At 41.9% G+C, this 72,089-nt stretch overlaps 2 long non-coding RNA genes across 2 annotated transcripts in view; one reads left to right on the top strand and one right to left on the bottom strand.

The window, feature by feature from the left end:
- The window catches only part of LOC137656767 (uncharacterized), a 45,028-nt gene extending 33,166 nt beyond the window's left edge, over positions 1 to 11,862 (top strand). The window contains exon 4 of the long non-coding RNA XR_011047018.1: positions 10,615 to 11,862. This is a non-coding gene — a long non-coding RNA (uncharacterized lncRNA). The remainder of the gene's footprint in view (positions 1 to 10,614) is intronic.
- Positions 11,863 to 29,554: 17,692 nt separating this feature from the next.
- Positions 29,555 to 68,868, bottom strand: LOC137656766 (uncharacterized). Its single transcript, XR_011047016.1, has 3 exons — positions 68,726 to 68,868; positions 44,093 to 44,167; positions 29,555 to 33,045 (listed from the first exon to the last, which is right to left on the bottom strand). It is a non-coding gene; the product is annotated as an uncharacterized lncRNA (long non-coding RNA).
- Between the last annotated feature and the right edge of the window lie 3,221 nt (positions 68,869 to 72,089).

Raw genomic sequence — 72,089 nt, 5'->3', positions numbered from 1 at the left:
TACCTCTTCTAAAACCCCCCTGTACTTCCCAGATTGCATTCTCTGTTTTATCCTTAATCCTATTAATCAGTACTCTACCATACACTTTTCCAACTACACTCAACAAACTAATACCTCTTGAATTACAACACTCATGCACATCTCCCTTACCCTTATATAGCGGTACAATACATGCACAGACCCAATCTACTGGTACCATTGACAACACAAAACACACATTAAACAATCTCACCAATCATTCAATTACAGTCACACCCCCTTCCTTCAACATCTCAGCTTTCACACCATCCATACCAGATGCTTTTCCTACTCTCGTTTCATCTAGTGCTCTCCTCACTTCCTCTATTGTAATCTCTCTCTCATTCTCATCTCCCATCACTGGCACCTCAACACCTGGAACAGCAATTATCTCTGCCTCCCTATCATCCTCAACATTCAGCAAACTTTCAAAATATTCCGCCCACCTTTTCCTTGCCTCCTCTCCTTTTAACAACCTTCCATTTCCATCTTTCACTGTCTCTTCAATTCTTGTGCCGGATTTTCTTACTCTCTTCACTTCTTTCCAAAACTTCTTCTTATTCTCTTCATATGACTGACCCAGTCCCTGACCCCACCTCAGGTCAGCTGCCCTCTTTGCCTCGCGTACCTTGCGCTTTACTTCCACCTTCTTCTCTCTATATTTTTCATACTTCTCTATACTATTACTCTGCAGCCATTCTTCAAAAGCCCTCTTTTTCTCTTCCACTTTTACCTTCACTCCTTCATTCCACCATTCACTGCCCTTCCTCATGCTGCCTCCAACAACCTTCTTGCCACATACATCACTTGCAATCCCAACAAAATTTTCTTTTGCTAACTTCCACTCCTCCTCTAAATTACCAGTTTCTCTTACTCTCACCTCGTCATAGGCCATTTTCAACCTTTCCTGATATTTACTTTTTACCCCCGGTTTTATTAGCTCTTCAACCCTCACTAGCTCCCTTTTACATCCACCTACTCTATTCCCCCACTCTTTTGCTCTTTTCTTGTTCTTTTCTGAGTAGATAGCTATTCCTGAAGTGTTCAGTCTCTCATGGGGGTGGCAATCTGATCATCCTCTTGAAAGAGACTTCTTTTTTCTCTCTCTCTCTCTCTCTCTCTCTCTCTCTCTCCCCCCTGGAGAGACAGGATGATGCTTACTCTTCTTGTTGGGCAAGGATCAACCTCGTCAAGCAACTTGGGATCTTGGCCCGAGGCACTTTTGCTGCAGTTGACTTATGAGTAGACAGTGATCCAGTAGTAGACCTTAAGGACGATTGTTCTGTGTCATCTGATCAGTGAGAACTTTCTTCCACTGCAGAGAGACTTCTCTGAACAGCGACAAAATTTACTTTCTTACGTTCATATAGACGATATGTAACTCCTAAGGGATGGCCAATACTTTTTCCTTTCATTTCCTTGTAGACATCAATGGACATGACTCTTAACCTCTCCTGGTTCTTGAAATGGTATTTCGTCTTCTATGAGCCTAGAAAAAGGAGGAGAAACACCCGGTGGTTCAGCTGCTGGACTGGTTAAGATGTGCTTTTCTTCTTAAACTCAACTTCACAAGCCAAATCCTCTTGAAGGTTTTCTTTTCCTAGGGTGGTCAACTCATCAAGGTAGTGTAAGCTCTCACAGTGGGACCCTCTTAATGAGAGAATGCCTTGATGAAGTCATTGAGCTTCAGCACGGCATTTCATTCCAGTGCTGAATCTTGGTGACGGGCAAGAGGGCTCTCGAACTTCGGGATATTGCTCCCCCAGTTCGAATCTAAATTTCTCTTTCATCTTTTTCTTCTGCTTAATATTACTTCGACCTTCTCCTAATTTTAACAACTTTCTTTCATCTTGCTGTCCTATCTCTTTGATTATTATTTTTCTTAGTTATATATATATGTAGATGTATGCATATATATATATATATATATATATATATATTTATTTTATTTGTTCATTTATTTATTTATCAATTTTTTTTCTATTTTATTTAAATGGCGTGGATATTTCCACATTCGTTATTACTGCCTGCTTAGATGAATGGGAGAAGGGATCACGGTTGGGAGGTATTCGCATTCAAAGCTATGTATGAGAGTATTGGATGATCTCAGCCATCCCAAAGATGGTTTGGACCTTTTTGGCGGAACTACTCTCAAGGGTTGGGTCATCGGAATCCAGGGGGATCCAATCCTTGAGGTGGGACTCTTGGCTTTTGGCCGGAAGCCCATCATTACAGATATGGGGAGGATGATTCCATATTACCTTTGTTTCAGTCCTAACAGGCGGGTTTAGCTTACACCTGTGCCTCTATATCTGTTTTGATGCTATCCTTCGGGTAGGGTATGGAGTGGATCACCTGGGAAGTATACTCTCATTGTGCCGATAGTGGAGAATACAAATTTCCTTTCCAACGTATGATACTTTCTTATAATTCTCAAGCAGGTAAACCAACAAAACAACAACAAAAAACTTGAAAATCCCACCCTTAAATATGGACCCTTCAAATACTGACTCCCCATCCCCTGGATTTGCTGACTCCCCCCCGGCACTGTTGACGACTTCTGCTACTGTAATTAAGGAAAATTCTGTTGACGACCTTTGAACTAAAAAGGACCACTCTACTGATGTTAAAAAATCTAGCAATTTGGGTAACACAGGGAAACTACGATTCCTTCATGTTTCCCAAATCCCATTAGAGACAAATTATGATGATATATATAGAGCATTTGAGTGCTATGGATTGATAAAGGAAATAAGGATGAGACTTGGAGATGAAAAATGGGACTCTTGGATATCTTTTGAAAGTCATGATGAAGCATTTAATGCCATAAGTAATATTAGTAGTATTAAAATCAACGAATTGAACATCATGGGAGCTCTTTGTGATAAGGTCCCAAAGGAATTGGATGTGTACAAACCTGCTGATTGGTTTGAAAAAGATAGAAATATACCCATGCCTTCACAGAGAAAACCCAAACCACCAATGTGGCTCTTAGCTGAACCTAAAGGGATAATAGGGAATTATTTTAAGATATGTAAGTTTATCCAAAAAAAAGTAGGAACCATAGCACCTGGAGATATATCTCTTTTTGGGAAGAATAGTTTTCTCATCCATGCCAAATCTTCAACTCAGTCTGCAATACTATCTAACTTAAAGACAGGCAGTGATGAAATTACATTGGAAATGAAACCTCCTCTAAATTTTAGCTATGGAAGGGGAGTGGTCTTTAATAAGGACCTGTACGAATTTACAGAGGAGGAGATACTTTCTATGTGTCCATTAAATGTATGGAAAGTGCATAAGGTTCCTGGAACTTCAATGATTATACTTACTTTCCAGGATGCTGATGTACCTTTCCATATTTTTATTGAAAATGAAAGGATTAAAGTTCGGCCTTTCAAACAAAAGCCCCTGCAATGTTTTAATTGTTTTAAATTTGGACACCCATCCAAAGTATGCAAAAATGGAAAAATGTGTGGTATTTGCTCCAAAACTTATCATGGAGAATGTACACTTGAGGCCAGGTGTTCAAATTGCAATTTGAATCATAAATCAACTGATAGGAGATGCGAACTGTATAAGTTGGAGGAAGCTGCCCTAAACAAATCAAGTTTAGAACACATAAGTGTGGGATATGCAAAAAGACTGTTGAATAAATCAACCAGCTATGCAAAGGCCTTAAAATCAAAGGTAAATTTACCACAGGAGACATCAACCCCACCTAGCACTGCCAGTAATCTTAAGAAAAGAAATACAACCTCTGATGATAAAGTACTGCATGACAAGGTAATCATATTGCCTTCTGAGGCTCTGCAACAGTGTATTAAAAATGGGTCATTGCCCATTTCTGTACAGCCTTCGTCCCCCATTACCAACAATAGTTCTAACCTCTCCCAGGCCATGTCCTTGCCTGATTTGATGGAGATGCCACCTGACACCAAGTTACCAGGTGCACCTGTATTGGGGAAGGTGCCAAAACCTGGTAGCTCTAAACCTACTAATCGGAAAAGAGAGAGACCTCCATCTCTCTCGCCCCCTTCCACAAGAAATATCAAAATCATGACGTCAAATAAAATGATGATTTGTCTGTTGATATTTAAATAAATTTAAATAAATCGGAAATTCAAGTGGAGGTCCGCCAACCTCCTCAACTATTAGATCAAAAAGACAAAAAGAAAATCATAAATGCTAAACCCAATCTATCAAGACCCTTTTTAATAAAACCACCTAAAAATAGTGTTAGATCAAAAACTGCTAATGGGAAGACTCCATCCAAGGGGTCTACCAAATTAAAAACCATAGTTTTTTCCTCCATTTTGCAATGGAATTGTCAGGGTTTAAGGGCCAAATATGAAGAACTTAAGCTCCTTATTCATGAGCATTCCCCCATAATTATTTGTCTACAGGAGAGCAAACTTGATCATAATACCCCTTGTCCTCGCGAATATATTAGTTATAGGACACCATATGATCACCAAGTGGGGAGCCATGGCGGAAGTCTCATATACGTTCGTCGAGATGTTCCCCAAGTTTCTGTCTATTCGTACACCTCTGCAGGCAGTGGTTGTACAGATTGACATAGGGCGAAAATATACAATTTGTTCACTGTACTTGCCTCCAAATGATAACATTTTGTATGATAACTTAGTGGAGGTGATTCAACAACTCTCTCAACCTTTTCTTTTACTTGGAGATTTGAATGGTAGACATCCTTTGTGGGGTGATGTTTTAGCAAACACGAGGGGAAATATCATATCAATTGTGGGGGAAATATCATATCAATTGTGGAAAATGAAGATGTGGGACTCCTTAATACAGGAGAGCCCACACACTTTCATGTCCAGACAGGTACCTTGTCATGTATTGACCTATCAATCGTAAGCTCTAATTGCCTTCTCGACTTCGATTAGAGAACATTAGATGATTGGCATACTAGTGATCATGCACCAATCATTATAAACACCAACAATGGTCCACCTTTACAGGGATCGCCACGATGGAATCTTGACAAGGCGGACTGGGATAAATTTCGTGAGCTAAGCGAAATTGAGGGGGATGCAGGACAGGTTGAAAATATCGATGATGCCATAGACTTACTGAATGGAACCCTCCATACAGCAGGAGGCAATTCAATTCCCAAAACAACAGGGTTATACAAACGACGACCAGTCCCGTGGTGGTCTTCAGAACTAACTGCCCTCCACAGAGCCACAAGAAGATCTCTAACACGATTGCGTAGACGTAGAACTGATGAGAATTTAATTATGTACAAGAAATATAGAGCACAGTTCCGACATACCATGAAAGAAGCAAGGCGCCAGTCATGGATGTCTTTTGTTTCCTCCATTAACAGTAGAACACCACCATCTTCTGTGTGGAGGAAAGTAAAAAAGATGGCTGGAAAATTCACCCCCAACCTACCACCTGTGTTGAAGGTGAATGGCCAGTATGTAACTGAAGCAAATGATGTTAGCAATGCCCTGGCTAATCAATTTTCAAATGTATCCAGCAAGTGTGAAGGAGCACTGGAGAAAAGAAAATTTTAAATTTTGCAACAAGAAGGGAAGTGTCTTTTAATTCTCCTTTCACTGAAAGAGAATTTGATTCCGCACTTTCTCATTGCAATGATACAGCCCCTGGACCCGATGGAATTCCATATGCAATGATTAAACATGTACATTTTAATACAAAGCTATTTATTTTAAGCATTATTAATAGAATATGGCATGATCATAGTTACCCAAGTGTTTGGGAACTAGCCATTATTTTAGCCTTTTTAAAACCCGGTAAAGACAAGTTTTTAGCAGCAAACTATCGTCCTATTGCATTGACATCTTGTTTATGTAAAATCATGGAGAAGATGGTCAACGCAAGGCTGATGTGGTACCTTGAAAAGAAAGGTATTTTATCATCGATTCAATGTGGATTCCGAAAAATGCACTCGACTGATGTGTTGATACGACTTGAGTCTTCTATTTGTGAAGCCTTTGCTTCCAAACAGCACCATGTTACAGTATTTTTTGACCTTGAAAAGGCATATGATACCACATGGAGATATGGTATACTTAAAACCATTCATGAATTGGGATTGAGAGGAGAGCTGCCACTATTTATTCAGGCATTTCTTTCACGTAGAGTTTTTCAAGTGAGAGTTGGGGAAACTCTATCAGAGAGTAAGTGCCAGGAAGGAGTTCCTCAGGGTAGTGTGCCGAGTGTAACCCTTTTTGCACTAGCAATTAATGGGATATCCTCAGCCATTCCCCAGGATGTTCTTTCAACATTATTTGTGGATGATCTCTCAATATAATTTGCTGGCACTAGAATAGCAATGGTTGAGAGAAAAATCCAACTGTCTATTGATAAAATTATCCAGTTGGCTGACATGAATGGATTTAAGTTCTCGACAAGTAAAACTACCATTGTCCATTTTTGTCGTATCCGGGGAGTACATCCAGACCCGGATATATACATTAAAGGTCAACGGATACCATGTGCAAGAGAAGCTAAATTTTTAGGTTTGATATTTGATTGTAGGCTTACATGGGTTTCTCACTTAAAAGCATTAAAAGCTAAATGTGTTGAAGCTCTGAATATTTTAAAAGTATTGTCCCATACATCATGGGGGGCAGACCGCAATACTATTTTAAAATTGTACAAGGCCTTGATTTTTTCCAAAATTAGTTATGGTTGTGAAATATATTCTTCAGCCACCCCAAGCCGGTTAAAAATTACTCGATACATCATGCAGGTATTAGATTGTCTACTGGAGCTTTTAAAACCTCGCCTATCCCAAGTCTCCTTGTTGATGCTGGAGAGTTACCTCTAGACCTTTACCGAATGTCTTCCATTCTTCGGTATTGGTTTAGATTGCAAAGACTCCCTAACTCTCTAGCCTTTCAGACTGCAAGCCTTGTAAGACACGCATCATACTTTGAGTTGCACCCAAAATATCCTCAACCTTATGGCTTTCGGGTAAAACGATTAGTAAATAGTCTGGATATACTGTAATTTGAAATAAGGTACTTCCATTCAAGGTATCATCAACGCCTCCATGGAAGTTACCAGAGATATCTTTTTGTAAATATTTTGTTGGAGATAAGAAGAATATGTCAGACCTAGAAGCCAGGTCTCTTTTTAATGAACATTTTAAAGAACATGGAGGATCAACTTTTATCTATACTGATGGCTCCAAATCTGATGCTGGCGTTGGATTTGGAGTACATAGTAATGGTTTTAATTGTAGAGGTGCACTTCCTCTGACCGCTTCCATATTTACTGCCGAACTGTATGGCATATTAACCGCTATTGAGAAAATAGCGTTGGAGAAGGAGGGTAATTTTACAATTTTTAGTGATACAAGGAGTGTCCTTCAAGCTATAGAAGTTTTTAATTCTAATAACCCTCTAGTTTTAAAGATTTTAGAATGGCTTTTTATTATTGGACGGAGAGGTATAACAGTTGAATTTTGTTGGGTTCCAGCACATGTAGGTGTGTCTGGGAATGAGAAGGCAGATTCACTGGCTAAGAAGGCTGCATCCGAGTTGCTGCCAAGAAGGTATCCCATTCCCTGTAATGATTTCTTACCTGACATCAAGAAATTGGTTTGCAAAAGATGGCAACAGCAATGGGATAGCCTAGATGGCAATAAAATGTGAGAGGTAACAAATGACATATCTCCTTGGAGGTATAATATGATGCCCCGAAAATGGGAGACGTCTCTTTGTCGTCTCCGTATTGGTCACACTCTGTTGACACGAGTTTCTGCTGAAGGGCCAACACCAACCGTATTGTGACGACTGTTTAGTACCTCTAACAGTGAGGCATTTGTTGACCGAATGCCCCAATTATAACAACTTAAGGAATAGATATTTGTTTGAGGCTCGAGGTGAGGGTGGCAGGTTCATCCTTGCCAAGATTCTTGGAAATGATGTGTCCTACCACGCAAGTGGCATTTTTAGATTTATTTCAGAAGCAGGTCTTCTGAAAAATATTCAACTTTTATGACATTCAACTTTTATGATTTTAATTGAATACTCTTTTATTTTTTATTTTATTTTTTATTTTTGTATACATAAATTAAATGTTACTGGCGTCAATGACCTTAGATGTCAGGATGCCTGAAAACTTTAAATCAATCAATCAATCAATCTCACAGTGGGAGAGGGTGGTGTTGAGGAGCTCCCTCTCTCCTGATCGTCGTGCTGTTTGAGTTTAGGGTCCCTCTTTCTTTGCTGAAAAACTCTTGTGTGGTGGGCACAGCTGTTGGTTCCACTGCATTGTTCTCTTGGGCACGTCTTCCTAGTGCCTGGCCATTTTTGTCTTGCGTTTGAATCTTGACAACTGGGAAGGCGATCACTTCTTTCACACGAGGGGAATCCTCAAAGGTGCGGTGGCCTCTGCACGTCACAAAGGACGAGGATCAACTTTAACTTGCTCATGATGTACCACAATGATGATATTTCTGATGTTGACAGTAGCAGAAGATGGATACCACACCACCTGCTAATGCTCTTATCAAAACTTGGGCAGAATAGCATTGGACATTACTTTATTCAGTCAGCTCAGCCATGATCAGTGATAAATCCATAGTTCAGAAAATTTATTTAGAAAATAGAAATGCCATGGCTGCCACCCAATTGGAATTCATTGGTGTGCCACTTGGAAAATGACAAAAGGCAGATAGCTTAGCTATAGTCTTCAATTTGATTTTTTTTTTCTCCACATACAAAATTCAGATTTTGAATTCTTGTTTAAGTAGAGGTATAAATGCCTGATTGTTTAGGTATACAGTATTTGAATTTTTTTAACCTTGATATGTTCAATGATGAAATAAATTATCAACCTTACAATTGCTTCATACAATTTCACTGTTACATTAGATGGCAGCATTTTTTGTTTTCCATTTCTGACACCCTACTTTGATTTATTGTTTACTATTTTGAGTTTTATGGGTTCACAAACTTATTCAAAGACACTATAAACATTACCATGTTTGCCTCGGAAGCGGATATATAGTCCAGCACATGTCTTTGCTGCCACCATGGTTTTCAGAAAATCTCCCAAAGGAGATTTGGAATGTTATTTTATGACAGTTTGGAGTGTTTGCTGAAAAAATTATTTTTAAAAAATGGTTAACATGATCTATTCAATCATAAATATATCAGTTTCTTAAATTTTATTTTTCAGGTCAACAAAAATTTTGAGCATGTACAAATTTATGGCGAAATTTCCGCATCTGTTGGACTAGCCCAGGCTTTGTAGCCACCTCACTGACTGGCTGAATTTTAGACGCATCAATATTGGATTGGATTGGATTTATGAATTTGGGCCATACAACCTGGCACTGAGGCCATTAGGACCTTGAATGCTGCTACTGGGCATAACCTTGCATTATGAATTTAAAGTTAGTAAGACTGAACAGCAAGATGGAGGAAAGGAAACTGGTACAAGTATAGCATAAGGTAAAGAAGCGTGTAGTCGGTGGCTAAAAGGAGTCTGCAAAATCCTTGCCCAGTCTGTTGTCTGTCAGAGCATGAAGGATCTCATTAATAAAATTGATTGCTTTTCTTAGTAATAACCAAGAACGAAGAATAACGACAACGTAACAAATAAACATGGATATAGTCTAAATCGAAGCCTCTGAGGCGAGTACAACTAAATCGCTAAACTTTAATTCGCTATTCTTTAAATCGCTATTCTTCGTAGGTCCAAATTGGACTTGCAAGCAAATAAATACCATAGTAAAAATTAATGATAACACTAAAAGGCCATAAAACGTAAGTGATATAACCTAGATGACAGAGTACCAGATGGGCAAAATTAACTAGAATATTTACCAAAGCGAACATAACACAAAATGGCTGCCGATACCTCGGCCGGACAATCGCTTCCAAAACTAAAAACCACCATATTGGAAACAGAACAAATGCCCGGTACTGTCAAAAGCTGCCAAAACAAACTATGGTACTTAACAATGGTAAGGGTGAAGTATCAACGTCAGTCATGTTGAATTAACGACAATCACTAAGAAAAACACTGGGCAAAACACTTATCAACTTAGCGGGCAAGTCCAAAACAGAAGGATGACCTGGTGAGCGCGAGTGGTAGGTGTCGGTAGGGTAACCCAACTTTATTCTCTAGGGCCTGTCACGGCCCTCCCCCTTTGATGAAGGGATTATCTAAATGGAAGACAGCCTGTGAATAGTGTTTTACAAACGCCCTTTTTAGATATACGACACCAACAAGGTGCTCGCGCGAGGGTTGTAACCTCTGCATTCCATGCTTTTAATTTTCTCTGGTATATTTGGAAGATTTATATCAGAAAAAGTACAAAGAAGGACTTTTTCGCCGGGCGTCACAGGTCTCTCCCCAGAAATAGATTTTTCCTTCGTCAAAATCCCTTTTTTGTGATATTTGCTGAAACTATTTAAAACACTGTGAGAAAGCTAGCCATAAGATAAAAAGACTACAGTATATTTTCTAACATAAATAAATGGAAATTGTTATAAAGAAGTTTTTAAATGATTATTAAATTCCTGAATTTCTAACTTGTATTAGAAATTCTATTCTATGTGATTAACTTTTCTTTCATTTTAGGGCCTTGTGATTCTACACTGTTCTCATGACGACGGGGTTTCAAACTTTGTCACATCTCGAATCTTCACGCAACCTTGCAAATGTAAGTGTGCAGGCACAGGAGTTGGAACTGACCAACGGGAGAACATAATTACAAGAACACTATGGGGAGCAACAAAGATCAGATGAAGTAGGAAGAGTGAGCGCCATGGGTAAATGACATTAAATCTCTTAAAATGTGTACAAGGAAAATTAAAGGGGCTGGACAGCAAAATGGAAGGAAGGAAGCAAGATCAAAGGCACAGCAGGCCAAGAAAAATGAATGCAACTGGTCAAAGAACTCTATCCAAGACTGTTACATAATTATAACCCTATGTGAGGAACTTGTGCCATTAGTCACTGCTCGCATGGGAAGATCACCTTTCTGCTTAGTCTAAGTCCTTTTTGTAAGTAGGGACCTGTTCATGCAAGTTGTCAGAGCATTTGTGTAGATGTACTATACTGTTCATATTCTATATTGTCTTGTTACAAATTTTATTTCCGCACTTACAAACCAAAGTCCTTTGTTAGGAGTATTTTTTCTGCAAAGCTGGAATGCCATTCAAACTTTTAACTAGGCGATTATATTTGGAAGGTAGGCCCCGCTTACCTGACAGTCGGCATAGCTCTCGCTTTGAATTCAGCATTAAACTAGTAGACTTACTACTTGCTGCCTCATCTGGCTGTTTTAATTACTTTTTCTTTTTGAGTTTTCTTTACAAACCAGCCGTTATCCAAAACATGCGTGTACATATTGGGCGGCATGTCTGTGTCATAACCTCACTAAAGTGACCTTAAGATGACACGCTTAATCCTGAATTAGTTGGCACTCCATGGACATCGCTATTGCTCCATCTGAGGAAGGAGGTTTTACTGCCGCAGAATGCTTGAGGGCTCCATTGTCACCCTTTGTCTACCCTGGAAAGGTGTTAACGGTATCACATGGTAGTGAGGTAACTGCTACTTCGAAGCATCCCCTGTGGAAAAACAAGTTGAAGAGGTCCTGAAGTCTAATTGATAAGTGTCTTGCAACTGTGGATTTCAACCAGTCTCTCCATGCATGCTCATAGGAGGAACTTTGCCATCCAGAGAACCAACCTATTCCAGGGAGGTTTGTCTTTACAGTTGCTCGCGCTCCTGTTTCTTCCGCTTGCTAACATACCAAACCAAGCATAAACTGTCAGTTGGGGTTCTTCCCCTTTTCCTGGACCATCTCACGCTCTCAGTAGAGAGGAAGAGAGATTAAGTACATGGGGAAATCTATCCCATATTGGGAAGAAATATTGGGTCTTCAGAGCTCCTCAAGGAACGAAGTCTGCTCTTGTGCTGGATGCAAACTCTACTCCACCTATTGATTGATTGAGGAGTGACCAATGCTGAAGGCAGTGACCATGGTGGATACTCTTAGCACGAGCATACTTCATTCTCAAGACTTGAGGGCGTTGCCATGAAAGCCTTTTAAGTCAATGCCCAGTCTCCAATTAGCCTTTGGATCAAATATTGGTTAGTTGTAGTTGCTTATTTCACCTGAACTCATTATTCGTTAGTTCCTGAAAAGAGGAAGGAGTATACTGTACCAAGTTCATACTGTCAGTGCCAAGGCTGTATACTTCTTGACACATTAGTACGCAAACCAGTGGGTTGACTGCATTCAGAAGAGGAACGATGCAGTTGCTTCCCAATTGCAGGTGGGGCAAGAGGAGGCACTAGCGTCGAGGAACACACCGGTTGAGAATACAGATGGTCCAGAGGTTATGAAGAAGGGAGGAAAAAGTCAGAACTCCCTTGTGAATTGAGCAGTTACATGTAAAGACCTTGAATGCCATCGGACCTTTTGAAAAGCGGCTAAAGGAGACTCCTACAACATAAGAGTCAGATTTGCACCTTTAGTCTTTGCCTCCTCGAAGAAAGATTGTGGACAATGCTTCGTCCTTTTGCCCTAATCTGGCCGGTCCAGAAATATGGATAAAGTTTAGAACGAGATGCTTTAGTTTGCCTTCTCTTCCTGCTGCTGCTAGAAAAATATCTTCCTCCTCTAATGAAGTCTGCATTCTCCTCCTACAGGTGCTAGGGAAAATCTCGCCGCCCTCTTCTGAAATCTGCCTTCTCCCAAAGTTTCTTGGGCAAATCTTGCCCTCCTCATTCACACACTGATGTTCTAGGCTTACTATCTGAAACCGCCAAAAGGTGTGGCCCTAGGGGCAGAGTGAAATGTTGCTTCAAGTATTTATTGCAGATTATCTGGGCTTTACAGTAAATACTTCCTGATGGAATCAAATGCGCCAAGGCAGCTGGAGATTGTCATCGAGCTCTCTCCATTGAACAAATTTGTTCTTCAGACATGTTAAGTTTCCCATTGCATGAGCGTAGCAGCAGTCTAGTGGAAACTTTAAATTTGACAGTGTCATTATCTTCTGGGACTTATTTCATTGTCTGAGAAGCTTGCTCCTTGCTGAAGTCTACACTAGCATCACTCTAGTCTTATCTAAAACCACTAGTTAGCAATCTGTGACCCCCCCCCCCCTTACCATCTGGTTCTAGTGAAACTAGAAATGCTGCACAATCTAGCCTGGTGGTCAAATAACTAAAACATCATCAGGGAAACTCCTCGCCCTCAGACATGCTGCTGTTCGCAGATTCGTCCATAGGGAATAGAGTACACATCTGAGGGAACTAGTTTATCTCTGCGATATATGCATGTCAACATATTAGAACTGAAAATATCATTACTAGGAATCAAACTGTTTGATAGGGCATGCTTTAAAGCGTCGATGAGTGACCGCACTACTGTCTTGGCTCAAAGTTTCCAAACAAGCAGGATACTGTTTTAGATACTTCTCGAGTTGGCAAAGCAGATTCCTGCTTGGATAGTTGACAATGCAGTAGAGCTGTCAACATGTTTAATTGCAGACAAAACGATGTTCTAGCAGCCGCGTGTGGTGAAAAGACTCCTTGCAACTTGCCATCAAGTGACCTGCTTTCCACTCTTTTGAACAAGACATTTCTAATATTCAAGGTTGCCTTCTAATATCTCTGGAGAAACATTCACCCGTTGCTCTTGAAAGATAGTTGCTGACATTGGGACTCTTGAATGACACAGCCAGCAGGCCTTCTGATCTTGCTGACATTGGGACTCTTTGAATGACACAGTACAGGCCTTCTAATCTTGCTGACATTAACTCTTGAATGACACAGTACAGGCATTCTGATCAGCTAATATCCTATGCTAAATAAATTTGGGAAGCTCTGTCTGCAAGAAAGGCTATTGCATAACCTTGAAACAGGTTCTCAGGTTAAGGGTTTAGACTTTTCTTCTTCATGGAAATTGTTTAGGGTTATGAGTATCTTCCAAGGCTTGACCTCAGAAAATCGAGGAATGATTGGAGTATCACTAGAGTCCTTGGGGGAGGGGGGGGTTCTAATGCAGTCCTGCACAAACCATGCAGGCGTTTTTTCTTCGAACCGTACTAGTCTTTGCCTCGGTGAAGCAAGAAGGTGAGCAGCATGCTTTCTCCAGTGTCAAATGCATTCTAGTGGATGGAAGAAAATCTCATTAGTCTTGGTTCTAGTGTAAGTGATGAAGCTCAAGAACAGATCAGGCCAACTTAATGTGATGCCTGGTAGTTGGGGATGACTTCTCAAAGCTTGAGCTCCACTTTGTCACAGAATGCTCTCAATACTCACACTCCCACAAATGCTTTACCAGAACTACAAGGGAAATTATCTAAAGTGGGATTGCACAGCTGCTATTACAGAAGTGCTGCCCTGGTCAGGTGACTTCTCTAAAGTTGAGTTCTTGCGTCTGTTCTCTACCATCTTCAATAGCATCTTAATCCCCTGCTTACAGTCTCTCCATATCCACCTGCATCCAACACATTTATATTATACGCTATTGCTTAAAATGAAGAAACTGTTTCTGATGCACATTTCTGCCAACCCCCCTGTATTAAAGGCTGTGCATGAATGGCAGAGGTAAGAGATAGTGACCTTACACTATCAGGGAGGACATAGCCCTAGAGACTGACCCTATAAACACATGATCATCAGTGCCCAACCTCCCTCTGCACCTAAGATAGAACCAAGGGGGCCTGGCAATGGCTGCTAATGACTCGGCAGATAGATCTATAGGCTCCCCTAAACCCCCCATCCTTAGCTCACAAGGACGGTGAGGTTGCCGGAACTAAAGAGTTTGAGTGTAACTCAAATCCCAGTCTGGCGATCACCAGTCAGGGACGTTACCACATAGGCAGTGCTTATTTAGCATTGCGCTGAAGGCCTTCCGTAGAGGTCTTTGCAGTGTCATCCTCTTGGTCTCTAGCAGAATTTGTTAGCCTTCTGCTATACATGTATTCATGTTTTCTTTCTTTAGTCTTGTCCAATCTTTCTTAAATTCCCTGGCCCCAGTGCTGTGTCATATGGGCCAAATCTATTATTCCAATCCATTTCTGCCACCCATCATGGTCGGGTAATGTCTGTCCATGAAGCCCTGCACCTTGTCTCTCTAAACTCCTGCCTGGGGCCTGGGTCTTTCCTGCATTTCAATATATCTTTCAAGTCTATGGAATAAAGGTTATTATTTTTATGTCTTGTCACTTGGTTTACAGGTATTGGCGGTGTCCATCTTGAATTCGCCTTAGTATGAAGTCGTTCAGGTGGAAAAGGTCGATGACTCGCAACCTCCTGACAATTTCTGTTCTAGGAAAAAGTTGCTGTAAAATCCTCCAAGTCCTTCACTCTCCTCAACTGTTTGTCTAAAATTTGGTCCTCTCCCTGAAGGGGGTGGTCATTCATTGATCCTGTCAAATATAATGATCAGTTCATCAGCACTCAAGTGAGAGGAAGGAGAGACTTGGTAAATGGGACACAGTATGATGTTAAGAACCTCTCCTGTTTGAGGTTCTGCCTTGTGGAACTGCCTTCTTGTCCCCTGACTTGTTAGGCATTACCCCCTAACGAGGTCCTTGCCTGCCACACATGACTTTAGAAGCTGTGGGTAGTTGCTTGCATAAAAGTTGCAGCCCTCTTGAAGAAGGGAGCTTCACTAGCATTCTCACATTTTTCCACTGCTACTTTCACTTCGTTGAGAGAAAGAAAGGGGCACTCTGTGTTAAGGAAGTGTTCCCAAATAATGTCTTGCGAAGCAAGCTATATGCCTGGTGGAACTTTGGTTACCACTGCGTCTCTACTCTTAAAAACACAGTTTGTCCGGAGGAAAAGAGGTTTGATGGACCCAAGAAGTCCACCACTTAACCTCTGATAAGAAGTCAGTTCCTTATACTGTACCTTTTTCATGTCTTCAGCTTCACCAGAATTTGAGATGAGAAACTGTTAAGTACAAATACGTACCTGCTCAGTGGTTCAACAAAGATAAAGATTGGAGAACTAATATGTTACTGCCTCCATAATCACCTCAGTTGAGAAGGCTTGACTGTTACAGCGCTAACTTTTCTACTGACATCCCTGGAGTCAACATTGGCAATGTTGTTTAAGGAAAGCGGAGAAGGATGGGCTCCCTCTGTAACACAATATATTCTGTTTAAAAATGATGGGTAGTATAATGTCGAGTATGACGTCAGAGGAACGTGTCTACGACACTTTCCTTCATCTTCTAGACGAAACGATGGGACCGATACGATCATGGCAACTCTAGGTGATGTCTTTGTTTGTATGAGTATCTTCTATAGAAAGGGGTTTTGGGATCCATCACCTTACTCTGAAACATAGTTCCAAGAAGAATTTTTTTCTTCAGGGTTATTAGAAGTTGATTCTGAGGGCTTTGCATCGCCCGGACCCGAGGAAGTGCCAGAATGAGATGCTTTTGCAGGATAGGGAGAGAGATGTCTTGTTCTTTTCTGAGTAGATAGCTATTCCTGAAGTGTTCAGTCTCTCATGAGGGATGGCAATCTGATCCTCTTGAAAGAGACTTCTTTTTTTTCTCTCTCCCCCCTGGAGAGAGACAAGATGATGCTAATTCTTCTTTTGGGCAAGGATCAACCTCGTCAAGCAAACTTGGGATCTTGGTCCGAGGCAGTTTCTACAGTAGACTTGAGAAGACAGTGATCCAATAGTAGACCTTGGGGGATGATTGTTCAGTGTCATCTAATCAATGACAACTTTCTTCCACTGCAGAGACGACTATGAACAGCAACAAAATTTACTTATTTCTTACATTCATAAAGACTATGTAAGTCCTAAGGGATGGCCAATACTTTGTCCTTTCATTTCTTTGTAGACGTCAATGGACGTGCCTCGTATACTCACCGGGTTCTTGAAATGGTATTTAGTCTTCTACGAGCCTAGAAAAAGGAGGAAACAGGCCCGGTGGTTCAGCTGCAGGACTGGTCAAGATTTGCGTTTCTTCTTAAACTCAACTTCACAAGCCGAATCCTCTTGAAGGTTTTCTTTTCCTAGGGTGGTCAACTCATCAAGGTGGAGTAAGCTCTCATAGTCGGAGAGGGTGGTGTTGAGGAGCTTGCTCTCTCCTGATCGTCATACTGTTTGAGTTTAGGATCCCTCTTCCTTTGCTGAAAAACTCTTGTGTGGTGGGCACAGCTGTTGGTTCCACTGCATTGTTCTCCTGGACACGTCGGCCTAGTGCCTGGCCATTTTCTTCTTTCATTTGAATCTTAACAACTGGGAAGGCATTCACTTCTTGTACACAAGGGGAATCCTCAAAGGTGCGGCGGCCTCTGCACGTCTTGACACAAAGGACGAGGATCGACTTTGACTTTGCTCATGAATGTACCACAATGGCACTTGGGCAGTCCTAGACATGTCTGCATCTTACTTGGTTCACAAATACTCTTACTGTAAAGAGGAAAACATTAGAAGTGCTGCACAAATCGTCAGGTCAAATTGAGAGCAGTGGGAATACTTCTATTCAATACCATGGCCAGAATCTCAATGGGGGCCTAACAAGCTAGCAGACCGCAGACCCAGACCTATAGTGGTAGTGGTTGGCGACTGCCAGAAACTCTTTAATTTTTCATTGGCCGATACCAGCTGCCACCAGAATCATACCTCTACCTAAAGGACTTGGATTTGTATAATTAGGCAAAATACAATTTTAAATATTTAACTTAGCCGGTGAATATATAGCTGCAACTCTGTTGCTCGACAGACAAACTCTACGGAAAAAACTCGCCAGCGATCGCTACACAGGTTGCGGGTGTGCCCAACAGCGCCATCTGTCGACCAGATACCCAGCTCTTATGTAAACAAAGACTCAATTTTCTCTCTGTCGACGTGTCGACAAGACGTACTTTACTCGCTGTTGAAACCTGGAGTTTTTCCCATCATATTTGGTGAAGTACTATATTCTGGTTTGAGCTTTCGCAGTGCAGGTGTTTTATCTTCATCTTAAATCTTGAACTCGTTTTGGATAGATTTAATTTTGGTGACAAAGAGAGTATGGACTTTCTTTCACTTTTAAATGGCCGACCCTTCCCTTAGACGGAAGTGTGTTTAGGCTTTTAGTAATTATCTTATCACGTTATAAATTAAATATAGATTTTCCTCTTCGATTAACTTTCCATTTATAATAAACATAAATAAATTTTAATGTTTTGTTTACATGCGACCTTTCCTGAGAGTAGGCGGTCCTAACTTGGAAACCGAAGTTAATCAACGTTGAGCCCTTTATATCGTAAATAGCTTTTAAAGAGCTAAGGATTTAAAACTTTTTAAATGAAATATTTTATGAAAGAATTTCTTTGAATAGTCTTCGTACCTTTTTCAAAGATGAATTAATGTTTAGTTTATTTATGCTACGCAGTTGTTGACGTTCAGGAAGTTCAACATGCGCTCTATCGTTACGATAGAGAGAGAGTGTATCACGGTTTCACTTTGCAGAAAGAGTAAATCGATTCTGACGTTTTGTTCATTCTTTCTAAGCTTAAATGTTTTAAATTCTATTTTAAAGGAACTTTTTAATTGAAAAACCTTTCAGTTTTTTCCTTTGGTCAAATAACATGTTTTTTTGACGAAATGTAATTGGGCTCATCTCTTAGGTGCGAAATCAAGAGAGAAAGAGAGATAGAGACGGAGGGAGAGAGAGGAGAGAAAACGTTCCATTCAAGCGGGTAACGTTGTTCTCGAGTTGCTCTCGTCCCTAGTCTCGGTACGGGGAGAAAGGATAAAACGTTTTTAGTGTTTATTCTCGTCCCCAGGCTATGTGCGGTTAGAGATTGAAAACGTAGTTTTGAAGGAACTAGTGTTTAGTCTCTTCTCCAGCCACTGAAATTTTTATCTTAAAATATGTTTTCTGTTTTTTGCTGGTATTAATGAGCTTGCATTATACGACTGATTTCACAATTACTATCTTTTTAATAAGGGTAGAATTGCGTGCTTCAGGTAGAAATCAGTAAAAGTTTCAATTTCAGTGAAATAAGTGCAAAACAGAAAATCGAAGTGATAAAGTGATATTACGCAAAGTGTTACAGTGTTGCGTCCGAGGGTTCGTCTGTTCGTGCCTGTCGTTCACCTAGTCCGGGACCTCTAGCAAGCTCCCAAACAGGGGAGAAGTAATGTCGAACGAATTATGGGTTCGAGAGGCCTTGATCAACGAACAGACGTTTCCCTCTATGGTATCGGGTGTATCTTACCAAGATCTCCCCTACCATAAGACGAGAGAGACGTTTTTTCTCCTCGTCATCCGAAGGCATTTCGCATAAGAAACCTGTCACAAGGTTTCGAAGCCCTTAAGCGAAAGTCAGTCCTTTCAGGACAGGTCCAGCGTCCTGGTTACAGCCATTAGGACAGCTCTGACCCTATGCAGTCATCGGATAACTGCTCGCCGCCTAACAAAAGCGTAACACAGACTCAGAGAGTCTTTTTTGTTGGCAAAGTGTTGCGGTCACAGACGTTACCCTCGTCTCTTACCACAACCATTTCCGTTGATCCTTAATGGGTTGTATGGCAAGACATGCAGAATATGCTTGCCTCCCTTATGGAAGACTATTCCGCCGATTAGTCCGTTGAGTCTAGCCGTTTATCTCATCGATATCCTGGCTTTCAGCCAACCTAACGTTCCTTTGTGCTTCCTGTTGACGTTGGCGTAGCTAAGTCACGTCAGTCAGGTTGTTTAGAACCACACTCGATGCGGTCTCGTATGGATTTTCAGCCGCATTTGGACGTTAGGCCACTTGCTGATGCTCCTGTTGACGTTCAAGACGTTCGCTAACAATCGGAGTTGACTTGTTTTGACGCTGTGCGTCAACCTCCGCATTCTAGAGTTGTTTTGACTGCTCAGTCTAGGCAGTCAAAGCAGTCTCGAGTGGACGCTGTGCGTCCTCACGCACCTGTTGTGGTTGACAGTTCAGTTGTTGACAATTCACAGACTGTCAAGCAGTTACATGACGTTGCATCCTGGTCCGCTACTAATGCACCAGTGAATGTGGACTCTGCTTGTAAAGCATTACCACCACGGTAGGTCTCTCCCTTGCTTGAGACTCGGCTTTTATCGGACAAGGTTCCTGTAGATGAGGAAGTTGCTGTTCCCCCTCCTACTGATATTCCCTTGAGGACTCTGTCAGATGGAGAGGAGCCTAAAGCTGCTTAGCCCTCTATGGACTTTAATTAAATCATGATGAGTTTTTTTTAAGGATCTTTGTCCGAATCTTTTTGTAACTGCTGCTCCTCGTTCGCCTAAACGTCAGAGCTTACACTAGGCCTAGCTACTTCGAAGCCGTTGTTTTTAAGCTAGTGCTCTCTCGCTCTCCTAGAGAGCTTTACGTTGGCTAGGCGACTGGTTTATCACCAGGAGGAGTTTGGGGGATACAGCCTTTGCTTTCCCTTCTTTTAAACTGGCTTATAGAGCGAGAGTCTGATATGACACGAGAGAAGTTCTCGGCTTGGGAGTTCATGCCTCTTCCCAGATAGACTTCTCAAATCTCGTAGACTCTCCCTGGCGCCTGGCCAGGAGACGCTCCAAGTTTTTTACAGGTCAACTTCACAGCTGTTTTCGAGCCTTTGAAGTTTTACTGTACAATTATGTCATGCATAAACAAGGCTTTCAGGGATGGAAAGCGGTACCGCCTCAGTCGCTAACCCCGTCTGTTGCCGCACCTGCTCCCGTAGACCCTAAATGGGCTTTGCTGCAAGACATGCAGTCCAAGCTTGCGTCCTTGATAGAGGACTTTAATGCGGAGAAGGTTGCTGCCGAACCTTCTGGCCAACAACCTTCCAACCGGTCGGTTGTGCGTCCTGTTGACGCTGAGGTAACCTTCTCGCGTCTGCCAGTTGAGGTGGTTCCTCCACCGATGCGACCCAGTGTGGGTTGCCAGCCGCACGTTGACGTTAAGCGACGCTCGGAGGTGGTTGTTGACGTTCAGGACGTTCAACAACCAGCAGAGGTGACTTGTTTTGACGCAATGCGTCAACCTCAGCAACCCGGTATGGTGTTGACTGCACAACCCAGACGGTCTAGACAGTCTCGGGTGGACGCTGTGCTTCCTCGCGCACCCATGGTTGTTGACAGTTCACAGACTGTGCAGCAGTTCCATGATGTTGCACGCATGCACCAGTGCGACCGGACTCAGCGAGCCAGACGTTGCCCATTCCGTTGCCGTTTCCTCATCAGTTTTCAGATGAGGAACCCTCTGATGAGGACGTTGCTGAACAACAAGCCCCAGAATAGATCAAGCCCTGCTATCCATCCAGCAGATGCTGAAGAAGGAACGCTGCTCAGTCAGGCTGTGGATGAGTCTGGTAGGGACGCTGTCATCCGTGGAACAATTTGTGTCACTAGGAAGACTACACCTCCGTCCTCTTCAATACCATCTAGCTTTTCACTGGAAAAAGGACAATCTCGATCCCGGTTTCCGAAAAGATAAAGTCTTGTCTGACTTGGTGGAAGGACAATATCAACCTAAGAGAGGGTCTTCCCCTGGCTGTTCAGACTCCCAACCACGTTCTCTTCTCGGACGCATCGGACGTGGGCTGGGGCGCGACACTAGACGGTTGGGAATGCTCAGGACTGTGGAACTCGAGTCAGAGGAGCATGCATATCAACTGCAAGGAGCTGTTGGCAGTACATCTGGCCTTGAAAAGCTTCAAGTCTCTCCTTCGAGGCAAAGTGGTGGAAGTAAACTCGGACAACACCACGGCCTTGGCGTACATCTCCAAACAAGGAGGTACCCACTCACTGACGTTGTACGAGATCGCAAGGGACCTGCTCATCTGGTCAAAAGGTCAAGACATCTCCCTAGTAACGAGGTTCATCCAAGGCGACTTGAACGTCATTGCAGATTGTCTCAGTCGGAAAGGGCAAGTAATTCCAACCGAATGGACCCTCCACAAGGATGTGTGCAAGAGACTTTGGGCCACTTGGGGAAACCATCCATAGATTTCTTTGCAACCTCGCTGACCAAGAGGCTTCCAATCTATTGCTCTCCAGTCCCGGACCCAGCAGCAATACATATAGATGCTTTCCTCCTAGATTGGTCACATCTGGATCTCTACGCATTCCCACCGTTCAAGATTGTCAACAAGGTACTGCAGAAGTTCGCCTCTCACGAAGGGACAAGGTTGACGTTAGTTGCTTCCCTCTGGCCCGCGAGAGAATGGTTCACCGAGATACTTCGATGGTTAGTAGACGTTCCCAGAAGTCTTCCTCTAAGGGTAGACCTTCTACGTCAGCCACACGTAAAGAACTATCGAAAGACTCTCGAGAGCTAGAGGCTTTTCGAAGGAAGCAGCCAGTGCGATTGCTAGAGCAAGGAGAGCGTCTTCCATTAGAGTCTACCAATCGAAGTGGGAAGTCTTCCGAGACTGGTGCAAGTCAGTTTCTGTATCCTCGACCAGTACCTCTGTAGCTCAAATAGCTGATTTTCTCTTATACCTGAGAAAAGGACGATCCCTTTCAGCTCCCACTATCAAGGGCTACAGAAGCATGTTGGCATCTGTCTTCCGGCATAGAGGCTTAGATCTTTCCAAACATAAAGATCTGCAAGACCTCCTTAAGTCTTTTGAGACCACCAAGGAGCGTCGTTTGGCTACCCCTGGATGGAATTTAGACGTGGTACTAAGATTTCTCATGTCAGACAGGTTGGAGCCGTTACAATCAGCCTCCCTGAAAGATCTCACTCTTAAGACTTTTTTCCTGGTATGCTTAGCCTCGGCTAAAAGAGTCAGTGAGATTCATGCCTTCAGCAAGAACATCGGATTTTCGTCGGAAAAAGCCACTTGTTCGCTGCAACTTGGTTTTCTAGCCAAAAATGAGCTGCCTTCTCGGCCTTGGCCTAAATCTTTCGATATTCCCAGCTTATCGGAGATCGTAGGCAATGAACTAGAAAGAGTCTTATGCCCTGTTAGAGCTCTTAAGTTCTATTTAAAGCGTACTAAACCTTTACGAGGCCAATCTGAAGCTTTATGGTGTTCAGTTAAGAAACCATCCTTGCCTATGTCAAAGAATGCTTGGTCAGACTTTATCAGATTGTTAATACTAGAAGCTCATTCACATCTGAGTGAGGAAGACCGAACTTTGCTTAAGGTGAAGACGCACGAAGTTAAGACGCACGAAGTTAGAGCTGTAACAACTTCCGTGGCCTTATTAAGCAAAATATATCTCTGCAAAGTATAATGGACGCAATCTATTGGAGAAGCAAGTCAGTGTTCGCGTCATTTTTCTTGAAAGATGTCCAGTCTCTTTACAAGAACTGCTACACACTGGGACCATTCGTAGCAGCGAGTGCAGTAGTGGGTGAGGGCTCAACCACTACAATTCCCTAATTCCATATCCTTTTAATCTGTCTCTTGAAATGTTTTTTTATGGGTTATCCGGAAGGCTAAGAAGCCTTTCGCATCCTGGTTGATTTGGCGGGTGGTCAAAGTCATTTCTTGAGAGCACCTAGATTAGGGGTTTGATGAGGTCCTGTTGTATGGGTTGCAACCCTTGATACTTCAGCTCCTAGGGGTCGATCAGCATCCTAAGAGGATCGCGAGGCTCCGTAAGGAAGACGTACTTAAAAGGCAGAGTAATTGTTCAAGTCGACTTCCTTACCAGGTACCTATTTATTTTGTTTTTGTTATTTTGATAACTTCTAAAATGAAATAAAAAACACTTAGCTCATAAAATGTAAACATATATTACTGGTCTCTACCCACCATCCTGGGTGTGAATCAGCTATATATTCACCGGCTAAGTTAAATTTTTAAAAATATTTTAATTATAAAATAAATTTTTGAATATACTTACCCGGTGAATATATAAATTAAATGACCCTCCCTTCCTCCCCAATAGAGACGCAGTGGGACGAGGAGAAAATTGAGTCTTTGTTTCCATAAGAGCTGGGTATCTGGTCGACAGATGGCGCTGTTGGGCACACCCGCAACCTGTGTAGCGATCGCTGGCGAGTTTTTTCCGTAGAGTTTGTCTGTCGAGCAACAGAGTTGCAGCTATATATTCACCGGGTAAGTATATTCAAAAATTTATTTTATAATTAAAATATAATTTTTCCCAAGAAAGAATTTTTGTTTAATGACTGAAGGGAAATTATTGTGAAGAATATTATTGTAACATTTCAATATAATTGTTATTAATGTAATGTTGAAATTTTGATTCTGAATTTTTTTTTCTAGTTTGTGTAATCTATAATCAAAAACCTTGGATAAAATTATACTTGCTCTTTCCTTATTTACCCTTTACCATGCCAAGTCTAAAAAGTACCTCTGGGTTGATTTGAGGTTATAGATTTAATGTGTTGAACAGCCACCTAAAATGTAGAAGCAGGTTTTACTAAATTTTGGGTTTTCTTTTTCAAGTATTATTTCTCAAGAAAAAGTGCCTTGAGAACTAATGTTTGTTTTGTCAATCACTGCTGCTTCCCCCTCTTTAAGACCTCATTTTAAGAGGTTGGTATTTTGTGGAGTAAACTAGTAACCAAGCCTTAGGTGTCTTAAGTACCTTTAAAGAAAATAAGAAAATCATTGTGAAATTTTAATTCAAATATGCTTATATAATTAATCTTCGTTATAAAATCATTGCATACATTACCAAAAATTAAGGAACTTCATTAAAATCATTACAATATAAAAACCAGTTGCAAACATGCATGGCAATAGAATTTTTAAATCTAAGCTTAAAAATGTCTTGGTGCAAAAAATATCAACAATTTAAAGTGTATTTTAAACTCATTGTTTACTACCAATTTTGCAAAGAATTAACCACTATTCACAAGATTTTTGGACTCTACCTATTTAAGAAAACTAAATTACAAAAAATAATCCAGCATAAAAGATGCTTTGACTAGAGCTATTTAATATCTGAAAAATTAAAATCAACTATGGTATTGGTATTTCTACAATAGAAATTTTATGGACTGATGTAGAAATAAATTTTCTACCTTAATTCAAGCAACTCCTAAGAGCTATTAGTTTTTTCTTGACTGACAACATATTCTTCCTATTCAAGAAACAGCTTTGAAACTACTAAAAAGCCAACATTGCTGATAAATAGTTATTTTGTGCATAATTACTGCGTAGTTCCTGTTTATCATATGGATTAAAAAAATTAGTAAAAGGGACTAATACAAAAACCATAGTACTGTATCACAAGAGTGTCATAACTGTTGAAGTAATTTACAACCAACAGAATACGGTTAGCATTTTATTCTAAAGCAATTAACTTTTTATAACAAAACCAGTTTATAACAAAGTCCATCAATCATAAAAAGCCTTATTCATGGTCTAAAATATACAGAATATATATAACATACAGAATATATATAACCCAAAGTTCTGTTAAAAACAAAGAGTACTCTTGCAACCATCCATTATTTCATGAAGACTGAGTAAGCAGTTGCAAGACCAGCTGGTTAAGGTCTGTATTTTGAGAGATGGGTTTGTAAGAACACAAGCCATCTACTGCAGAAATCCTTTCCTTCACAAAAAAAAAAAAAAAAAAAAAAAGTTAGATGGATCCAAAATTGCTCTTGGAAATTAAGGAAGTTTGTTAGGTTTTAATATTGGACGTGGTAAAGATAAACAACCAGTGTACCCATGGTGGTAATCAAATAGGATTATATGAATAATCAATGTGATGAACAATAACTTGCTTGATACAAGGGCTCTCTCTCTCATCTCAAACTTGCCAAAGGTTCAGCAGAATGAGAGAATTATTGCCTATTTCCTCCAATGTTTTGTCAAGAGGAAAGGCTTCGAGTTCTGCTGTCATGCTGTCAGTCTTTAATATATCCTAACCAGACTGAAGGCGTTTCCTATGACTCTAGTCGAGATTGGGGTATAGATTGTTTATGATGCAGTGATAACATCTTGCCTACTTGAAAAATCAATTACCATTGTTCAGCCACACACAATGTTCTTCAACAGGAAAACCATCATAAAAATGAAAGTTGTGAAGCCTATGGAAATATTACTATAGAAAATTCTCATCTGTTAAGAGTTGCGTAAGCTTGCATTCATCAAAGAATAGGCAGGCAACTCCTGTTGGCCATTAGTCACTTGATAGACTGCCAAAAATACTGATTCAGAGTGTTTTACACAGACCAAACAAAAAATACTACACACCATGGATGGAACAATGCATTTCCCTTCAAGTCACTGAGCACAGTTAGGCTCAAACCAAAGTGCAGGAATTTCATGAACAGATCTGCTAACTGAAATCAGTTTAGTATCAAAACTTGTCCATGTTGATCCATCAGTCTCGTTTGAAAGTTTTTACTTTCTGCAGGGATTCTATAAAGATGAAAATAGAAGGATGAATTGGATAATCATCGTAAGGATGACCATCTCAATTTGATAATGAACTCTACTATGCCAGGGATTTTACTTAACTACTTTACATTCCAAACTCGCGAAGCCACTCAAATGACCAACATTACTAGGAAACGGGTAGATGCCCCATACAAAAACAGGGTACCCAAAAGATGGACGGACTATGCTGTAAATGTATGCTTTAAAAATATCCAATGAAACTAAGACACTTCAGTGCGGACAATATAATTTAACTATTCCAAAATATAAACTGAAAGAAATGGGAAACTGGCAAGTTAGTGACCAAATCTACATAATACACAATCTTAAGCTTCAGTAGCTTTCACCTCCTATCCCTATATAAGAACTTGAGCTTCGTAGTGTTGTGTATGCCAAGTTCTTTAAACGCTAGTCACCAGGAAGAATGCAATGGGCTGTTCACCTTTCCTGGTTAAAAAAAAAAGATCTCGTGCCTAAGACTGCCGAATGCCCAGGAGAAAGTCTAGCATTATGAACCTTTACCCATAACACAATTTCTGGCTGATGGTTAATCCCATCTGAAATGGATTGCAAATATGTGGAAAAATCTTCAGTGTTCATGGCCAGGTCCATAGCCCTGCATCCCCTCAAGAGTCAGTTGTCTATAAAATTTCCACGGTTAGTGCAGAGGGTTAAAGCCTCCAAGTCGTTGAAACCCATGAAAATTGGGCATAAAGAGGGTTTTCCTGTTGCCATCACTTTCCACTTCAGCTACTTGAAGAAGGTCCCATCTCACAGGCCAAAAAACTAATGATGCCTAGCTGAACAAACTCCATCCTCTAATAGTAGCAATGTCCCCCTATACTTAAGGCTTCTCATGACTATAGTTAACAGCGTGAATTTGATCAGCGATATGGCTGAAGATGTGGGATCCACTAAATCCACAGAGAAAGCGATTTCGACAGGCATTTACCGCAAGGTAACTAAAAACCTCTTCAAAGCCTGAACAGGCTGCAAAATTAAAGTATTCATCATCCAAGAATTTCATTTGCTTCCTTGTTCAATAAACTAAAGTGGCAGCTACTGACAAGATTAACACAACAGGCAAGATTAATGAGATTAATAATGATTGTAAAATTTAGTAAGAATGTTTCCTAAAATTAATTTCATTTTCTGAAGCCTGAGTGTCTAGCAAAGAGATGAAGATTGGGTAAAGAGTGGATAGGGTGGTCATAAGGAAAGGAAGGAATAGAATTATCTGGCAGAGTAGTAACCAAAACTGGCCGACAGGAAGGTGTTAATAGACAAGCAGCTATGGTGCAGGCATGAGACCTGACACCCATGCTCGGAGCAGATGACAAGGTACCCAGGCAGCAAGCATGCAGGTATGGACAGTAGCAGGCCATTCGGCAGATGAGGCAAGCAATACATGGACATGGCTGATAGCCAACTGTCAGACAGTGAATCTGAGGTAACTATTGCCAACCTAGGGACTGGCGAAAGATGCATCAAGGCAGGTAAAGACATAAGACCCATTGCTCAGTACCATCTTACACTCTTGAAAACACATCCAACGATATATGCAAAGCAACACGGCACATCTCCCTGATGAGGTAATGGGACACTCGTCTGTAACAGCTGATACAAGCACTTGACATATTTGCCACAAATTGATAAAGAAAAAATACAAAAAACTGGAAATGCCATACAGTACTAGGTTACTGCACCGAGGAAACTATTGAAGAAACAGCAATGAATACAGAATTATAAAAAAAAGGGGGAAAAACAAATGAAAATTTTAATAAAATTGTCAAATTCTCATGAAACTGATCAAAAATGCTAAACAAGTAGTGAAATGAAAGCAAAAGTAATACTACTGATAATTCCTGTCCATCCCCTTAACTTTTTCTTTAGTGTAATTGTAGGGTCTTTCCCTAGATGCCCTTGGGGGCTGAATGTCCATACAAGGTCCAGCACTGGGCTAAATTAATTAGCCCAAATTCATAAGTCTAATCCAATCACGTACGTAAAAAATAAAACCACTGATCCACATCGAAACTAAAATACAAAAGGGGTCAGTGAATTAAAATATGCCACAAATTGCCGATCAGCTACAAATAAATTAGTATTAAATGGTAAAAACATCTCAATAATAACCAATAAAAGAAAATACTATAGTATTAAAGCTGAAATAGGTTGGCAATTGAAAAAAATTTAAATAATGATATAAGGTAAATACAAGCATGACAACTCAACAGAATTGAGAAATATGAAGTGGATTGTTGCCTAAGGGTCCAAGTCCTCTTGGGAAAGTACTACTGTCAGTCCACCATAAGCCTTTTTAAGGTCTTTGCATTTCCCCTTTGGCCCCTGGCTGTACTCAATTTTTGGCCTTCTGCTATACCTCCTTCCTTTTATCTTGATGTCCAACCTCTCCTTATTTTTAATTTGTATTGAAAATGCAGTTTTCCACTAGTTGCAATTGGATATTGAATGGACTCCCAGCTCCCAACAGGGGTTACATGATCCAGATTCATAAATCTATTTCAAGGTCTAGGTGAAGCTGGTATCTTAACAGTACTCATCTTTTCCGAATAATATTCAAGACCACAAATAAGGAATTTGAATGATTGATGCGGTTGTCAACAAACGAGGGTCAGCCCTCCAGATATCTATTAATGTTACAAACAAATGTTACAAACAACTAAATGCTATTGAAAACAACAATGAACAATACAAAACGAATACAAAACTAAACACTTCTATCATCCATTTTGCTTATGCTTAAAGACTAGAGAGGCAAGATATGCTGACTTTTCAAGTTTCTACTGCTGTATAGACAACAGAATCCGAGTTTATCTCTTGGGTAAAGCTTCCCCGTCAACAAGAAGTCATAGTATCATATGCTACAAATGCTATATTTAAGCATAAAAATTATTGCCCTTGCCATAACACTCGGCAGGACTGAGAGAAGAACAATCACAGTAAAATATAGAAGATACAAAATTGCAAATAATTACCGAGCCATGAACTAAAATCTCTTACAGTATTCTATTAATGCGTGAATGGCTAAAAGGCACACTTGGGCAAGAGCGTTAATCTAGATTCTCCAAAAGAGTTTTTGGATCATATCTCAGGGTCATCTACCTTCCTACAAAACCATCTGGTTTAGCTTAGTAGTCGTAAGGACCAAGAAGAATACAGTTCAAATACAGTAAAACCCATTTTTAAAAAATGCAAATACAGTAAGTAGTGTACAGTGATTTTCTATTTTGAATGTGATCAAGCACTAGGATGAAAGCAATGCTAAAAGCTTTTCAAATTGTCTTGTCCAATTGGAGAACCATATACGTACTGTACAAAGTAGTTGTTAATGTGCAACCACATTTTTTTGCCAGCCTCTCCCACTACAGAAATGGAGAAAATACTTCTTTACCTCAGAATCTCATTCACACCTTAATAGACCCTCTCTTGTATATGTACTTTAACACAACTCCATTTTTATCCTAAAATCTTTTAATTGCACTCAAAGCAAATTCATCTTTTCCCAGATCCAGATTTAATAACTTGCAAAATATGTAATGCCAATTACTCAGTTTCTCTGATAAAACTAAAGCTCTTATTCATGCAAACCAACCTCAGTAAAAGCTGTTTGGATATGAATTTGCAATTATGGAGATCCTCTTGTCAGGTACTGTATATCTATAGACAGAAAATATTGTATCCTGGTCTGAACAACTGCTTCGTCTAAAGGTTCTCAATGATCTGATCTAATGTAAGGAGTAATCTTCGCCCTCACAGCGAGTACAAGTATCCCAATGGTGTCATTTTACTAGAAACCAGTGTGAAATAAGGGGATTTTGACGAAGGAAAAATCTATTTCTGGGGAGAGACCTGTGGCGCCCGGTGAAAAGAGTCCTTCTTATATATCTTTTCTGATAAAACCTTCCAATTATACCAGAGAAAGATAAAAGCATGGAATGCTGAGGTTACAACCCTCGCGCGAGCACCTTTTGGGTGTCGTGTATAAAGCAAAGGCGCGTGAAATCCACTATTCACAGGTTGTCTTCCATTTAGTTAATTCCTTCGTCAAAGGGATGGGCCGATACAAAGGCCCTAGCCAACCACCAGCGCCACGACGCGAGCGCCTTCTGAACATCATCCTTCTTTTTGGACTGGTTAGTTTGGAATTGTTTTGTGGTGCTCTCGACCTTTTTTATCATTCGTGGATTTATTTCGTCATGTCCGAAGCTCCATCTTCACACATTCCAATGTTAAGTACCATAGTTTGTTTTGACAGCTTTTTAAAGTACCGGGCTTTTGTTTTATATCCAGTAGTCAACTGCAATCACGAACTATACGTAAATTCTAACAGTAGTTCAAGCACTTCCCCTCACCAAATAAAACGGACCACAAAATCAAAGTCCAAACAGAGTTGCACTATTAATGTTACACTTTCAAGGATGCATGATTAAATAGCTTGAGAATTTATTTCAAAAGGACTTATTCTAATGGGAAATGAGTTTCACTTAAATGCTCTTCCATCAATTTCTCAAGCCACTTTTAAGCTAGACTGCCCAGCCTGTCAAATTACACAGTCACACCTGAATCACTTATAACCCTAAGGGACTGATTCTGACAGGTCTTCGTCATTCACACCTAAATCTAAAAGGTCCTACTTGTCATATGCAACCTTTAACTCAATCGTAAACTATCCCCAAATAATATCTTGCCGGTTATTCTGAATAATTTCTCTCAAGAGCACATACTATAAGCATTTCAAGAATTTATTGCCTGCAAAGCAAAGCACAAGCTATTTATTCTAGGAAAAGCTGTGAAAGAAGTATTTTAATGCATTCATTACTACCTAGTCAATGGACCAAGGCAAACATGGCTCTTTTACTAGATATCCTAATTTACACCCTACACACAAAGGCTATGTAGTATATAAAACATTCTTTTCCATAAAAAAAGGGTTAAATCGCTTTTGTACATGAAGACTCCACTCATTGTTTTGTAATTCCCACAATGCCCATTTGTGCAAGTATACAAATACACTCAACAAACCAAAGAAATGAGTGCAAGGTAAGTGCAGTACCAAATCCTGTGTATGAAAGAATACAACGAACACATTAATGATGCGTAATTTGGAGAACACACGCCCAAACACCTCAAAAACTTAATTGTGAGGATGCAAGTTTTGATTCAATAACCTCAAAAAGCAAGGCTTCTTTGACTCTTCCATCAACTTTCTACACAACTAACATTTTTTGAAAAAAGTAATTCGACCAGGACGAATGACAAAAACAATCTCTGCTTCTAACATTTTCTCATAAATGCACTAATTAACAGATTTGAAAAAATTTAAATTGACCAGGATAAGTGACAAAAACAATCCCTGATTTCAGCAAAGACAAAAAAGTCACTAACAACGTTATAACAAATAAACTATGAAGCCTTTAATATACCCTAAATCCCCTGTCAGGAGAAAATGCATCACAACCGAATGTTACCACACATGCTATGCACAACCGACTACACGTTTGGAATATAGTATGGCAATGGTGTTCATATAACCAGAATAAGTACATTCCTTTACTTTTTTAGGCTACATCAGGCTCTAAATCCCAGCATAATCAAGTACTTATACCACAAGTGCTAATACTAAAATTAAATTATTAAAATGACTATCAAATGGTGTAAAGGATAACCATGCTAGAAACGCAAAAAAATTATTCAACAGTGACACATGTAATATATACACATGGAGACTACCCAAAAGGACAGAGGGAACTTATCTGGAAGAATGACTTAAGATTCCTTTTTCTATAGTAGAAATGAATAGCTTTTATGATTTCCCCATTTCGAGGTGCTAAGCATTAGTAAAATTTAATGGTCTGTAATGCAGACACTACTTACATAAGCATTCAGTAAAAAAAATCTATCGATAAACCTACACTGACCAGGCATTTTTTTTCATCAACATAAACGCTACTCTTAATCACCTTACTCTTAAAAAATGATCAGAAGCTGTTGCAATCTATAAAACTATTCAAAGAATGAAAACGGTCGACATCAAATCTTTGGAAAGTCGGATATCTAAATATCAAAAACAAGAATATCACATTGTTGATTGATAACAGAGTGCTTTGCATTAAAGATAGCTGCACTTGCCAACTTCCTACAGAAGCTAAAATTCGCCAATAATATACGGTAAAGGAATTATATTTCAGCTCTATCACGAAACACTTAAAGCCTCCCTCTCGCCATGGTTTCTATTTTCAGTGTCCTTAAAAATAGAAAAGACCTTCTGAAACAAAAATATCCACCCTAATATTGGTATCAAGCACTTATTTACATTTCTATCCGCAGACGGTAAAGTACAATAAAAGAGCGCGGCGAAAACTTGGAAGTACGGAATTGATAACAGTAAAATTAGAAAGACAAATGGAATATCTCCTATGTGATGCCAGAACTGCCACGTAGGAATCGTGTTGTCGCTAGAATTGTGCAACTTAGAATGCTCGACAGAAAATAAAGTAAACTGATCTGCTATGTCAAGAAAATAATAAACAATGATGCATGAGGAACCTAGGTAAAATGCTAGGCAAAGCCATGCCATTTTCTGTCTGAAGTTCATGATTGTCTATCCTCTTGAGTCATACTGCGTCCAAAGCATGTTTCTGCTCAAGTTGTTGCAGCGGTTATGGCAGGTTTTATTTTCTGGAAAAGACAAGATTTTGACTTACACAGAAGTATTTGCATAAACATACTTTCAAAACTTATAACACTATGTTTTTTCCTCAGCTGCTGAATTAAGTTTCTTATTTAGTTCCATACCATGATGCTACCAAAATATAGTACAGTATATCACTATTTAAATAGAATTTCTTACATTGTATAGCATTAAAATACAGTATATTATATACAGCAAAGAGGCTTCTAATAAGAATGAAGATAATTACTGTATAATCTGTCTAGTATTATTATAGTTATCATTAGTGATTGGGTAAATACAAAATTAAACCTCAAATCTTAAAATATCAACTAGCAATCCAGCCTTGAAAAATAAAATGATGAGTGCAAGGTACAGTATAACATTCTATTAAAGCACTCAATTGTCTTTGAATAAAGCAGTGCAGTGTAGAGTTCTGTTTCATAAATTTGCAGTTCTAGACAAAATTAACCATAATAAATTTCATAGTACAAACCATGAATTACAATTGCCTTAAATGGTTAAGCCCTCCACTCCCATTTCAAAATAGAGGGGGATTCAGTAGAGTGCAGACCTCTGCCGCAGAAGCTTAATTCTCAACCATGACCTTTGGCCTTAACATGTATTAATTGGCATGGATTTTCATACAATCAAATATGAACCAAGTTTGAAATCTGTTACATTGATGTCCAAACTTATGGCTGATTACTGAATTGGAAATTTTGCTGGACTGTGACCTTGACCTTCCAAAGTTCAATCATTTCCTGATTTTTACATAACAGTTAATCCTTGCAAGTTTCATTACTCTACGATTGAAATTGTGGCCAGGAAGCTGTTCACAAACAAACACACACACAAATTACAAACACACAAAAAGGGGCGAAAAATGACGAGGAGGTAGCCACCCTCCTAAACAGGTATACATCTCAGTACTTCAGTATCCATGGTAGTACTAACTCCTTTAAATTGTCCGAAGTTACTAGAAGGAGTAAGGGGTTGAGAAGAGAGTACAGTACTTATAGCAAATTGGTATGTTCATAATAAAAAATACCTTGATTTTGAGAAATCATTTGTTTAAACCAACCCCCATCAACCTATAATTCTTTTGAGTACATACTTTAAGTGAGATAGGCTTCTTTTTGTAATCAAGGCTGACAGAATTGGGATGCTGATATATGCAACTTCTGATAAGAGAATGAACAGGATATCTGACCTTCTAATTAACAGTGATCATAAGAAATACAGGAATCTTGTTTGTTAGCTAGATCAAATTTGTTCTTTCCATGATAAATCAACAAATACAATAGATGCAAGTAACTCGTGTCTTCATCTTCCCTTCCGTTATCCCTTCATTAAGAGGTCAGCTGCCTGTTATGCCCTCTCCAATGCCTTCTATTAAAGTCATCCTCTTCCACCAAACTTCTCCTCTCCATATCATCCTTCACCTTATCTCGCCATCTAATTCTCTGACTCCTCCTTTATCTTCTCACCCTACCAGGTTCCTCCCAATCCCTCCCCACCATCTATCAGCAACACGTGCCCACACCATCTCAGTCGTGGCACTCTTATATCTCTGTAATCTTTACTAGCCCTCCCATTCACATTATTTCATCATTTTCCAATTTTTCAAGTGATATTCCCATAATCCACAACAGCATTCTCATCTCTGTTCTCTCAAGCTTTGCTTCCTCTTTTCATCTTAAAGCCCAAGTTTCTGATCCATACATTAACATTGGTCTTATTTACTGTGCTATAGATCTTGACTTTTACCTAGATTGGTATTTTCTTATCACACACCACTCCTGCTACCTCCCTCCACTTTCCCCATGCTACTTTTTTCCTATTCTCAACTTCAGCCTCATATCCTCCCTCCTGATTTATAGTAGATCCCAAGTATCTAAACTGTTCCACCTGTTTTATAACTGCTCCTCTACTTTCGTGTATGACTTTCCTGTCCCCACCTTCCTTGCTGCTCACTATAGCTTCAGTCTTATCAACATTTACCATCAAGCCACCCATTTTCCAAAGTCTCTTGCCACTCTACTACCCTTCTCTGAAATTCTTCCTTATTTTCAGCAGTAATCACCAAATCATCTGCATATAGCAACTCCCACAACTCTACATTTTTGTCCCCTTGACTTACATCTAAGGCCGGCCATACACTATCATGTACACCTGACAGGTACGCCTGAACAGTTACGCCTGTCAGGTATACCTGATAGTGTATGGCGGGAAAAACTAGCCTCTCAGGCGACCTGACAACTGATGAAAATTCAATAAGTTCTGCCTGACAGGCAAGTAAATGTGTGTGTGGCGGTTTCATCAGGTGTACCTGAACAGGTCTCTCAGTTATTAACAATCATTTGATGTGGACAGTTTAAATTTTTTTGGTTACAGCTTTGTAATTTTGATTTATTTTACAGTTGAGTTCCTTTAATCAATGGAGATATAAGTAACAGCAACTCGTTGTACACTGATTCATTTATGCGCAGAAAATTGTTATAATCAGATGGTTCATGTCTCAATTCATTAAGAAGATTGATATGGGTAAATTTATTCCTTCTTTGCAGCCATTCCTTAAACCATTGTTTGCATTTCTTCCGTCTGTTTTTACATTTCACAATAACTACAGATAATAAGGAGAGAAAGTACAACTCATCTTCTCGAGAATTCATGGCGAACTGACAAACTTGACAGGTATACATGAAGAGTGTGTGTGCTCCTCAGGTATCAGATATACCTGACAGGCGTAACTGTTCAGGTGTACATGATAGTGTATAGCCAGCCTAAGACCAACACAAATAAAAACAGGCTTAATGCTGACCCCCGATGTAATCCAACACAAACTTCAAAGGTTTCTGTTTCTCCAACAGCTGTTATCACTTTTGTCCTTGTTCTTTTGTATATCATCTTTACCATTCTAACCAACTTCTCTGGGACTTTTCTCTTCCTCAAGCACCAAAACATCACTTCCCTTGGTATTCTATCATGCGCCTTCTCTAAATCTACCGAAGCACAGAAGAGCTTTTGGTTTCCCTCTAGTCTCTTTTCCTGTAACTGCCTTACTATAAAGATTGCATCCAAAGAACCTCTCCCCATCATGAAGTCATACTGCTCTTTCCCAATCTTTACAATCTCTCTCAACCTCTCATCTACTACCCTCTCCAAAACTTTCAAACCATGTTCTGTTAGTTTCATTCCCCTGTAGTTACTACATTCCATGATGACACCTTTCTGCTTAAATATAGATAACATTAGACTCTCCTCCCAGTCTTTAGACATTATTTCCTCTTACCATATTGCTCTCAATAAATGCAGCATCCATTCTTCCTCCTCTGTAGCCAGTATCTAAACCATTTCAATTTTTAAGTTGCTCATATTCTCTCCATCTCCTCTTAATGTCACCATCCCTATGCAATATATTTCCATCTCTATCCCAGATGACTACCAGTTGCCTTAAATCCTGTCTTTACTTTTTCCTCAAGTTTGAAACCTTGTAGATATCCTTTTCTCCTTCCTTTGTTCCTAGATTTTCATTCAACAGGTCTACCGCTCTTCCAATAGCTATACCTACTTTCCTCCTAGAATCTTTTTCCTCTTCGCTGTACAGTTCCTCTGCTCCCTGAGCCTGTCTTTCTTTCCAGTCCTTAAATGCCTTTGATTTTCTTTTAACTGATTCTTCCACCTCTCTGTTCCTCCACCACTTTTCTATTTTTGACACACCATATCCACTGGTTCTTCCCACTAATTCCTCCATTTCCCCTACACCTATTTCTTTCATACCCAACCAGATGTTTCTCACTCTGTTACCCTGTCCAATCTCCAAGTTCAACCTTTCCAGTCGTCTCTCTCTCACAATCCTCCTAAATTATTCACAATACCAAACCTTAATTCTAGATCTCCTCTTTCTCTTCAAAATCCATCACTACCAATCTATGTTGCCAGTAACTCGTGTGCTACATGGTAAAAGAAATTAAAAATATCACTCGGAAAAAGTGGAGACTAATGCCTCCAATCACTCAGGTATATAAAAAAAAAAAAAAATTGCAATATAAAATGAGCCAATGTTTTCTATAGTTATGGTCTTTCAGGTTTAATCCCTCTGTCAAGAGTTAATGGCGAACCCTGCAACATGAAATCAATGAGGTGGGGATTATCCACATTACATTTAAAATCAAAGAAATGAAGTAATAGCCTTAAACATCATGACCTATTGCTTCTCAGGGATACTTCAAATACCTCAAATGTGTCCTCAGCTTGAGGTAGATATATATAGTACTTTACTCTAAATCACAAGTGGATAGAAGGAAGGATATTTAATATTCCTTTATTTATCTGGCAAGTAGAGAAATATCAAGGTGATGTAGCCAGAGATTGAAAGGTAGTTGACCAAGATAATGGACAACCCTAAAATGTTCAACAAGTCAATACCCCAGAAATTACTAGATCAATATACTTGGTAAATTGACAGTAGAATTTATTTCCCGTCTTTCAGAGATTAGAGGAGGAGGAAAGGTCAATGGCACTGTAAAATTCTTCCCATAAACTCATTCTAGAAGATTATAAGTTGGACTAAATATGTCTAATGAAGCTAAAATGCTTTAGAGATCCTGACTGAACCTTTTTGAGATTGTGACACAGTTTTACTTAATACCTAAAATCTATTCAACAGTTCTCAAACACTTTTACCAAAGGTTTAGAAAGAATCAATACATCATCTATCCCCCAAATAATAGAACACACAACTTTAGGTGTTAAAGTTTGAAGAGGCATCTCTGCCTTGATTTACGACAGCCTCAACTGCCTCAGTTGAAATGGAACTGTTCGTGAGACATTAGCAAACATATTCTCAGAGTATGGTTGTGAAGGCTGAGCTTGTAATGTAAATATTGAAAGTGTGACAAGCAGTAGTCTCTCACTGCCCAAGAGTGACCTAAGAATGTTTACAAGTGAGACAACAGGTCTAAATAACACTAAAAAAAAATCTACCAATACATTACGGTACTCCTGAAAACTAAGTTGAGTTACCAGAGTCATTGTGACAGTGTTCAAGCCCCAAACTTTGTCTGTGACCATTTCCACTATCATTAAGGATGGAAATGTACACATTTTCAACATTAATGCACCTCATGCACACACTAACTGGCCTTGGCATGGAATGATAACTACAGTGAACCCTCGTTTATCGCGGTAGATAGGTTCCAGACGCGGGCGCGATAGGTGAAAATCCGCGAAGTAGTGACAGCATATTTACCTATTTATTTAACATGTATATTCGGACTTTTAAAACCTTCCCTTATACGTAGTACTGTTAACAAACCACCCTTTAATGTACAGAACACTTAATGCATGTACTACAGCACCCTAAACTAAAACAGGCAAAAATATTAAAGGCGATTTTATATCATGTGTTTCCTAAACACCTAAAAAGCACGATAAAAAATGGCAACCAATGTTTTGTTTACGTTCATCTCTGATCATAATGAAGAAACAAACTCATTTAGTGTACAGTACACATATATAGGTTAGATTTTGCATCGATTATATTGATTATACAGTACTGTATGTTGATTTTTTTATTACCAATGTTTTAGTTTACGTATTTTTCTTAGGACTTCCAAATGAAATCTTTTTCTTTATGACGCCGCCTGAAACGACGGCGTGTACGCTCAGTAAACAACCACGCTCAGAACAAACAAGGCATTTAACGCGCATGATGATAGTGATAAATAATGATACAGTACATACAGTATTTACAGTAAAAGCATTTACAAAATATGTTACCTTACAAATATAAATTATACAGTACTTGTACGTAGCAAAGCAGGAAAACAATTTGAGAGAGAGAGAGAGAGAGAGAGAGAGAGAGAGAGAGAGAGAGAGAGAGAGAGAGAGAGAGAGAGAGAGAGAGAGAGAGAGAGAGAGATTGTTTTACGTACGAATGTAAATTTTAAACAAAAAAAATATGATAGGTTACAACATGTAGACTTTTAAAACCTTCCCTTTAACTTAATGCATACAGTACGTACATTACTAAACTATAAAACAGGTTAAAGTAAAAAATAAAGATTGTTACTGTACTCACCACGAAAGAAGTTCAAGAAAAACTTGAATGACGATGGCGATGAATTTGCTGCACAGTAGAAATGATGATGATGAAGCTGATGATGTGTTCTACTGTGCAGTCAATGATAGTATTTTACGTCTCTTCAGACGGAGGTGCCTTTTCCTGGGACACCTCTTCAACTTCTTCAATTTCTTCCGAAGGCGTACTAGCAGGAGGAACTGGCTCTTTTTTGCGAGGCTTGAAGAACATTGTGATCGGAAGTTGTTGCCGCTGCTTCTTTTTTCGATCCAAGAGCATCCTGTAGGGAGTCATGATGTCATCGACCTTATTTGAGAATTGCATCGAGCGAACCATATCCTCGTCCCACTCTTGTAACATTTCTTTCGCCTCCTTCATATGGTTGCAGAACTTGGCAAGCCGTTCTAATGTTAAGCCCGTTTCTTCGACATTTTCTTGGGTCTCTTCCTGGGCACCCTCACTCTCTTCCTCACTTGCCGATTTCGTCAGGTCTTCGAGGTCTGCGTCAGTTAGGGGCTGGGAATGGCAGTCCAACAACTCGTCGACGTCTTCAGTCGTCATGTCGCCAAACCCGTCACCCCCAATTATGGCAGCCAACTGCACAGATTTCCGTATTGCAGAGTGTTGGATTTCCGACGGAGTAAATCCCTTGTCGTCGTAAACAATCTCGGGCCACAACTTCTTCCAGCTCGCATTCACGGTTGCAGGTTTCATCTCTTGAAGTGCCTTTTGAATATTCTGCAGGCACGTGGCTATGGTGTACTGCCGCCAGTACGCCTTCAAGTTGAAATCTTCATCCTCGTCATCTTGGGCAGCATCCACACACGCAACGAGGTCCGCCAAGGTATTCTTCGTGTAGAGGGCCTTGAACGCCCTGATAACCCCCTGGTCCATCGGTTGAATTAATGACGTGGTGTTGGGTGGCAGGAACTCAACCTGAACGCCCTCACGCGACAGGTCAGTTGCGTGTCCACCAGCGTTATCCATAAGGAGAAGGATCTTGAATGGCAAGCCCTTCTCTAAGAGATATTCATGGACTTGCGGGATGAAACACTGGTGGAACCAGTTGGAGGTCAGCATCTTCGTAATCCATGCTTTTTGATTATGCATCCAGTACACGGGAAGGAGATTCTTATTTTTATTTTTCAAAGCGCGAGGATTTTTCGACTTATAAATAAGCCCCGGCTTTAACAAAAATCCAGCAGCATTGCCACACATCACGAGGGTAACGCGATCTTTGAATGCCTTAAAGCCAGAGGCTTTGGCTTCCTCTTTGAACAGGAAAGTTCGCGACGGCATTCTCTTCCAAAACAAGCCGGTTTCATCCATATTAAACACTTGTTCCGGCTTGTATCCACCTTCAGCGATAATGTTCTTGAAAGTCTGGTTCACGTAAGTTTCAGCAGCGGCAGTGTCAGCGGAAGCAGACTCCCCATGCAGGGAAACGCTTTTCAGGGCGAAGCGTTTCTGAAACTTCGCGAACCATCCTTTGCTGGCGGAAAAACGTTGTTTCTGACGCTGGGAATCAGTGGAGGTCCCTGGTTGAGGATCATCTACATCATCATCTTCTTCAGCATGGTCGCCATCGTCGTCATGAGGTTCCTTTGCCGCAAAATTCTCATACAAGCTCAAAGCCTTTGTTCGGATGGTGTTCGTATCCAACGCTATGTTCTTCTTCCGACAGTCGGCAATCCACACAGCTAAAGCACCTTCCATGCGTACGATCGTTTTATTACGCGTTGTAACGACTCGCTTCGCTGATCTGCTAAAGGTGATTGCAGCAGTCTTTCTAATGTTCGCCTCGTCCTTCTTGATGTAGCGAACGGTGGATTCGTTGATGCCAAAATGGCGGCCGGCGGCCGCGTAACTTCTACCATCTTTTAACATGTCGAGAAGCGTAACCTTCTCAGCTATCGTCATCATCCTTCGGTGGCGTTTAGGCTCACTACCAGCCTTACTAGAAGCAGAACGCTTGGGAGGCATTGTAACAGAAAGTTCAACAAAAAGTTCAACTTAAAACAGTCGCACACAGCACAGATTAAACTTCACAAACTTAAGAACGTCTACTCAGCAATACGCGGAAAGAGAAAGTGAACGATGCAGCCCCGCGAGAACTTTGATGCTGCGGGTAGAAGATGCGGGCAAAACACCAATCACAGGCTAGATAACAAAACTTGAGTTTTGATTCGTCATCTATCAGCGCTTGAACCAATCACAACCCGTCTTATACAGTACTATGGTGCGTTGGTTACTCATAGAAGATGTCCCGCGCACACTGAACGTACGTAGATTAAGTACAATACCGTAATAATAATAAATAATGATAATAATACTGTACAGTAATAATAATAATAATAATGATTAATAATAATAACAATAATAATTTTATTAACAACAACAACAATAATAATAATAATAACAATAATAATAAAAATTTACGTACGCTATTTTACGCCTCTCTCTCTCTCTCTCTCTCTCTCTCTCTCTCTCTCTCTCTCTCTCTCGTACGCTTACAGTATTCGAATTGTGATTTTTGCAACAAAGAATATTATTGGATGCAGTACTGTACTACGTACGTATACATACAAAAGATTCATGGAAAAGAAGCACATCCATTACAGTACACACCATTCTAATATGGTATGACTGCATCTGATTTGCGTTTCATGTTCGATTTAATTTTACTACGTACTGAATTATCGTATGATCACATTCTCTTTTCGTGTTTTATTTCTTTCTGTGCTGAATTATATATCATATGTAATGCAATGAACAATCAGTAAGAGCAGATATTACTAATTTAATGGAATTACAGGTAACAAAATATCGTATTTGGTTGTCTTCAGATTTCGCGGTATTTTCGAATTTTCCGGAAAATCCGCGATATGTATATATATATGGGTTATGGGAAAACCCCGCGAAGTGGTGAATCCGCGATGGTCGAACCGCGAAGTAGCGAGGGTTCACTGTAAAAGCCTGGCCTTAAAGTAAGATGCATACAGGTTTGCAAGTGGAGACTTGTACAGACACCAATTCAATTTACAAACCTCCTACAGAGATTATTCTTAGCTTTGAACCCGAAGAAATCGGCCACTAAATAGCTTACCTTAATATATACTTGAGAATCAGCATCACCTCATAACTCTGATAACATCACAACCCCTATGGCACATCACTAGAAAATCTTGTACCATTTTCATTCCAGGGGTATTTCATCATAATGAAGGTGCCCAATATATGACACTCCTCTGTGGGAAAATATCACCTACAAAATCACCACTGAAGCATTTATGTCAAAACAGATACTTGCCAAGTTATGAAGATAAATAGGCAAATCCCGTACACAAACTGAAACTTTGTTGTCGTACACCAAGTAAAGTGAGAGCTGCTTGTAGAGTTTTGCATGTTGTACGAAGATAATTCCCTAAGGTAGGCAGGAAACACAAAGCAGGATATACAACTCAAAGTATGTGCAGGATGCTGTGTTAGTTGTGGTGCTGTGTCACCAATTATAGACCACACACTGCATCTCTACAAGAGACATGTTGACAGTCATCTCCTACACATGACCAAAAGGAAAGTACCCATTAGTCAATCATGTATACAACATGAGCATCAAACAAGTGGAGAGGAGACATAAAATTGATAAAAGTGTATGAGATGAGAACTTGACAATAAAATCTACACTTTTCAGGATTACAATCTCTATCTTATACTTTCACCATATCAACAACTATGCTTACAATGTGTAAATGCTGTTAAGATCATCCCACCAATAAGAGTTCTGTGAGCAACTGAAGAAGAATGGGGACAGTCCCTCTGTCAAGCTACTGTTACCGTGGGATGTTACTTAATGAATCAAATGTAGCCAACACCTACAGCAAGGCAACATAATAACATAAGAAGACACCTTCACCAAATGTGAACACACTCAATTGGTACACAAACTGGATGTGAAGAGGAGACAGAGCTGATAGGTACCGACATCAGCAGGTACATCAATACTTGGTGGCACAAAGGCAAAAGTGACGTGGGCATACTATTGAAGAGGAAAAGGGCCATGATCTTCACAGTCTTGAGAGAAACAGCTAATAATAACTTTCCAAAAAATTGTAAAACCTCTGTTCAATTTAAATACGGGTACTTAAAAGGAGCAGTAATAAGTACCTCTACAACTCCCCTATTTTAACCTGTAATTCAGCAGTCAATTATGTCCATTATAAAATAATGGCACCTAAAAGGGAAGACCTCGATGAGGATGATAATCAAATGTCACATAGGATAACTTTCAGGTTTTCACAACGAGACAAAAACCACTGTGCTTAGGATCAATCTTGACAAATATCACTCTTAAATTTAACATGATACTTGGCTCTTGCACACATGACACAATATTCAGCAGTTTTTACCTTACTGTACTATAAATATAAATAAAGTACTTGTATTAATTTATAGGAGCAACCATACACCAGCAATGGGGCATATGGCATCTAAGATATCAAGGTAATAGAATCAACAACTTACTTAAAAGTGAATAATTGTAACATTGTAATTACATGTATTGTAGGTTTTTAAAGCAAAGATTAATGACAATAATTTTTATACACTATTGAAAAGCATTGCACGTTACCAATCATATGGAAACTTAAAACAATTCGCCCTAAAGAAATAACTTTCACATATCAAACACTAATAACTTTGTTTATACATTATCTAAAAGGCCCTGAACACACCGACAGTGTATTCAACACACAAGCCATGTGAGCAAGGTTATCGAACTTGGGATATCAAAGAGATATTCTACAAATGAAAAACTCGATTGGTCTACTGGAGTGCAGGAAATAGCTCCCAAGAAAAATTTAGATCAAACACTTTGTCTAAAAATCATATATGGTAAAAGTTTGAGAAAGTTAAACTAACACCAATAGACGGATCAAACTTGACAGTTGAGAATGAAACAGAAATAATACCTTTTATTCAGATGGATTTAGACACTTCCAATAATATGAGATGCAGGCAGCAAGTGTGGAAGAACATCACAAAATCTGAAAGAATTGATCAGAGGATTACAAATGTGAACAACACTGCATACTAAAAATATATTAACCTTTCGAGTGCCAACTCTCACCATGCCCCAGGCCCTTTTTCTTAACATTTTACTTGACTCATCTTGGCACAAAAATCATTTAAAAAAGGCTTTAAAAACATGACAAATTCGAAGATAATTTGTATTTTTCCTAACCATACAAACCTTAGCTATTTACATTTGGTTTACCTTTTAGCGTAGCTGAAATGGCGAGCCAATAGTTTTTAACGAGGGTTAATTATCCCCGCGCTAGTTAGCGGGGGGTAGGGGAAGGGTAGCTTGCTACCCCCCCCCCCCCCACACACACACACACCGGTGATTTACTTCACTTCACTTAGAGGTAAGACTTGACTTGGGGGCCAGGGATGGTGGGCAAATATGTGTAAATAGCTAAGGTTTGTATGGTTAGGAAAAATCCAAATTATCTTCGAATTTGTCATTTGTTCCGTAACCGAAATACAAACCACGCTATTTACATTGGGTGACTTACTCCTTAGGAGGGGTGGAAAGTCCCCAGCCTTACTGACTTCGGCTTTGCCCGGGGGCTCAATCCCTCAGTGAGGAGCACTTGAGAAAAGGAGCCCCTGCACCTCACAAGTTCCTAGCATCGCTAGTAACGAGTGGCCTACATAAGCAGTGTGTGGAGGAAAGTGTGACTCGTCCTATGAAGTTGACCTTGAGACCTTTAGATAGAAATCTAGGATAGGACGTTCCCAATACCACCTCATCAGGGTATGGGGGACGGAACAGTATTAAGCTTAATACTAGGAGCACAAAGAAGCATGGGTTACCTGCAGAGGTCGAGGTCAGCTATGCGAGGACCAGGATGCTGCATCCCCAAGAGAGGGGAGAATGAAGAAAGAAGTAAGGGTCAGACATACTCTTTCATTCACGCAGACTAAGACCGGGTAACAACGCCCTCAACCTACTGATACTTGTCCAAAAAGGAGCTTGAGGTTAGACCAGCTGTTGTGCAGCCACCACAGGGCCGATAGAAAACGTATCGAGGCTCCTGTGGGTCACGTCTTGCAGGTAGTGGGTTGTGAAGGTCGTCTGACGCTTCCAGACCCCAGCTTGAAGTACCTGCGTCACAGAGAAGTTTCTCTTGAAGGCCAGGGATGTAGCAACACCCCTGACATCGTGTGCCCTAGGGCGACGTGACAGAGGAGGGTCTGGATTCAAGGCATGGTGGATAACCCTTCGAATCCAAGCTGAGATGGTGTTCCTGGTGACCCTCCTCTTAGTCCTGCCTGTGCTTACAAACAAAGCTCGCACTTGAGGACGGACTGCAGCCGTTCTCTTCAAGTAGTGCCTCAGACACCTCACTGGACATAGTAGCAGCTGGTCTGGGTCGCTTGTTACAGAACGGAGACTCGCTATCCTGAAAGAGTCCCACCGAGGATCCGACACTCCAGGATTCTGAGTCTTGGCTACAAACTCAGGGACGAACCTAAACGTTACCTCCCCCCATCCCCTTGAATGGGCGATGTCGTACGAGAGACCATGAAGTTCCCGCAGATAAACGAGGAAGTCCGCTATTGCTGGAATAGTGGCATCGAATGGAGAGATACCCCTCCCACGACACCAACCACAAAAGACACTCCACTTCGCTTGGTAGACTCCCTCAAAGGACCTTCGCAGGTGCCGAGACATTCTCTCCGCAACCTGTTGCGAAAAGCCTCTCTCCGTGAGGAGACCCTGGATAGTCTCCAGACGTGAAGCCGAAGCGAGGCCACGGCCTTGTGAGGGACACCGGAGTGGGGTTGTCTGAGAAGCACATTCCTCTTGCCAGGAATGAAGCGAGCTGATAGTGTTATCGAGTGGATTTCGGTCCACCTCAGAATCTCTACTGCAAGATGGGATAGCTGCTGCGAAAAAGTGCCTCCCTGCTTGTTGATATAAGCCACTACCGTGGTGTTGTCGCTCATCACCACCACGGAGTAACCCGCCAGGGGCCGTTGGAACTGCTGAAGAGCCAGAAAGACGGCCTTCAATTCTAGCAGGTTGATGTGGAGGTACTTTTCTGATTCTGACCAAAGGTCTGAGGCCCTCTGGTTCAGAACGTGCGCCCCACACCCTTCTTTTGACGCGTCCGAAAAAAAGTCAATTCCGGGGGGAGGACGAGAAGACTCGCTCCCTTCCGCAGGTTCTCGTCGACCAGCCACCACCGCAAGTCCGTCTGTTCCAAAGACCCCATCGGGATCAGAATGTCCGGAGAATCGGATCCATGATTCCACCGGTACTTGAGCCGCCACTGTAGGGATCTCATCCTGAGGCGGCTGTTTGGAACCAGACGAGCCAGGGAGGATAGGTGACCTAACAGACGCAACCACGATTGGGCGGGGAGCTCTTCTCGCCTGAGGAAGGGTTCCGGCACCCTCCTCAGCCTTGCTATCCGGTCGTCTGATGGAAAGGCTTTGTGGAGATTGGTGTCTATCAGCATGCCTAGATAAACCAGTCGTTGGGACGGCTGCAGAGAGGACTTCTCGAGGTTTACCACGATCCCCAGATCCTGGCAAAGACCCAGAACCCTGTCTCGGTGCCGAAGAAGGGTCGACTCTGAGTCTGCTAGGATCAGCCAATCGTCCAGATAACGAAGGAGACGAATGCCGTTCCTGTGCACCCAAGATGAAATCAGGGTGAACACTCTGGTGAACACCTGAAGAGCTGTGGAGAGACTGAAACACAGCACCTTGAACTGGTAGATCTTGTTGTCTAGGCAGAATCTCAGGTACTTCCTGGAAGACGGATGGATTGGGATCTGGAAGTACGTGTCCTTTAGATCCAGTGTGCACATGAAGTCTTGTGGTCTCACCGCAAGTCTGACAGTGTCTGCTGTCTCCATGCTGAACCGGGTTTGCTTGACAAACCCGTTTAGAGCCGAGAGGTCGATGACAGGTCTCCAGCCTCCAGATGCCTTCTTTACAAGAAAGAGTTGACTGAAGAAGCCTGGGGAGCCGTCGACGACCTCCTGGAGAGCACCCTTCTTTAGCATGGTCTCGACTTCGGCCCGAAGGTCCAGCCCCTTTACCTACCCCATGGCATAGGAGCTCAACGACACTGGATTCGCTGTCAGGGGAGGTTGAGATGTTGTGAACGGGACGCAATAACCTTGGTCGATCACTGAGACCATCCAAGCATCGGCCCCGTGTTGCTGCCACCTGCGGACGCAATGCTGAAGGCATCCCCCCACAGGTGGACACGCAGGGGGACTGCCACCCGTAGGGCTTGCGGCCGCGGCCGCTACCCCTAGGAGTCTTGCCTCCCCTGGAGGACTTGCCGCCCCTCTTGACCTTGGCTGGAAAGGGCTGGGGCTTAGACACCACCTTCTTAACTGCCGGTGCCTGCTTCAGAGCCTTACGAGGCTGCTGCTGCTGTTGCGGCGGAGCTGGAGGCTTATAGAGCCGAGCTGTAAGGGCCCTATGGAGGAGGGAGTCCGTGCTGGATTTCCTTCACCTCTCAGCCGTTTGCTCCATGTCCTGTGGCTCGAACAGATTCTCCCCAAGAAGGGAAGCATGTCTGAGCCTACACACATCCACGGCGGGGACCTTCGGATGGAATCTCTCGGTCACAGCATCGCGCCGCTTCAACACCGAGTTGGCCCACAGGGTGGTGACCTGGTGTGCCAAAAACTTGATGGAGCTGGTGCCCGAGAGTAAGAAGGTCTCCAGGGCCTTCCTATTGGTCTCCTTAGACAAGTCCTCGGAGCGCAATAGGATGCCAAGAGTTCCTAGCCAAAAATCCAGCCACGAAGTGGCCTGCATGGCACACTTCGCGACCTTTTCATGGCTCAGGATCTCTGCCGCCGAGAACGACACCTGCCGGGCAGAGAGCTTCTCAAGGGGAACTCCCTTCGCCAGCTCCTCCACGGAGTGATGGAGAGGAAGAGTGAGACTGGACTCACCCAAGATCTCAAAATACCTCCTCTGCTGAAGACGAGGAGGAGGGATGAGTTTGTTCCCAGGAGAGGAACGACTGGAGGAGGCAAGAATCACAAGCAGGGCGTTGGCCCTGGCTCTGGCACTCTTCAGACCCCGAGACCAGGGCAGAGCCGCACTGGACTTAGGGGCCTTCTGAACGTCAAACACTTCGTCCAAGATAGTGTCCCTGCCTTCACGGGGGGCGATCACGGGGTCCATAAGCCCGTTGAGTTGCCTCATCAGGCTCAGGACCTGCCAGAAGGCATGTTCGGATTCCTGCTGATCTCTTCCCTGCGGGCTGGCAGCTAAGTCTCCTGTCCCCGGAATCTCTTCCTGGGGTGAAGCGTGGACGTTCCCCCGGGGAGCCGCGGGTTCCTGGCGAATCCTCGAAGAAGATTTCGGGATGGTCTTAGAGTCCTTAGATTCCCTCCTGGGAGGGATACAGGATCCCAACAAAGAGGTTCGAAGAGCCACTTCCGCACGAGACGACTCTCCTTCATGAAGAGAAGGCTCCCCCCTTGGTGCCGAGGGGAAGACTACCGCTTCACTGGACTCACCCGAGGACGGAAAAGCCTCGTCCACGGGAGAAGGAGAAAACGCTCGAGCAGGAGAAGAGGCCAACTTCGCCCTGAGGGAAGTCACCACGAAGTCCACTCCTCTCTTTCTCTTCAGCATAGGAGAGGCAGCCGTTGGTTTGTTGCCCTGATCGGCGAGTGCTGGTTTCATTACCCTCACTAACGCCCGCATCAGAGGACCAAACCAAGTCTGTTGCTCCACGGACACAGAGTTCGAAATCCTCGCTGGAGGGAAAGGGATCAGGCGATCATTCAGAGTGGACACCACTGGACCTGCCTGAAAAGAAGGGGGGGAAGAAAGACACACTAACCTCTCTGCAGTGTCTTCCCTATCCTGCACAACAGTCCTGCGTTTAGATGGAGGCGATCCAGAGCGCTGTCTGTGAACACGCGTTCCTGCTGCTATCACTGGCTGCGAAATTCGCCGCGAACGATGGTCGCGAGGGCGTACAGGCGAACGAGCGCGTGGGCGAGCCGGCGAACGAATACGTTGGCGCGATGGCGAGGGAACGCGTTGCCGCGTGGGCGAGTGAGAACGCTCCGAAGATCGCTGGCGACGTAGGTCAGGAGACCTGTAGCGCGAGGGAGAGCGATTGCGAGCAGGCGATCGGTGGTGAGCTGGTGAACGCTGGCACACAGGCGAGCGATGGCGCGCTGTCGCATGGTGACGCGTTGGCGAGCGATAGCGCGTAGGAGAATAATCGCGCGAGGGCGAGCTAGCAGAGGGCGAACCATTTCCTTCCAGAATCTCTGGCCGACGACGCGTTGGAGACCACGTGCGCGCAGGCTGTAAGTCACGCGCTCAGTCCGGAGATCGCCGATGATCAGGTGATCGTTGACGCGTAGGAGAACGCTGACGAGCAGGCGATTGTAGGATCGTCTGTGAACGGTGGTGAGCAGGTGATCGCTGGCGAGCAAGAGGGCGACGCGTGAAATCCTGTGAAGGAACAGTTGGCGCGGCGCGTTCACGAATCGGAACAGGAAGAGCGTAGGCGCGTGGGAGAACATGTGCTTTGGAAACACACGCTGGAGAACGCGGACGATGTTGAGTAGAAACAAGATGAGGATCGCGAGAGAGCTCAGGAGACTGATGGAGCGCAGGGTGCCCAACAGGGACTGCAGGATGTTCAGAGACCACAGGGGAGCGCTAGCGAGCAAGAGGGCGATGATCCTCAGAAGAGCGCTGACGATCAGAAGAGTGCTGACGAGCAGGAGAGCACTGACGAGCAGGAGAGCGCCTGTGCGCTAACACTGCAGAAGGGCGAGCAGGGGAACGCTGGCGCGCTGAGTGCTCTTCAGGAACCACAGGATGGAGGATGTCCTCAGGAGAGCGCTGGCGAGGAGGGCGAACATCAGGAGAGCGCCGGCGAACAGGCGAGCGCTGACGAGCAGGAGAGCATTGACGAGCAGGAGAGCGCCTGTGCGCTAACGCTGCATGTGAAAGGGAAGAATCCCTTTTCCCCGAAGGGACCGTTGCCCGTTGGGTGACGAGGTCCCCAGAAGGTGAAGTTCTAGCCGGAGTAGGAGACCAGTCCCCAGAGAGGTCCAAAGGAGCTGGAGCTGTAGGCTGAATACGACGAGGAGAGTCCCCTTCGGAAGAAGAAGATCCAAAAAGGCGCCTCTTAACACCCTTATAAGGGGATGGGAGGCCCTTACGACGCAGCGGACGGTGAGCCTTACGGCGAAGGCGGCCACAGGGCAGATCATCAGGACCATCAGTCCTCCGAAGGGGAGTCTCAGTCAAGGCACTCCCCTTAGAGCAGTGCTTCCCAACCTTTTTTAAATGATTACCCCAAAATTTTATTTCCAACTAGTCAATTACCCCATTGCTACTCTCTTTGCATTGATTTAATCCGGTAACATCGGATGTTTTTTTGCAGCCACCTGATGAACTGTATGGATCATGTAGCCTGCTATCATTGAGTTTTCCTATAAAATAATTATTACAGATTTTGTGGATGAGTTATGGCAAAAATTATGGGAATGTGAATAGCTCAATTTCAGAACATCTTGATTACCCCAAAAATACGGGTCCATTACCCCACTGGGGTAATTTACCCCAGGGTTGGGAAACACTGCCTTAGAGGGAAGCTGGACAGCAGACGAGCCCGTAAGACTCCCTTCCCCCTTCGAAGGATGTACGGAAGGGGGAGGAGAGCCGTCAGCACCAACCTCCTCAACTGCACCTGCAGAGGATTGTCCCGCCCCGTCGGAGGCCTCTACCACCACGACGTCGACGATAGACAGAGGGTCTACCCCTGCTACTGCCGGCGACTGCTTAACGGCGGCCCCCAACGAGACAAGGTCAATCAGGGCAACCCTGGAGGGCAAGCCCTTAATCCCCAGGGAAGCCCAAATCTGTAAAAGATCATCATTAGACAATGAATTATCAATAACCTCACCCAGAGGAGGAGGGGGAACCGCCCCGCTATGGGAGGCGACGCCCTCTCCCCCCACCCAAGGTCAGGAAACAGAACTAGGGCCTGCGCTACCACTCGGCCGACTCTCCTTAGGAGCCGAATGAGGGGGAGCTTCGGAGGAGGTTTGGGTGACGAAAGAAGAGTCCCGAGAACCTTCCTCCTTCAAGGCAACCCCAGAAGGAGAACGGTCTCTCTTGGACTTCTTCTTACGCCGGCGGCCAAACCTCTCCCACTGGGAAGCAGACCACTTCCTACACTCACTACACATGTTTTCCTGGTCACACCGTCGGCCTCGACACTGCAGGCAAAGTGTGTGAGGATCCGTATCCGTGGCCGACATAAAGGTACCACAAGGGCGGCCGGCAATACCAGGCCACGTACGCATAGCAAAGACAAAGGTAGTCAACTTCAAACACACACAAAAGCTGTAGAGAAAAAGCAGAAAAAAGATTAAAGGCTGTCAACGAGGACGATGGACAGACACGTCTGTTCATCGCCGAGCCAAAAGTGAAGTGAAGCAAATCACTGGTGTGTGTGGGGGGGGAGGGGTAGCAAGCTACCCTTCCCCTAACCCCCGCTAACTAGCGCGGGGGTAATTAACCCTCGTTAAAAACAATTGGCTCGTCATTTCAGCTATGCTAAAAGGTAAACCCAATAGCGTGGTTTGTATTTCGATTACGGAACAAATCTTTATTGTAAAACAACAAACTTCCATTCTATTGATATATAATGTTACATATTTTGTAAAATTTTCACACAAGTAAATACTAAAAAAATGGTAATAACTGAACAGAAAAGACATTCAATGATGTTGAAGGGAGTACAAAAATAAGGAAGTAAAAAATTAGTCCATTGGTGCTTAAAGGGTTCAACAAGATAGATAAAATTACAGCACTATTAGAATAGATACACATTGTATATGGTGAAAAAGGCAAACAGTTTTGACTGACAACTACCTTTGCTTTACAGTTCTTGGATTTAAGGATACAATCTACTAGCACTAGGAATAAACTGTTCACATGTGTGGCATATAAAAATCACTTAAACATTATACATCTATGCAAATCAAAAACCAAATTAGCCTTTAAGCAAATAACTTCTATATAGGGATATAATCACTTCTAAAATTCTATAGGCTGAGCTAATCCATGTGTTGATAAGATGCACTTGTTACTCAGGTTAGATACGAGGTCTACTTGGACCATCAAATGAATATGCTAGTTCTCGGCACAACGATGTTGAGATTCCATAAGGGAATACACGAACACACAAGCGACACAAGAACACAAGGAAAGGATGGGAAAGCACAAAGGGAACACGTGGAACACAATGGCGGGTCGGACGGGATGTGAGAGAGAGTGGCGAGATGTAATCTACGCCGCAACCAGATGCTTACTGACGACTCAGACCTAGCAGCATGCTCTCGCACGCTGACCTCGGGTAGCCTTAGGGCGAGTATCCATCCGCCACGGAGGGACCTGACAAAGGAAAACGGAGATAGGGGAAACTATGCAAAATTCTTGGTCAGTTAGGGAGGAGATCCCAGATACTCCTAAGAAAGTAGTTCAAGGTAAGTACTCCGTGTTGGAACAAATGCTAGTTCTCGTAACCATGCACTCAAGTAGCTGTTTTTGCTCTAAAATAATTGTTCTTAGTTTCCCTAAATGCAAGCTTTTCGATATCTGATCATGCACTGCTAAGGCTGAACTTGGACACTTGCGTCCTGATAATGGAGCGCTCATGGCTAAGGAGATACAAGGACAATACTGGCAGTTATCATGTCTTAGGCCTTACAAAACCCTGTGTTAAGACGTCATGTCATTGTGGTAAAACACTAGAGGTCTCCCCAACAACTGGTATCAACAAATCGAGTAACAAAATATTTCACATTTCAAAGCACACAAAAATCCATACAAAGTTACATTGCTTAAAATACTGTCCTAGTCACTAGATACCTAAAAAATCCTATATCATGTCTTGAAACAGGAATAAAATGGAATCCTCCTCAGCATTTATTCTTAAATCATTACTCAAGAGGATATGTCTTGAAACATGATATTTTGATTATAAAATAAATTTTTGAATATACTTACCCGGTGAATATATAATAGCTGACGTCTCCGACGGCTCGACAGAATTCAAAAACTTGCGAGCGATCGCCATGAAGGTAGCGGGTGTGCCCACCAGCGCCAACTATCGGCCAGATACCGCATATACATGTAAACAGCTCCAGTTCTTCTCATCCCGCTGTGTCTCTATCGGGGAGGAAGGGGGCACCTTTAATTTATATATTCACCGGGTAAGTATATTCAAAAATTTATTTTATAATCAAAATGTTATTTTCATTAGTAAAATAAATTTTTGAATATAGCCTACTTACCCGATGATCATATAGCTGTCAGCTCTGCTGCCCGACAGAAAAACCTACGGGCGGAATACGCCAGCGATCGCTATACAGGTGGGGGTGTACATCAACAGCGCCATCTGTCAAGTAGGTACTCAAGTACTCGATGTCAACACAGAACCAATTTTCTCCTCTGTCCACTGGGTCTCTATTGGGGAGGATGGGTGGGTCCTTTAATTTATGATCATCGGGTAAGTATATTCAAAAATTTATTTTACTAATGAAAATAACATTTTTCAATATTAAACTTACCCGATGATCATATAGCTGATTCACACCCAGGGGGGTGGGTAGAGACCAGCATTACATGTTGACATTATTATGAGCTAAGTATTCCGTATTTCATTTTAGCAGTTATTCAAAATAACAAACATAAAATAAATAAGTACCTGGTAAGGAAGTCGACTTGAACAATTACTCTGCCTTTTTAAGTACGTCTTCCTTACTGAGCCTCGCGATCCTCATAGGATGCTGAGCGACTCCTAGGAGCTGAAGTATGAAGGGTTGCAACCCATACTAAAGGTCCTCATCAAAACCTCTAATCTAGGCGCTTCTCAAGAAATGACTTTGACCACCCGCCAAATCAAGTAGGATGCGAAAGGCTTCTTAGCCTTCCGGACAACCCAAAAACAATAATAAAACATTTCAAGAGAAAGATTAAAAAGGTTATGGAATTAGGGAATTGTAGTGGTGGAGCCCTCACCACTACTGCACTCGTTGCTACGAATGGTCCCAGAGTGTAGCAGTTCTCGTAAAGAGACTGGACATTCTTAAGATAAAAGACGCGAACACTGATTTGCTTTTCCAATAGGTTGCGTCGAATATACTTTGCAGAGATCTATTTTGTTTAAAGGCCACGGAAGTTGCGACAGCTCTAACTTCGTGTGTCCTTACCTTCAGCAAAGCTTGGTCTTCCTCATTCAGATGGGAATGAGCTTCTCGTATTAACAGTCTGATAAAATAGGATAAAGAATTCTCTGACATAGGCAAAGATGGATTCTTAACTGAACACCATAAAGCTTCAGACGGGCCTCGTAAAGGATTTTAAAAAGAACTTAAGAGCTCTTACAGGACATAATACTCTTTCTAGTTCATTTCCAACCATACGATAAGTTTGGAATATCGAACGATATTGGTCAAGGCCGAGAAGGCAGCTCGTGTTTGGCTAGAAAACCAAGTTGTAGAACATGTAGCCGTTTCGGATGAGAATCCGATGTTCTTGCTGAAGGCATGAATCTCACTGACTCTTTTAGCTGTGGTTAAGCATATCAGGAAAAGAGTCTTAAAGGTGAGATCTTTCAGGGAGGCTGATTGAAGCGGTTCGAACCTGTCTGACATAAGGAATCTTAGTACCACGTCTAAATTCCAACCAGGTGTAACCAACCGACGCTCCTTCGTGGTCTCAAAAGACTTAAGGAGGTCTTGTAGATCTTTATTGTTGGAAAGATCTAAGCCTCTGTGACGGAAGACTGATGCCAACATGCTTCTGTAACCCTTGAAAGTGGGAGCTGAAAGAGATCGTTCTTTCCTCAGATATAAGAGAAAGTCAGCTATTTGAGTTACAGAGGTACTGGTCGAGGATACGGATACTGACTTGCACCAGTTTCGGAAGATTTCCCACTTCGATTGGTAGATTCTAAGGGTGGATGTTCTCCTTGCTCTAGCAAACGCTCTGGTTGCCTCCTTCGAAAAGCCTCTAGCTCTCGAGAGTCTTTCGATAGTCTGAAGGCAGTCAGACGAAGAGCGTGGAGGCCTTGGTGTACCTTCATTACGCGTGGCTGACGTAGAAGGTCCACCCTTAGGGGAAGTGTTCTGGGAACGTCTACTAGCCATCGAAGTACCTCGGTGAGTTATTCTCTCGCGGACCAGAGGGAAGCAACTAGCGTCAACCTTGTCCCTTCGTGAGAGGCGAACTTCTGCAGTACCTTGTTGACAATCTTGAACGGAGGGAATGCATATAGATCTAGATGTGACCAATCTAGTAGAAAGGCATCTATATAGACTACTGCTGGGTCCGGGATAGGTGAGCAAACTATTGGGAGCCTCTTGGTCATCGAGGTTGCGAAGAGATCTATGGTTGGCTGGCCCCAGGAGGCCCAAAGTCTCTTGCATACATCCTTGTGGAGGGTCCAATCTGTTGGAATTATTTGTCCCTTCCTACTGAGACAATCTGCTATGACATTCAAGTTGCCTTGGATGAACCTCGTTACTAGTGAAAAGTCTAGACCTGTTGACCAGGTGAGGAGGTCCCTTGCGATCTCGTACCATGTCAAAGAGTAGGTCCCTCCTTGCTTGGAGATGTACGTCAAAGCCGGGTGTTGTCCAAGTTCACCTCCACCACTTTGCCTTGAAGGAGAGACCTGAAGCTTTTCCAGGTCAGACGTACTGCCAGTAGCTTCTTGCAGTTGAAATGCAATGTCCTTTGACTCGAGTTCCATAATCCCGAGCATTCCCTACCGCCTAATGTCGCACCCCAGCCTACGTCCGATGCGTCCGAGAAGAGAACGTGGTTGGGAGTCTGAACAGTAAGGGGAAGACCCTTTCTAAGGTTGATAAAGTCCTTTCACCAAGTCAGACCAGACTTTATCTTTCCGGAAACCGGGATCGAGACCGCTTCTAGCGTCTTGTCCTTTTTCCAGTGAAAAGCTAGATGATACAGAAGAGGACGGAGGTGTAGTCTTCCAAGTGACACAAATTGAACCACGGATGACAGTGTCCTTACCAGACTCATCCACAGCCTGACAGGGCAGCGTTCCTTCTTCAGCATCTTCTGGATGGATAGCAGGGCTGGGGGTTGATCGTCTTGTTCAGCAACGTCCTCATCAGAGGGTTCCTCATCCGAAACTGATGAGGAAACGGCAACGGAGTGGGCAACGTCTGACTCGCTGAATCCGGTCGCACTGGTGGATGCGTGACGGAGCCGGACGCAAAATCATGGTACTGCTGCACAGTCTGTGAACTGTCAACCATGGGGACGCGAGGAAGTACAGCGTCAACCCGAAACTGTCTAGACTGTCTGGGTTGTGCAGTCAACACCCTACCGGGTTGCTGAGGTTGACGCACCGCGTCACAACAAGTCACCTCTGCTGGTTGTTGAACGTCTTCCTAGTGACACACTGAACGTCAACAACCACCTCCGAGCGTTGCTTAACGTCAACGTGCGACTGGCAACCCACACTGGGTCGCATCGGTGGAGGAACCACCTCAACTGGCGGACGCGAGTAGGATACCTCAGCGTCAACAGGGCGCACAACCAACCGGTAGGAAGGTTGTTGGCCAGAAGGTTCTTCTCCGTAAAAAATCCTCTATCAAGGACACAAGCTTGGACTGCATGTCTTGCAGCAAAGCCCATTAGGGTCTACGGGAGCAGGTGTGGCAACAGACGGGGTTAGCGACTGAAGCGGAACCATTTACCATCCCTGGAAGCCTTGTTATGCTTTAATTAAAGTCCATAGGAGGCTAAACAGCTTAAGGCTCCTCTTCAAATGACAGAGTCCTCAAAGGAATATCAGTAGGAGGGAGAACAGCACTTTCTCATCTACAGGAACCTTGTCCGAGAAAAGCTAGGTTATCTCAGTGAGGGTCTCACTGGTGCATAAGCAGCAGACCAGAAGGCAACGTTATGTAACTGCTTGACAGTCTGTGAACTGTCAAAAACTGAACTGTCAACCACAACAGGTGCGTGAGGACATACAGCACTGGTGCATTAGCAGCAGACCAGAAGGCAACGTTATGTAACTGCCTGACAGTCTGTGAACTGTCAAAAAACTGAACTGTCAACCACAACAGGTGCGTGAGGACATACAGCACTGGTGCATTAGTAGCAGACCAGAAGGCAACGTCATGTAACTGCTTGACAGTCTGTGAGCTGGCAACAACCAAAGCTGTGTGGGGAAGCCTCAACTCCTGACTGACTAGTCTGCTGCGGGCGAGTGGCGGTAACCACCGTGGGTTGCGGAGGCTGACGCACCGTGTCAAAACACGGCAGCCTAGCTCCACCCTCCTGTTGTTGTGGTAGCTCACGCACGGCAACGGAGTGCTCCGTGCGTCTGTGGGAGTCAGCATGCGTCTGGCAGGGTCGACTGCGCATGGGTGGAGAAGCTCTCACAGCCGGAGTGTGGGAGCAGGTAGCCTCAGCGTCTGCTGGGCGCACAACCGTGGCAGGTTGTAGGCTAACGGGTGCAGCGCCAACCTCTCCGCAGCCGGAGTGTGGGAGCAGGCAGCCTCAGCGTGAGCTGGGCGCACAACCGTGGCAGGTTGTAGGCTAACGGGTGCAGCGTTAACCTTCTCCGCACGAAACTCCTGCATAACCGCAGCTAATTGAGTCTGCATAGACTGCAGTAAAGACCACTTAGGGTCTACAAAAGCGGCAACAGACGGAGCTACTGTCCGTTGTGACTGAGGGTCTAAACAGCGGGTGCGGCAACAGACGGAGTTACTGCCTGTTGCGGTACCACCTTGCCTCTCTTGGGAGGTGTGCAGTCGTCGGATGACTGCATCGAGTCCGAACTGACCCAGTGGCTACACCTGGGCCGTTGGACTTGCGCGGAAGGGACCGACTTGCACTTAAAAAGCTGCGAGATGTGGTCCATGGTTTCTTACGAGAAACCTCTTCCGCAGACGAGAAGTAAATGGGCTCTCTCGTCTTTGTGTGGGTGGGGCGATCTTGGTAGATACGCCCGAAACCACGGAGGGAAAAACGTCTGTTCGTTGATCAAGGCCTGAGGAACCCATAAGTCGTTCGACATTACTTCTCCCCTGGGCTTGGGAGCTTGCAAGAGGTCCCGGACTAGGTGAACGACAGGCACGAACAGACGAACCCTCGGACGCAACACTGTAACACTTTGCGCATATCACTTTATCACTTTGATTTTCTGTTTTGCACTTATTTCACTGAAATCGAGACTTTTACTGATTTCTACCTGAAACACGCAATCCTACCCTTCAAAAGGTAGTAATTGCGAAAACAGTCGTATAATGCAACAGAAAACATATATAAAGGTAAAGAATTCAGTGGCTGGGAAAGAGACTAAACACTAGATCAAATAAACTACGTTTACAATCTCTCACCGCACATAGTCTGGGAACAAGAATAAAACCCTAGAAACGTTTTACCTTCTTCCCCTGCAGCGACTAGGGAGGAGAGTAAAACGAGAACAACGTTACCCGCTTGAACGAAACGTTTTTTTTTTCCTCTCTCTCCCTCCGTCTCTATCTCTCTCTCTCTTTCTCTCTTGATTTCGCACCTGAGAGAAGAGCCCAATTATATATCGTCAAAACATGTTATTTGCTAAAGGAAAAAACTGAAAGGTTTTCCAAATAAAAAGTTCCTTTAATTTAAAATTTAAACCATTTAAGCTAAGAAAGAATGAACGAAACGCCAGAATCGGTTTACTCTTACTGCAAAGTGAAACCGTGAAACACTCTCTCTCTCTATCGTAACGATAGAGCGCATGTTGAACGTCCTGAACGTCAACAACTGCGTAGACTAAAAAAACTAAACGTTAGTTCTTCTTTGAAAACAGTACGAGACTATCAAAGAAATTCTTTCATAAAACATTAAATTTAAAAAGTTATAAATTCTTTAAAGGTAAAATACGATATAACGGGCTCAATGTTGATTAACTTCGGTTCCAAGTTAGGACCGCCTACTATCAGGAAAGGTCGCATATAAACAAAACATAAAAATTTATTTTTATATGTTGATAATAAATGGAAAGTTAATCGAAGAGGCCTAATAAAGGCGGAGAGATATAAAATATATACAGTAGATCTATAACGTGTTAAGCAAAATTACTAAAAACCTAAACACACTTCCGTCTAAGGGAAGGGTCGGCCATTTAAAAGTGAAAGAGAGTCCATACTCTCTTTGTAACCATAATTAAATCTATCCAAAACGAGTTCAAGTTTTGAAATGAAGATAAAACCCCTGCATAGCGAAAGCTCAAAACTGGAATAGTGTACTTCACCAAATCGTTGTGAAAACAAATCCAGTTAGTAACAGCGTATTTAGTAGGTCTTGCCAGTGGCACGACAGAGAGAAAAATTGGTTCTGTGTTGACATCGAGTACTTGAGTACCTGCTTGACAGATGGCGCTGTTGATGTACACCCCCACCTGTATAGCGATCGCTGGCGTATTCCCCCCGTAGGTTTTTCTGTCGGGCAGCAGAGCTGACAGCTATATGATCATCGGGTAAGTTTAATATTGAAAAATATCATTTTTAAATATTAAACTTAGCCGGTGAATATATAATAGCTGATTCACACCCATGGTGGTGGGTAGAGACCAGTATTAATACAGTTTACGGCGTATATGCTTAAGAGTTTTTGACAGTTATATCATAACAAAACCCAAATAAATATAGGTACCTGGTAAGGAAGCTGACTCTAACGATTACTCTGCCTTGTTAGTCCGCTTTCCTCACGAAGCCCAGCCATCCTCTTAGGATGCTGAAAGACTCCCAGGAGCTGAAGTATCTAGGGCGCCAACCCATACAACAGGACCTCATCAAAACCCTTAATCTGGGCGCTCTCAAGAAATGACATTTGACCACCCGCCAAATCAAAAAGGATGCGAAAGGCTTCTTAGCCTTCCGTACAACCCAATTAAAAACATTTCAAGAGAAGATTAAAAGGATATTGGAATTAAGGGAATGTAGTGGTAGAACCCTTACCCACTACTGCACTCACTGCAACGAATGGACCCAGTGTGTAGCAGTCCTCATAAAGAGTCTGGACATCTTTTAAGTAAAATGACGCGAATACCGACTTGCTTCTCCAAACGGTCGCGTCCATAATACTTTGCAGAGATCTGTTTTGCTTAAAGGCCACAGAAGTTGCTATAGCTCTTACTTCGTGCGTCTTAACCTTAAGCAAGCAACGATCTTTTTCACTCAAGTGAGAATGAGCCTCTCGGATTAAAAATCTAATAAAATATGACAAAGCAATCTTTGACATAGGCAATGAAGGCTTCTTAACTGAGCACCACAAAGCCTCAGATCCACCTCGTAAGGATTTAGTCCGAGCTAAATAAAACTTCAGAGCTCTAACTGGACACAGCACTCTTTCAAGCTCGTTGCCTACGATCTCTGACAGGCAAGGTATATCAAATGACTTAGGCCAAGGACGAGAAGGCAGTTCATTTTTGGCCAAGAAAACCAAGCTGAAGTGAACATGTGGCTTTATCTGTAGAAAAGCCGATGTTCCTACTGAAGGCATGGATCTCACTGACCCTTTTAGCCGAAGCCAAGCACACTAAGAAAAGCGTCTTGAGGGTGAGATCCTTCAGGGAGGCTGAATGTAATGGCTCAAACCTGTCGGACATTAGGAACCTTAGGACCACGTCTAAGTTCCATCCAGGTGTTGCCATACGACGCTCCTTAGAGGTCTCGAAGGACTTAAGGAGATCTTGGAGATCTTGATTATTGGACAGATCTAAGCCTCTATGTCTGAACACAGACGCCAACATGCTCCTGTAGCCCTTAATAGTGGGCGCTGAGAGGGAGCGAACATTTCTCAGATGTAGGAGAAAGTCTGCAATTTGGGCTAAAGAGGTACTGGAAGAGGAAATGGATGATGACTTGCACCAGTCTCTAAAGACTTCCCACTTCGACTGATAGACCTTGATGGTAGATGCTCTCCTAGCTCTCGCAATCGTTCAGGCTGCCCCCTTCGAAAATCCTCTAGCTCTTGAGAGTCTTTCGATAGTCTGAAGGCAGTCAGACGAAGCGCGGGGAGGCTTTGATGAAGACTCCTTACGTGGCTGCCGTAAGAGATCCATCCTTAAAGGTAGACTCCTTGGAACGTCTACCAGCCATTGAAGTACCTCTGTTCCTCACTCTCTCGCGGGCCAGAGTGGAGCAACCAATGTCAACCTGGTCCCTTCGTGAGAGGTGAACTCCTGCAGCACCTTGTCTAGGATCTTGAAAGGTGGAAAGGCATAAACGTCCAGGTGAGACCAGTCCAGCAGGAAAGCGTCTATGTGAGCTGCCTCTGGATCTGGAACTGGAAAGCAGTAAGTCGAGAGCCTCTTTGTCAGAGAGAGTAGCAAAAAGATCTATGGTGGGTAGACCCCATGTCATCCATAGCTTCTCGCACACAGTCTTATGCAACGTCCACTCCATGGAGAAGACTTGTCCTCTTCTGCTGAGGCCGTCCGCCAAGACATTCATTTCTGCACAAATCTCGCCAAAGGAGAGATGTTACTGCCTTAAAAGGAGTTCCTTCTGATCCGTGGATCAAAGAACCGAGCCTTCCAGACTGTCCAGTGGAGCTCCCTAACCCAAATCCGCTGCATCTGAAAACAACACATGGTTTGGGTTCTTGATCGCAAGAGAAAGACCTTCTCGAAGTCTGATGTTGCTGTCCCACAAAGTCAGACATGTCTAGACTGAGTTGGAGATTGGGAAAGAGATACTCACTAAGCCCTTCTCCTTGTTCCAATGTTTAGGTGAAATAGGAAAGGGCATAGGTTGAGTCTCCCCAGAGAGATAAACTACTCCAGCGATGAAAGAGTTCCCACGAGGCTAGTTCAAACTCTTACAGAGCAACTGTTTTTCTCTTGCAAGTGAAGGACTTTTAACAGAGCTTGTTCCATTCTTGCGGGAGACAAAAAGAGTCGAAAAATCAGACACTGTATCTCCATTCCCAAAAAAAGAATAGTCTGGGATGGGATACTGTAAGTTATGACTTCTCTACGTTCACTATGAGACCTAGCTCCTTGGTTAGGTCTAATGTCCATTAGAGGCTCTCCAGACAGCGATATAATGACGAACGCCCTAATTAGCCAGTCGTCAAAATAAAGGGAGGCTCTGAATCCTCAAAAAATGTAGAAAGCTTGCTACATTTTGCAAGGGCCTTGTAAAAACAAGAGGAGCAGGACTGAGGTCGGAGTACAGTGCTCGACAGTGGTACATTACTTTCCCGTCCACAAACCTCAGATGTAGTTGAAAGTTTGGATGAATCGGGATGTGGAAGTATGCATCCTGAAGGTAGAGAGAGACCATCCAGTCGCCTTCCATTAATGCTGTCAAGACAGCTTGGTAGACTTCATCGTGAAGTTTGTCTTGACAATGAACACATTGAGCGCACTTGCATCTTACGTACTCCTGCAGTGAACGTGGCTGCCAGATCATTAGAGCCATCCCTGATAGTCTTGTTCCTGCAGAGAACGTGGCTGTCAGATCATTGGAGCCATCCCTGATAGCCTTGTTTATGCATGACATAATTGTACAGCAAAACTTCAAACGCTCGAAAAAACTCCTAACAGGAGATGGTCTAGCTCTGAAGCCGACCATAAAATCTTGGAGCGTCTCATGGCCAGGCGCCAGGGAAAGTCTATGAGGCTTGAGAAGTCTATCTGGGCAGAGGCAGGAACTCCCAAGCCGAGAACTTCTCCCGTGTCATACCAGACGCTCGCTCTATAAGCCAGTTTAAAAGGAGGGAAAGCAAAGGCTGTCTCCCCCAAACTCCTCCTGGTGATCAACCAGTCGCCTAGCAAACGTAAAGCTCTCTTAGAAGAGCGAGAGAGCACTAGCTTAGAAAACAACGGCTTCGAAGTAGCTAGGCCTAGTGTAAACTCACGTTTAAGCGAACGAGGAGCAGCAGTTACAAAATGGTCCGGACAAAGATCCTTAAAAATCAGCATGATTTATTTAAAGTCCATAGAGGGCTGAGCAGCTTTAGGCTCCTCTCCGTCTGACAGAGTCCCCAAGGGAATATCAGTAGGAGGGGGATCAGCAACTTCCTCATCTGAAGGAACCTCGTCCGACAATTGCCGAGTCTCAAGCAAGGGAGAGACCTGCCGTGGTGGCAATGCTTGACAAGCAGAGTCCACACGCAAAGGAGCATCAGTAGCAGTCAAGGACGCTACGTCATGTAACTGCTTAAAGGACTGACCAGCAACAACAACAGGTGCGGGAGGACGCTCGACGTCAAGTCAAGACTGCCTTGACTGCCTAGATAGAGCAGTTAAAACAACTCTTGACTGCGGTGCTTGACGTTCAACGTCAAAACAAGGCAACTGAGCTGGTTGGCGAGCGTCCTGAACGTCAACACGAGACTGCGGCAGCAGCTGAACGTCAACACGAGGCTGCGGTAGCGGCTGAAAGTCAACACAGGAATGCAGCGAGTAAGGATCCAAGTCACGTGACAAACTCCCGACATCACGTTTCATAACGTCAAACGGACGAGTAAATGCTCATTTGGGCGGCTGACGGCCAGAGTCTCGTTTAGTGTAACGGCGACTCGAAAGCGAAGGTTCATCGTGAACCTGCTCAACGTCATACTTCTCCATAAGGGAGGCAAGCTTAGTCTGCATGTCCTGCAGGACAACCCATTTAGGATCAACAGGAGTCGGGACGGGCCGAGACGACGGTAACGTCTGTGTTGGCAAAACATTGCCTTTACCGCGACCCTTGGACCCCGTGTTACGCTTGCGTTTAATAAGCGAATTGTCTTCCGACGACTGCAAAGGGTCAGAGCTGTCCCCATGGCTACAGCCAGGACGCTGGACCTGTCCTGAATGGACTGACTTCCGCTTTAAGGGTCTAGAAACTTTGCTCCAAGATTTCTTTTGCGAGAAGCCTTCGGATGACGAGGAGAAAAACAGCCTCGCTCGTATTATGGTAGGGGCAATCTTGCTAGACACGCCCGATACCATAGAGGGAACGTTTGTTCGTTGGTTAAAGCCTCTCGTCCCCATAAGTCCTACGACATTACTTCTCCCTGGTAGCATGGGAGCCTGAAAGAGGTATCGGACTAGGTGAACGACAAGCACGAACAGACGAACCCTCGGTCGCAACACTAAAAAACACTTTGCGCACTTATCACTTTATCACTACGATTTTTTGTTTTTGCACTTACTTCACTGAAATCGAATTTTTCAATAATTTCACATTAGGCATGAATAAAAACTGATTTCTACCTGAAGCACGCAATTCTCCCCTACATCAAAAGGTTATAATTGCGAAATAAGTCGTATAATGTAAGCACATTAATACAAGCAAAAAAACAGTAAACATATATATCGAATAAAACGGAAATATATAAAGTTAAAAGGATCAGTGACTGGGGAGGAGACTAAACACTAGTTCATTAAAAACTACGTTTTCAATCTCTCACCGTACAGTGCCTTGGGACGAGAATAAAAACTAAAAACGTTTTATCCTTTCTCCCCGTACAGAGACTTGGGACGACAGTAAAAAACTGACTCGAGAACAACGTGACTCGCTTGGGACGAGAATAAAGATCGGAACGTTCTCTCTTCCTCTCCCTCTCTCTGTCTGTCTGTCTGTCTGTCTCTCTCTCTCTCTCTTGATTTCACACAGAAGAGAAAAGCCCACTTACCCTTCGTCAATAAACAGGTTATTTGACCAAAGGAAAAAACTGAAAGGACTAAGAAATTGAAAATTAACAAGTTCCTTTAAATTAGTATTTAAAACATTTCAGTTTGAAAGAAGAATGAACAAAACGTCAAAATCGATTTACTCTTTCTGCAAAGTGAAACCGTGATTCTCTCTTTCTCTATCGTAACGATAGAGCGCAAACTGCGTAGCATAAATAAACCAAACGTTAGTTCATCTTTGAAACAGCACGAAGACTATTCAAAGAAAATCTTTCATAAAATATCTACTAAAAAATATTCATTTAATAACTCTTACAGAGCAAATGATTTAAACTTAACGAAAATAAAAGTTGAATGGGCTCAACGTTGTTTAACTTCGGTTTCCAAGTTAGGACCGCCTACTCTCGGATTAGGGGAATAGGTAAGGCCGCATATAAACAAATCATTAAAATTTATCTTGATGTTTAGTATAAATGGAAAGCTAATCGAAGAGGCCTAATAAAGGCGGGTGAGATATAAAATATATAGAGGAAAATCTATAATTAACAACAACAATTTATAACGTGATAAGATAATTGCTAAAAGCCTAAAACACACTTCCGTACACTAAGGGAAGGGTCGGCCATTTTTACTCTATGGGAAAAAACCAGAGATAAAAGCAAGGGCAAAACACTTTTACTCTCCTTTCAAAAGCATTTCTTTTGAGGATAGTATTGAATAATCCAACACGGCGAAAGCAATAAAACCAAAACCAAGTACTTCACCAATTCGGTAGAAAACTCGAGGTCATAATAGCGAGTGGAATCGACTTGTCGATGAAACCGACAGAGAAGAACTGGAGCTGTTTACATGTATATGCGGTATCTGGCCGATAGTTGGCGCTGGTGGGCACACCCGCTACCTTCATGGCGATCGCTCGCGAGTTTTTGAATTCTGTCGAGCCGTCGGAGACGTCAGCTATTATATATTCACCGGCTAAGTTTAATATTTAAAATTGTGGGTACTGTGTAGATTTTCTATATACTTGGGTATCTTCAAAAAACTTTCATCAGGAAATGTAGAGTTTTCTCATACTTTCCCACTAAATCACCGAGAGCAATGTTGGAAAACCCTTCCAACCTAGTACATGGTTCTTCACTACTATATCCAGGTCTGGGAATACCAAAACTGATAATCTTTCATAAGAGCTATCTTACTGATTTTTAGCAATAAATTTTAGGCAAGCTACTGGTGGTTATTTGTTCAATCTAACAATTTTTTAATGAATGATTATTTCATAACCTATCTTATGGTAAAGTAAGTAAGTTTGTTGTTTCATACATTTTTCCCATGCTTTAATCAATTCTATCTAGCCCACTTGGCCTAGGCTAGGTCTGTTACATATCTGCACATAAACCTTCAGAAGGTTAGTCCATTTTTTACATGCAAAAAATTGTAAATGAAATTCCTAAATCCTTTACAATGGTTATAGGAACTACAGTAGAATTTAATAGCCTCAAATGATTAGAATCCCCTTTGTATTTAAACTACCTACAGTGTTCCTAGGTTTCGATTATTGGGGTGTGATCAGCCACGTTATTGCAAGCATTCCTACCTCGCATTATGTGGATAGAGAGTTCGAGCCCAGCTCCAGCCAGATAGTGTCTGTAAGTAGTGCAACATCCCTATCTTTGTGCGCTACAGATGCGGGATTTGAGGAACCCTTGCCTAGCCTTCCTTGGTCATACCTTGGGTGGACCTTTCCTCTGCCACTCTCGCTCAACTTTAAGCTTCTTGTTGACACTTTGAATATATAACTGTAGGGTTATCATCACTGATATTGACCAATAAAGTTTTCAAGGTCAAAATATGACAGCAAATTTCTGGTTCAGAGTGTGGGCGTTTGGTAATATAAAGTATGAAACAATTAGAAAAGAACATGTGAATTAATGCTGTTACACTTGGGCTTTTCATAAAAAAAAAAACCACGAAAGAACATAATTTCATAGCAATGAGTAGACATAATTGAGTGGCTAAAAAGGGACAGAAGACTCAAACTGTTCATCATTCAATTTTCCTAAGACATAAATACCTAGATGGGATGCACACAATCTTCAACCTCCAAAGCTTATGACAACCAAGGAGATAAATAAGGTAGGTTAAGGAGGTTCAGGGGTAAAAGCAAAATGCTCCCCTTGACAGGAAAAAAGCTTAGCCCATAGAACCAGCCACTACTTTAATTGAAAGTGGTACAAACCAATTTTGGCCCTTCAGATTTTTACGTCAGCCTGTCAAGTTTTAAATCCTCTTATTTTAGCTACAACATAACAAAATTCTGTATCCCTATACCTAATAAATAATCTGGTCAAAGCAGTCATTAATTCTGCTGTCAAATCCTGTTAATTAGTCATTTTGATGTTAAGTTGTGATTTGTAGAGTTCAATTCTGATGTCATAAGTACACTGTACATGTATTTCAAAGCAATATTCTGTTAGCTCACTGTGACATAAGCAGGGTGAAGATGTAATCCTTGAACTGCTATTGTCATAGTTAAAGGGGGAAAGTGGGCAAACTGAGAAAAACAAAGCATGCCAGAAAGGCATCATAAAATATAGGATAGCTTAGGTAAGGAAGTACTTGTGAATACTGCCATTTCACCATTCATCTTAGAATAGATTACTTATCTAACCATACGGCAACATCAGTAGACAATGAACCTCCTATTACACAATACACAGTGTCCTTACTCACTGGTGGTGCACAATTTCTCGGTAACCTAACTGGAATAGGTGTAGTGTTCTTACTCCTCAAACATCGTAGTATTTCTGAAGACTGCGGGGGTAAATCTGTACCAAATAGACTACCTTAAATAATATCCCCCAATTTCATCGTATTGTAGGCTATGAATATTAAATCAATGCTAGTATACTGGCATTCAGAATTCTTTCTCCACCAAGGGCCACGCTTTGCCGCCTTTACCATCACATCTTTCTGTATGGATAGAGGAAACACTAAAATACAGTTGCGGCCTAACAACATCAATAAAAAAAGTATGGTAGTTTGGAGAACAGTGGACTCACCCACCAATAAGTCTTGGTGTAGGTATCTGGTGCCTTAGTAAGGACACGCTGACGTAAGGTAAGGTTAGGTGGTGATATTTTAGGTCAGGCCAGATCTCTTTGATTTAGTTTAATGGGACTAACCTACCCTTTTCTATGCACGAGTCATCCTGTGGCCCCTAATCTACAAACGTGGCAAAAATGAGATGTGTCCCCAATCAACAATGCTACAAATAGTTAAGCACAAGTTGGCAATGTAATTGGAGCAAATTTTTACTAGTGCTCCAACTCAAAAGGTCAAAACCAAAGTTTCCCAATAACCTAATCTAAGAATACAACAGACACCCCCTCACTTAAAACAAGTATTATTATAGAACATTAATATATAGTTATCGTACCATTTTTCTCTTCTGTAGAGAAAAGTTGGGGTGTATGTATGATAGCGGCCACCTGTATGTATGATGACGGCCGGCTAAGAATATGGCAGTGTAAGGAGATTTGCCCCCGTTAGGCAAGTGGGTAAGGACACGGATTGTAGATTAGGTTAGGTGGGGAAGCTTAGGCTAGTTGGTGTCCCTTTTCTATGCAAGCAGAAGGAACAGACCGCTGACATACACAGGCTCAGAAAAGTTAAGAAAATAGCTTAGTCTTAACTAGCATTAAAAAGATAGTCTACCATTGCACAGACTATCATAATAAACAAAATACCCCGTCAACGAATTAACCGTGCAGTTAATAGCTGTCAATTCATACACCTAATAATACATTCCCGTCCCTAATAATCACAATTAACGTAAAATCAAAAAAGCTTTTACCTGGATGGGCAAAGAACTTAAATCTTCTCGACTTTTCTCGAAGAATTCAGGAAGACAAAGACATTGCACTAAGCAAGTCTACTTGCCACCACGTAGGCGCTTCAAATCTCTGGACTAATTATGCGAGAAGAGATCACATGTAAACAAACTCTTATTCCCAAGGGAGCTTTATATTCAGTCAACATTAATTTACACTTATTTATTTATTAAAACCTTAATCTCCTTGATTATATAATTAAAAATCTATTATTTCTCAAATTCAGAAATTTTGTGCACCACTTAAGATGGTAGAAGTTATTTGAATAAGATAATATGGACTGGTCTGAAGGTTAATTTTGGTATCTTGTTAACAAGGGAGCTATATGTTCAGTCAACTTTAATTTGTAGTGTTTCATTCATTAAAACACCAATTATTATTATCATTATTACCAGCTAAGTTATAACATGAGTTGGAAAAGCAAGATGCTATAGGCCCAAGGGCTCCAGCAGGGAAAAATAGCCTAGGAAGGAAAGGAAACAAGGAAATAAACAAACTACGGGACGTAATAAACAATCAAAATAAAATAGTTGTTGAGCAGTAACAACATTAAAAGCCACAATGATGCCATTAAAAATAGAGTTTTTAAAATTCATAAAGATTTTATAATGACACTTGATAGGGTAGCAATTGCTTGAAGATAATGTAGACAATAGGTTTCTAGTACGTGTTGTTGTCTATTCTAAACAATTTGTATTGCTTGTTTAAGGATGAAAACATAAGTCTAGTAACATAAGTCTAGTTAAGAGCCCAAACATTTTCCAAGCTCTGTTACTAGCCATTTTGTATCTACATGAAAATACGCAATATAATAAACGTGCTATTATAATTGTAAGTCTACAGACTCCTTTATAGTCAACGCTATTTGAAAGGAGTTATGTATTCTGAACCACACTCAGCATTTGAGAACAACTGTGAAAATTTACATGTACGTATACTTATACAAGCATACATACACACGTGTGTATATTAACAGACACGCATATATAAACACACAAACGATAACATGTGTCACTGTTACATTTATTTTTTAAATGTTGAATTTCAGATAAAGCTCTTTTGTAAGTTTTTATACATATGATCCGCGCCCAAGCCCCCTCTCCACCCAAGCTAGGACCAATGAGGGCCAGGCAATGGCTGTTGATGACTCAGCAGATAGATCTACAGGCTCCCACAAACACCCCCATCCTTAGCTCTTAAGGATGTTAAGGTTGCAGCGACCAAAGAAACTAACTATACTCAATTTTTTTAATGAGGCGCATTTGCACTGACTCGCAGCCGTGCCCTTTTCGCTCGGAAAAAGTTTTCTGCTATCTGATTGGTTAGAATTATCTCGTTCAACCAATCAGCGAGCAGGAAACTTTTCCGAGCTAAAAGGGCACCGCTGCTAGTCTGTGCAAATCTGCCTCGCTAAAAAGAATTGCCTATAGTATGAGCGGGACTCAAACCCCAGTCTGGCGTTCACCAGTCAGGGACGTTACCACATCGGCCGCCAAAACCCTTAATAGAGATTCTGTTTTATCCAGGTTTATCAGATAGGTTTACCAGATATATCATGACTCAGATTTCACTTATAATGATTAAACATTTCTGAAAAGAGCTGTTATGTTAATGTAACCTCAAATGTCCTTTTCAATGTATATCTCTAACTCGTATCTCAACAGCTGTGTATCATTGTATATATTGATTATCTTCTTTCGACGTCAGTAATGATTTTACATCTGCTAGCTTATTACAACCCATTTTTCGTAGAACTGGCTCTGATGAAGAGCCTTGGTGTCATGGGATTCATGTTGTCCAGTTGTTGTTATTGTTATTCATATTGTTGTTGTTGTTGTTGTTGTGTGAAACTTTTCGACAGTTTGATTAGCTGTATCTTTTCAAGATTTAAAAATACAGTACTTCTATTCTTGTATTAATTGCACTTTAACTTCTTGCACACGCTCACACACATACATACATACATACATACATACATATAATATATATATATATATATATATATATATATATATATATATATATATATATATATATATATATATATATATATATATATATATATATATATATATATATATATATATATATATATATATATATATATATATCCCTTTTTTGTGTATGCCATGATTAAAAAAAAGCTGTACCAGTCATGGACACCTATACTAGGTTGGTTTGCTGTGAGCGATCAGACAAAAGTCTCCCACCATTACCAATGCGCATGGGCCAGCGAGGTGATGAAAACTAGCCAAACCCCAGACATGAATAAAGACCTGACTGAGGCCTTTGTTTTACATACATACATACATACATATATATATATATATATACATATACATATATATATATATATATATATATATATATATATATATATATATATATATATATATATATATATATATGTGTGTGTGTGTGTGTGTGTAATCTATTATATATTACATATCAAGCCATAAATACTTCTTAATATAGAGTTCCCCACACCTGTAAATAGTACTTAAGGGGAAATTAAACACCTGTACAAGTGCATCTACTGTACACTAACCGAGAGTCGAACCTATCATTTGGATCATGGTACAAAAGTATAGAGTCAACATATCCATTTAGCTATCAAGAGAAATATAAGTAGATTCTGACAGCTGTACATACTCAATAACATTTATAATTATGGAGGTAAAATATTAATGACTAAACTATCATCCTTATTATTATTATTATTATTATTATTATTATTATTATTATTATTATTATTATTATTATTATTATTAAATGCTAAGCTACAACCCTAGTTGGAAAAGCAGGATGCTATAAGCCCAGGGGCCCCAACCAACAGGGAAAATAGCCCAGTGAGGTAAGGAAACAAGGAAAAATAAAGTATTTTAAGAATAGTAACATTTGAATAAATATTTCCTATATAAACAATAAAAACTTCAACAAAACAAGAGGAAGAGAAACTAGATAGAAGTGTGCCCGAATGTACCCTCAAACAAGAAAACTCTAATCCAAGACAGTGGAAGACCATGGTACAGAGGTTATAGTACTACCCAAGACTAGAGAACATTGTTTCATTTTTCCCTGTTTCCTTTCCTCTTTGGGCTATTTTCCCTGTTGGGGCCCCTGAGCTTATAGCATCCTGCTTTTCCAACAAGGGGTGTAGCTTTGCAATCAATAATAATAATAATAATAATAATAATAATAATAATAATAATAATAATATTACGAACAGTATTATTATAATTGTTATTGCTCTCGTCCTCCTTTTACTACACTTTTTTAAAAAATAAAATGTAGTTGATTTGTACGTTAAAAACCCGCATAGGCAGC

This window comes from Palaemon carinicauda, chromosome 17 (genome assembly GCF_036898095.1).
Source record: "Palaemon carinicauda isolate YSFRI2023 chromosome 17, ASM3689809v2, whole genome shotgun sequence".
NCBI lineage: Eukaryota > Metazoa > Arthropoda > Malacostraca > Decapoda > Palaemonidae > Palaemon > Palaemon carinicauda.
The sequence above is the reverse complement of the archived record's forward strand: the minus strand, read 5'-3'. Positions and strand labels throughout refer to the sequence as shown.